Source organism: Phascolarctos cinereus, unplaced genomic scaffold (assembly GCF_003287225.1).
Source record: "Phascolarctos cinereus isolate Bilbo 61053 unplaced genomic scaffold, phaCin_HiC Scaffold_9;HRSCAF=440, whole genome shotgun sequence".
NCBI lineage: Eukaryota > Metazoa > Chordata > Mammalia > Diprotodontia > Phascolarctidae > Phascolarctos > Phascolarctos cinereus.
Window position 1 is genome coordinate 257,583,747 of NW_027556402.1, and position 68,912 is coordinate 257,652,658.

General features: G+C 51.2%; 4 protein-coding genes and 2 long non-coding RNA genes across 10 annotated transcripts in view; 3 read left to right on the forward strand and 3 right to left on the reverse strand.

The window, feature by feature from the left end:
• Positions 1–334: 334 nt before the first annotated feature.
• LOC110195569 (uncharacterized) lies at positions 335–8,108 on the reverse strand. The gene is made up of 3 exons (XM_020968399.2): positions 7,439–8,108; positions 4,572–4,718; positions 335–1,312 (listed from the first exon to the last, which is right to left on the reverse strand). Exons 1-3 carry the CDS (start codon positions 7,734–7,736, stop codon positions 1,110–1,112), a joined length of 648 nt encoding a protein of 215 aa, XP_020824058.1. The 5' UTR covers positions 7,737–8,108; the 3' UTR covers positions 335–1,109.
• Positions 8,109–25,766: 17,658 nt separating this feature from the next.
• On the forward strand, positions 25,767–32,105 carry LOC144455115 (uncharacterized). Its single transcript, XR_013483782.1, has 2 exons — positions 25,767–27,036; positions 31,207–32,105. It is a non-coding gene; the product is annotated as an uncharacterized LOC144455115 (long non-coding RNA).
• A 3,643-nt stretch (positions 32,106–35,748) lies between these two features.
• Positions 35,749–51,291, forward strand: SYT12 (synaptotagmin 12). The gene is made up of 6 exons (XM_020968331.2): positions 35,749–35,832; positions 36,917–37,309; positions 44,804–45,019; positions 45,788–45,908; positions 49,255–49,388; positions 50,829–51,291. Exons 2-6 carry the CDS (start codon positions 36,923–36,925, stop codon positions 51,000–51,002), a joined length of 1,032 nt encoding a protein of 343 aa, XP_020823990.2. The 5' UTR covers positions 35,749–35,832; positions 36,917–36,922; the 3' UTR covers positions 51,003–51,291.
• LOC110195571 (uncharacterized) lies at positions 39,447–44,862 on the reverse strand. Of its 2 annotated transcripts, none has more exons than XR_013483784.1 (3): positions 44,715–44,862; positions 41,283–41,374; positions 39,447–39,616 (listed from the first exon to the last, which is right to left on the reverse strand). It is a non-coding gene; the product is annotated as an uncharacterized LOC110195571 (long non-coding RNA). The 2 variants fall into 2 exon arrangements; XR_013483783.1 differs by having other exon boundaries at positions 44,702–44,862.
• Positions 49,368–68,912, reverse strand: part of LOC144455114 (uncharacterized) — a 65,727-nt gene continuing 46,182 nt past the window's right edge. Inside the window, exons 3-5 of one of the 3 annotated variants that reach the window (XM_078148112.1) lie at positions 51,495–51,594; positions 50,229–50,376; positions 49,368–49,502 (exon numbers count right to left, since the gene is read on the reverse strand). In XM_078148112.1, the coding sequence (XP_078004238.1) occupies positions 50,294–50,376; positions 51,495–51,594 (183 nt within the window). In that variant the 3' untranslated portion in view covers positions 49,368–49,502; positions 50,229–50,293. Of the gene's footprint in view, positions 49,503–50,217; positions 50,377–51,240; positions 51,595–68,912 lie in introns of those variants that run through there. The other 2 variants (XM_078148113.1, XM_078148111.1) reach the window with 2 other exon arrangements.
• Positions 65,729–68,912, forward strand: part of RHOD (ras homolog family member D) — an 18,622-nt gene continuing 15,438 nt past the window's right edge. For both annotated transcript variants that reach the window (XM_078148114.1, XM_020968347.2), the window contains exons 1-3: positions 65,729–66,773; positions 66,983–67,100; positions 68,421–68,912. The exon at positions 68,421–68,912 is cut by the window's right edge and continues 96 nt beyond it. The gene's annotated coding sequence lies outside the window, so the exon portion shown is untranslated. The remainder of the gene's footprint in view (positions 66,774–66,982; positions 67,101–68,420) is intronic.

Sequence of the window (68,912 nt, forward strand, 5' to 3'; positions counted from 1 at the left end):
GGCCTGGAACCATTCCATCTTTAGACTTGGAGGACCTGGGGATGGCTAGCCCTGGAGAAGGGGAGACTTTGAGGGGACGTCATAGCCGCCTGCAAGGATTTCAAAGATTGCCGCGAGGAAGACGGGATCATAGATTTGTCCAGATTGAGATAAGGAAGATTTCCTTCCGACGTGATCTGTCCTACAGTAGAGTGAGTTGCTTCCAAGTTTAGTGGAGCCTCCTCTGGGCCTCAGCTTTCTTCTCTGTAATGAGTGAACTGGACTCAATGACCTCTCCCACCTCTCCTGGCTCTCAGGCCATGACTCTCTGGTTCTCTGACCTTCAACATCTTTCCAAGGACTGACTGGTTTCTGTCCCAGTCCTTTTCTTGACCCCACTGGTGACATGTAGACTTCCTGGGGAGGCTGGGCCCCTAGCCAGGAAGCTGATCCTCCCTCTGGGCTCTGCCTGCCCTTCCCTAGGATATCCTGAGCTTTTCTTCTGTCTCTCCTCCTGGAAAAGCCATCTACTTCTCTGGACTCCAACTCTACTCCTTCATTCATTCATTTGCTCACTCTTTACTTATTCACCCACTCACCCATTCATGACAGACTTAGTTAAAATCCAGTTCCTATTCCCTACTGACCTTGGGTAAATCACTTTTTACCTCTCTGAGGTTGCATCTGTAAAATGGGGATAAAGTATTAACACACAAGGCTGCCAGTGAGGAACAGGCAAGATCGTGTCCAGAGAGGGTTAAGAAAATGTTGCCCATTGTTTATTCCACAAACATTTATCAAGTGCACCCTTTATGCAAGATGGGATGCTTGGTAATGGGGAAATGAAGATAGATATGACCCAGGGCTTGTCCTAAAGGAATTTACAACCCACAAATCTGGAGAGGACAGAAACAGATCTAACCCAAGGGAAGGAGAATGAGGGGGTGCTGAGGGTAGGTCTGGGCAAAGAGGCAGGGGAAGTCAAGCAGGGAGGGGACCCGAAGTCCAAAGCCCAAGCAGAGCCGCCTCCCTGCTAAAGGAAAGACAGCCTGGGTGGGGGGAGAAGAGAGAGCTGGGGGCCAGCCGTGGAGATGCCTCTGCAACAGGAGTAGAAAGTCCCTTGGTTAAGACTAGGAGTTGAGTATGGAGGTGATGGATATGTCTTGGTTGATGACTGCAGATGAGGTGGTTCTCTCTTGAGGGATGACTGATGCGGTTGATTGCTGCCATGAGCTTCCACATCGCTTCTGTTTCTCTGATTTGGCAAACAGATCCTTAGGAGAGAGGTATGATATATTCCAGGTATATTTGTGACTCTTGAGACAGATGGTGCCTATGGGAAGAAAAGGTGGCACCAAGCTGGGATGGAAGGCCAGGGCAGAGAAGAAAGCTGATGGAGACCTGTACCGCCTGGCGTCAGGTGGCTTCCCCAAAGGATCCTCCCAACTCAGATATTCTGTGCTTTCTGTTCTAGGCCTCTAGGTTCTAGGTCAGTCAAGGTTGTAGGTTCTAAGGCTTCTTCTAGCTCAGATTGTCTATGTTCTAGGTTATAACGTCCCTCCTAGCTCTAATGTTTTCTGTTTTAAGGCCTCTTCCAGCTTGGACATTCTGTGCTTTATGTTCTAAGTTTCCCCTCAGCTCTTACCCTCTAAGACCATTGGGACAAACAGTGAGGAATCATTGCCCAGGAAGGTCCAATAGGGATGCAAGTGGAAGGGCAGGATTACCCTGAGGAGCCTCCCTGGGGTCTCTCTGGGTCTTTCTGGCTCTCAGCTCCCAACTGCCTAGCCCTGGTTCCCCTGGATCTGACCCTCACCAGCCACAATGAAGCTCAGGATTCCAAGGCCAGAGAGGTAGAAGGGCCACTGGAAGTGGAAGGTCCACCCTTCCTCGATGAAGATTTCCAGCACTTGCAGTCCAAACAACATGATACACAGGAACAAGGCCAGTCCTAGTCTGACACACCCAAAGTAAGCACACTCCCTGGGGAGCTGAGCACAAGCAGCCCCCACCCCTGAGCCCTGGGCCCAAGATGCCCTCACTGGAGTCAGCCTGGCAGCTTCCAAATGCCCTCCCCATATAGCCTTCCTCAGCTACAGCCAGGGGGCAAAAGTGGGGGCCTCTTCCTAGAAACCCCTCCCCCAGAGTCAGCTTTTGGGGAGATGTCAGCCACACCTCCAATGGCCCAGAAGATGACAAGAGTGCCCAAGGCCCTGACTACCCAAAGTGCCCTGGAGTGCTGCTGCCAATGTCTCGGGAAGGCTCCTGTTAAGAAGCGAAGAGTTACCTAAAAAAGACAGCCCATCACCCCACCTGCTTCTGAACTCCATCACTGTGGCCCCCAGACAAAAGAGAATCACCCAGGGGAGTGGGGGGGAGGGGGGGAGGGGGAAGCCTACAGGGAGGGAGCTTCTGCCCAGAAGAGGGAATAGTCCAGGGGCTCTCTCCTACGGCCACTCGCCCCCTTCTCACTCCCCATCTCCGGGAAAACAACAACAATAATGGTAATGATAAATAGCTCATCTTCACAAAACCCTTTCTTCCCAACAACCCTGTAAGAGAGGAAGTGCAAGGTAACATAATTATCCCCATTTTACAGGTGGACTAACTGAGCATGTTAGCTACCAAGTGACCCTGGGCAAAGTCCTTTATCCCCTGTAGGCCACGTGTAGGCCACGGTTTCCTCATCTGTAAAATGAGGCTATTAGACTGCAAGATCTCTGGAGTCCCTTCCAGCTCAAAAATCCTACAAACACATCTTATTGATAGGTAAACTGAGTCTCAAAAAGAGGAAGAGGCTTGCCCACCAGGGCGACTTATTGGTGGCACAGCCGGTCTGTTTCCTGCCTGTCTCAGGCCTTAGTCAGGGTGCAAAAGGGGGCTCCTGGGGGAATGTGCTGTCCTTTCTGGTTGTCACACTTGCCTTTTTACAGGAGGGCATGGGGGAGCTTTGGGCACCTCTCAAATCATGCCAGCATGAGAGCCGGTCTGCCAGGAAAGTGGGCCAGCCTTGGCCTCACATGCCTTAAGGGGACAGAGCAGAAAGAAGAGACATCTGGCATCTAGTCTTTGCTCTGCCACTAATTGGCAGTATGACCCAAAGCAAGGCACTTCCATGCTTTAGGCCTCAGTTTCCTCAACTGCAAAATGGGAATAAAAATAACCATGACAATAATAATAGCTAGCATTTCTATAGCGCTTTAAAGTTTGCAAAATGCTTTTACAAAAATCTCAATTTCTCCTTAAAACAACCCTAGGAGGTAGGCGCTATTATCATTCCCATTTGTAAGGTGAAGAAACTGAGGCAGACGGTGGGTAAGTGACTTGCCCAAGGTCACACTGCAGGGAAGTATGTAAGACCAGATTGAAACTCATCTTCCTGATTCCATGTCCAGGGCTCTGTCCACTGAGCCACTTTACTGCCATCATAATGCCTGTAAGAGTTGACATTTCTAGAGCACCATCTCCAAGCTAGGTTGCCTCCATTCTGGCCCTTAGCATTGCTTCCTCCTCACCACCAGAAATGTGGACGCTGCCCCTGGAGCCACCCTCGACTCCTGATGGGTGCATTTGGGCCTTATTTTGCCCAGAACCAGCCTCGCCTCCTTCCAGGTCATCCCCAGACCAACCCCCAGCCTCCAGCTCTCCTCCTTCCATTAAAGCGTAAGCTTCTCAAGGGCAGGGCTGACCATGTCACGGTTGCCTGTGTTTCTTTCCTCAGTGGTTAGCACAGTCCTTGGAACACAATCAATGCTTGAGCTCTCTCTGTCTCTGTCTCTCATTGTTATTATTATTTATTCTCAGCTAATGTTTAGATAGTGCTTAATACATGCCAGGCACTGTGCTAAGCACTCTGCAGTTGTAATCTCGTTTGATCCTCACAATACCTTTGAGAGGCAGGTGCTATTATTGTTAGTATTCCAATCTTACAGATGATAAAACTGAGACAAGCAGAGGCTTATGTAATCTGCTCGGGGTCAGCTAGGCTAATAAATCTCTGAGACCAGATTCGAACTCAGGTCTTCCTACTCCAAGCCCAGGCTCTATCCACTGCACTCTCTCTGTCTCTCTGTTTCTCTGTCTCTGTCTCTGTCTCCCTCCCCCTCCCCCCTCTCCCTCCCTCCCTTTCCCTCTCCCCTCCCCCTCCTCCTCCCCTCCCCCTCCCCCTTCCCCTCCCCTCCCCCTTCCCCTTCCCCTTCCCCTTCCCCTTCCCCTCCCCCTTCTCCTTCCCCCTCCTTCTCTCTCTCCCCCTCCTTCTCTCTCTCCCTCCCTCTCCCTCCTTCTCCCTCTCCCTCCCCCTTTCCCCCTCCCCTTCCCCCTTCCTCCCCCCCCTCTTTCTCCCCCCCATCTTTAAGATTCACATACATAGTCTCATTTGGTCCCTGCAACAACCTCCTGGTAGGTGCCATTATACCCATTTTACAGAGGAAACTGAACCTCTGTGACTTGCCCAGGGTCTCACAGCTAAGAAGTAACTGAGATTCAAACCCAGGTCTGCCCTCCACAGTCAGCACTCTTAAGTGCTGCATCCATAGTACTTGGCCCTCCCTGCTGCTTCCCAGCTCCAGCCCCTGCCTTCCACCATCCAGAACCTGAGACGTAGTTGGCAATGGAGAAGACAAAGTCCAGCCTGGAAACACGACTGAATATTCTTCGAAAGGAGCATATCATGGAGAGAATGAGGAGGGAGGTGAAGACCAGGTTCAGAAAAATGATCCCTCGAGAGAGGAAGAGGTAAACTGTAAGAGAAACAGAAGCTGTCCCAGCGGTCACCCAGCATTTAGGAAGCACCTACTGTGTGCTGTGCCAAGCACTGAGGATACAAAGACAGACAGGAGGCAGTCAGCCCCTGCCCTCAGAAGCTCACAGTCTTGATGCGGGAAAGAACAAGCAAACAACTCTGTACTAGACAGGACGAAATGGGGATGATCTGAAAGGGAGGGTACGAACATCACAGGGAGCCGCAGAGGCTTCTTGCATGAGGCCAGGTTTTAGGTGACACTCGAAGGAAGCCAGGGAAGCTGGGAGGAGAACACAGGGAGAGAACTCCAGGCATGGGGGGACGATCAGTGAGAACGTCAGGAATGGGAAATGGAACAAAGGCAGGGTGACAGGCTCACCCTCTCAGAAGATTGGTTTGAGTGGAGGCTGGACAGGAGTGGGGAGGGAGTTGAGGAGGGCAGACGCCGCCCCCCCCCCCCCCCCAGCAGCCACTGCAATGGTCAGGCGTGACAGGATGTGGGCTTGCACCAGGTTGGGGCAGCTCAGAGGAGAGGGTGGGGGTGGGGGTGTGCAAGTGATTTTATGAAGGTAGAATTGACAGGACTGGACAGCTGACCCAGGAGGGGAACGAGTGTTGGACTTGGAATCAGGAACCTTGGGTCTCAGACTCAGTCGTCCTTTGTTCTCGAAGAACACCCAAATGGCATCACTATGCTGGGGTCAAGGTGCAGTGTGCCTGACTGCGGCTGCTCAGACCAGTACCAGCCCGGGAGGCTCTGCCACAGGTCGGGCACACATATTCCGTGTGAACGTGTGGACTGGAGATGGCTCTGAATTTGCGTATCTACATTTCTTTGGAGCAATTCTGCTTCGCTCACAGAGCACATCGCCCTCTTTGATGTGGGCACACCTTGCTGGGCGGTCCTGTGCCAGGGGCTCCCATGTCACACAAGTGATTCCAGAGTTCTTTAGAGAGACCTTGAGAGTGTCCTTGTATCACTTCTGACCTTGTGTGAGTTCTCTATAAAATAGTCTTTTAGGCAAACATATGTTTGGCATTTGAACAACGTGGCCAGCCCATGGAAGTCACACTCTCTGCAGTAGAGGTTGAGTGCTTGGCAGTTTGGTTTGAGAAAGGACCTCCGTGTCTGGTATCTTATCCTGCCAGGTGATCTTCAGCATCTTCCTGGGATAATCCACATGGAAGCGATTCAGTTTCCTGGCATGGCACTGGTAGACTGTCCAGCCTTCTCAGGCACACGACGATGAGGTCAGCACAACGGCTCTGTAGACCTTCAGCTTGGCAGTCTAATCCCTCTTCTGTCCCACACTTTCCTTCGGAGCCTCCCAAACGCTGGGCTCCCAACACTCTGGCAGATAATCAATACCAAGAAAACACAGGTGCTCCATCAGCCGGCACCTCCCCACCCACACATGAAACCATTGTTTATAGTAAATGGAGAAATTCGGAATGCCAGGGAGAAGTGCCCTTACCTTGGCAGTACAGATGCGCTCACTGCCAGACATCGAAGATGGCAAGGTCATACCCTGTGGCCACTCCAGAAAAACGTGTATCCAGCTCGGACTTCAGTAAGCTGGCCTTCAATCACTCAGGGCTGCTATTTGGATCCGATACTTGCTGAGTTCTCTTGCAACAAGAGCTCTTCATCTTTCAGGTCTACTGGATTTTGTGTCATGTCTAAGTGTGTGCGCATTCCATGTCCCAATGGTGAGCGGAATCACTGCTGCAGGAGTTTTTGTACTTATTTTTGTTTCGACTGCAGGGTGGGATTTCTCACCTGCTGTGGTAATCAGACCAGGATTAGGTAAGCAGATGATTTTTAGGGCACCTTTTCTAGCCCCTTCCTCACTCTAGGAGGTGAAAGATGCAGTCCTTAAAAGGCCACTCAGATACCCAGTGGGCTGCCAGATCCTGCTGCTACTTCCAGGAAGATGACCTTGTGGGCCAGGCCGCCTGTGTGCAGGGTTGTGGCTACAGCTCCCACTGCATCTGCAGCTGCTGCTTTGCACTTGCCTATGGCCACAGGATTTGAGAAGGTAAAATGGAAAAATGGCATGGGCGATGTCTTTTGACTTGTGCATAAATTGGATTTAAGTGAGGCAGAGTTGTGCGAAGTCTTCGACCTCACTCTCTCCTCCAGAATCATCACCGTCCAGTGGCATGACAGCATCAAGATGGTTGGTGATGGCCTGGGCTGCAGCGGACGACCTTGGCATCTTCGGCATCTAACCCAGCTCTAAGCACTCCATAGCACCTGGTTCAGCCACCTTCATGACCATTGAAACAAACTGTTCTCGTTCACCCATTCCACCAGGGGCTTCATGTGCTTGGGGTAGACACCTCCCTGATTCACCGAAGGGTTTGAGACCTCTTGGTTACCCTCAACCTGGTTTAGCTTATCCATTGCGATGGTTTACTGGGGTGTGGCCTCTGCCCATGCTACGGCTTCTCAGAGCGTCAGGGGAGAGGTGGGTGGCAGGGAAACACCAAAGGTGAGCAAGCAGCCCGCACACTCCAGGTGCTCATCCTCCCTGGGCACTCTACGCCCCAGCTCCCCCACTTCCGAGCTGAAGGACTTTGAGGAAGTTCCTTCCCCTCCAGACCTCAGCCCCCTAAGCTGGCTGAAGCCCCTTGTTCCAGAAGGACCCTGAGCCCCAGGTTGGGTGAAGTGCCTTGGCCAAACCTCCTCTCCCTGGGGGTAGATGACTGGCTTACCTGACAGGTCGTTGGGGTTCAAGCACTGGACGCAGTTGTCCCAGAGAGCAAAGTTCAAGGTTATGTTTTGCCATAATTCCTTGCGGGAATTTTCTAGGGTGATCCACCTGGGGTGGATGCAGATCACAAGCATGATGAGCCAGCTCAGGGTGGTGAGGATGACAGCTGTGAGCCTCAGGCTTAACAGATTCCTCTTGGTAACATAATATTGGATTTGAATGGGGTACATGGGAAAAAGGGACCACGAGCTACTCTTCATGGATGGCTCATCCTTCAGAATATGGGGCACGATCTTCATTTGCTCTCGGATACAGCCCCAACACTAGGCCCTGCGGCACCGAACTCAGTTTGGCCTCTTCACCCTGGTGAGTCATCCAATACCTCCCCTCCAAACAGCCTCAGGATCTGAGCATGAGCTGGCCATCGCCTTCCCCTACTTGGGGACCAGTCCACATGGCGCCCACCTGCCTGCCCGTCTGCCTGAAGCCAGTGAGGTCCCTGGGAGAACAGGACAGGAAGCCCTACAAAGAGCTTGCCCTCCCCAGAGGCCCTCAAAAAGGGCCTGCTTCTGTTCCCAGAGACCGGTCCCTGGGCCCTCGTCAGCTGGCACTATGCTTTCTGCCCTTATGGGCCTCTTGGGATAACACTGTCCCCAGACCTATTTCTCACAGTTAATTCTAACTGTCACGGAACCTTGGTCCACTTTCCTCCCCGCTTCCCAGTACAATAAACATTTATTAAGCATCTACTGTGTACAAGTCGAAGAGGAGCTATTTTCTTTCTGTCTTTGTATCCCCTCACACCGAGCCAAGAGCCTTGCAGCACAGTAGGAGCTTAATAACAGTTTGCTGAATTGAATTAAATTACAAAGCCATGAACTCAATGCTAGAGATAGAGAGAAGGGCCCTTCATGCCAAGTACTCCCAGCCCCTCTTTCCTCATCATATAGTGGAGGGACATGCCGTGTCTGCACAAATGAGGACCCACTAGGGGGAGGTGGGGAGGGGCAAAGAATCTGAGATTCAGAGCTGGAAGGGACCCTCTTCCCATTCTCCAGATGAGGAAAGTGAAGCCCAGAGAGGTTAAAGGTTTGGTGGAAGTCCCAAAGGTAGGATCGGAACTGACCCACATCAGGAGCTAAAAGGAGAGATTCATACAAAAATCTGGGAAGGGAGAATGCACTTTCAGCCAGGGTTTGAGGGTGGCGGGAATCAGGAAAGGCTTCATGGAGGAAGGGGCACTTGAGCTGAGCCTTGAGGAAGAATGATTCCAATGAGCAAAGCTGAGGAGCAGCTAAGTTCCAAGTGTGAGCAATAGGCCCTGAGACTTGCAGACCCTCAGAAGTAGATGCCATCTCAGAGGCCTCTAGGCCCACCTACACCTGAATCAGAGTCTCCCGTGAAATTTCCTCAAGTGCTCCCGTGACCTCTGCTCCAAGATCACCTGTGACAGGTAGTCTGCAACCTCCCTGGAAGACGGCTCTCGTGGTCAAGAACTTTCTCCTGCCCTCCTTCCAGGGGCCACCACCAAGAGGGGCACCAGCCCGTGGCTCTTCCTCTTTCCAGGCTCGCAGCTGAGGGGCAGAGTAGGAAGTTACAGAGATTGTCCCCGGGGGTTTCTGGTGTGTCCCCGCTCAGCCTGCAGGACCTCTCTGGTGCGGTCTTCCTCGGACCCCGAGGCTCCTTACGCATCTTCAGGTTCACGGGGTCACAAGATTGTGGGAGCCTGCGTCTAGAAAGGGAGCTCAGAGGCCATTCAGGTCAGCCTTCTGGTGTGACAGATGTGGAAACTGAGGCCCAGGGAGGGGAAGCCGTCTGCCTAGCTTGCCTGTTGCCCCAGTCAATGGGCATTTGATGAATGCCTGCTATGCACCAAGCAGACCCTGCTCTTGAGGGACTCAGAGTCCAGCAGGGGATACGACACACAAACGACCATGTACAAAGAAGATAGAAGTGGGATAAACTGAGGATACTTGAAGAAGGAAGTCACGAAGGTTAAGGAGAACTAGGAAAGGTGAAGGAAGTCCCAGAGGCAGGAGGAGGGCAGCCAGGGAAAATGCCTGGAGTCTGGAGATGGGGGAAGAGCCAGGAGGCTGGAGGCACTGGATCACAGAGGGTGAGAAGACTGGAAGGGGGTCTGTGTGAATGGGCAGGGGGCTGGGCAGGAAGGGCAGGAAGGGCAGGAAGATCCTCCTAAGGAGCCACTGAAGGTCAGTAAAGAGGAGGAGGACATGGTCCTAAACAGAGGAAGTTTCAGAGACAAGATATGGATCCTGAGGGACCTTCTCCAAGGCATATCCTCTCTCCCCTGGTATGCCTGGATCCAGCCACACTGATGCCTGGGGAGTCTTTGGCCTAAGCAATGATACTTCCTGGGTGGGAGTTGGTAAAATCAAGTCCCAACACTATCCTGAGAGGGCCCGAAGTCAGAACCTGCACCTGATTTCCTCTAGTGATATTTAGGCCACTTCTCATGGCCCAGCACAGTGCTTTGTACACAGTAGACGCTTAAAAAATCCGAATCTATTGACTGGGTCCTACTTTCCTCATTAGTAAAACAAGAGGGGATGGGCCCGATGGCCTCTGCAGTCCCTTGCAGCTCCAAATCTACATTCCAAAGGGCCTTTTCCACTTTAAATTGTACCAACCTGTCACATCCTTTTCTTGTTTGTGCGAGGGTATATTTGGTATAACTGGCTTCAGAGTGGAAGAAAACAAAGGATCCAGGTTCACATCCAGCCTCTGCTGCTTAAGGCCTATTATAACCTTGGACAAGTCGCTTAATTTGTTTGGGCCTCAGTTTCCTCATCTGTAAAAATATGGATGTTGATGGCACCTGCCTCCCAGAGTTGTCAAGAGAAAAAGATGAGATAAAGCTTGGCCAACCTTAAGTGCTCCATAAATGTTAATTGCTATTACACCACGTGAAATCATGCACTCAGCCAACGCCCAATGGGCGTGATGACTTGCCTTGAATACATATCCAGGGTGGGTGATTGAGGGAGTCCAGAGAGCGCCAGGGAGCCGCCATCTTCTTTGTCTCTAGTAACTGTCCGGGGGCACATTTCTTCCCTTTCAAGGTCTCCCCCAAGGCTTCTAGAGGGAATCTCCTACTTCTCTACATTACTAGAGGGGGGGGTTGGGGGTGGGGTGGGAATAGTTTAGTTCAAGCCAATGATTGTTTCTTAAATGGTTCCTGCATAAAAGGTGAAAAAAAAGGTAGTATCTGTCCTTAGGAAGCTAATGGTGTCCTGAGGGTGACAGAAAGAACTGTCGGGGTCCAAGGGAGAGTCCAAGCCAATGATGATGAGAAAGTGGAGGAAGCAGAGATTGGGGGAGGAGGCTTTATGGAGAATAAAGCAGAGACTCGGACAGATAGAAAGGGGGGGAGGCATGATAGGGTATCTGGCCTGCTGGTCTTGAAGACACAATGCAATTTCTGCGTTTTTGGGCAGCAGGAGGTGAGAGCTGCTGTGTCTGGGTGCCCTGCCCATGTCCAAGATGGGGTATTGGACACGAATGACATTTTTCTACCTCGGTCAAGTCTTTGTAGTCTAGGATTCGGACATTCTATTTGGGGGTTAATAATAAAAGCCACGTTCCCCAGTGGCTCCAAAGGGGACGATCATAGCTAGCTCACTGTTACCCGGCTTAGTTCTCTCCCACCAAACTCCGGCCACACAAAAGGTAATGACCAATAATGAGCAACATATTTATTAAGACAAATAGTAAAATAGAAGTGGAGGGAACTGTGCAGTTTAGGGTAGATAAGAGGAAATACAAGAGTAAGTGAGCCCTTCTACTTGGGGGAGGTCTAATCTCAGCTTCTTCTTTGCTGGCTCCTCCTCCAGATCCTGTCCTCTAACCATAGGGGCTCTTCATGGCTCTGTCCTGGGTCATCTTCTTGGTGCTCTCACTGGCAACCATGGATTTAATGACCATCTCTATGCTGAGGATTCTCAAATCTGCCTCTCCTGCCCCATTCTCTCCACTGACCTCCAATCTTGCATCACTGACTGTCTTTCAGACATCTCAAACTAGATGTCCATCTTAAACTCAATATGTCCAGAATGGAACTCCAAGCTTCCTCCTCTCCTACCTCCCCAACTACCATAGAGGGCACCATCCTCCTCCTGGAGCGTAGTCCTGGGCTCCTCACCCCCTCTCACCGCTCCCTCCTTGACATCCAAGTGGCTGCCGAGGCTTGCTGATTTCAGCTCTGCAGCATCTCTCTGATGACCCCCTCTTTTCCCTTGACACTGCCCCCACCCTGGTGCAGACTCTTATCATACCACACCAGGACTGTGGCAATGGCGGCAGGTGGGTCTGTCTGCCCCAAGTCTCTCCCCACTCCAGTCCATCCTCCAGCCCCTAGAGTGATTTTCCTAAGGCCCAGGTAAGGCTACGTCAGCCCCCTACACAATAAACTTCCGTGGCTCCCTATTGCCTCCAGGATCAAATATAAAATCCTCTGTCATTCAAAGCCTGCCCCCTCCTACCACACCCTCTTCCCTCCAGGCACTCCAGCGACCTAGCCTCCTGGGGGCTCCATGAACAGGCCCCTCCATCTCTGGGCTCTGGGTATTTTCTCTGGTTGTCTCTCAGGCCTGGAAGGTTCTGCTTGCTCATCAATGCCTAGTGACTTCCCCGGCTTCTAAATTTGACTACAGCCTGTCCCCACCTGTTCTAGTTTTATCACATTTCTTCCGTCAATTATTTCCTATTTATCCTGTCTGTATCTTGTTTGTACGTATTTGTTAGAAGGTTGTCTCTCCCATTAAATCATGAGCTCCTTGAGGACAGTGACCGTCTTTTGCCTCTTTTTGTATCCCCAGCACCTGACACATAGTAGGCACTTTAAAACATTTGATGGATTCCAACATTCTTTGCCCTTCCTGCTTCTCTTGTCTCAGTTTCTTCACATGGACTGAGAGATCTTTCAGACAATCAATAGGTGGCATCTTGCTCGCTTTATGTACAAAACATATGCATCACAGGGGTGGCCATCAGAGAAGCCGGGGTGGTAGTGCGATGCTTCTTTGCTTCTCAGACAGAACGCTTGGTATTTCATCTCTGTGACTTTGTCATCCACGTCTGCAATTCACTCTGTCCCAAGAGTCTCTGGCTTCCTTTAGGCTTAGCTCAAGCCCTACCTTCCACATCCAGTCTTTCCTAATTCCCCTCACTGCCAGTGTGGCCTTCCCCAGCTACTCTGTAATTATCTGGTGTTTGTTAATTAATGTGTCCATTATTATCTCTCCCGACAGACACTTTGGAGCAGAGACTGATTCATTTTTACCATTGCATGTCCTGTGCTCAGCACGGTGCCTCGTATATAGGAGGGGCTTAATAAATGCTGGTTGATTACAAACCAGGTGCTAAGCTCTGTTGTTTCTAGCTTCTCAAGGACCCCAAGTACCTGTAAGTGTCTGTCACCCTGGGACAATATCTAATCATTGTTGATTAAATTCAACTGAAGGAGCATTTAAAAAAATAAGTGTCTATCAATGCCCTTTGTTTTTATATCTCATACTTCCCCAATATGTTCTTTCCCTCCCCTCACCCCCCCATCAAAGAATTAAAAAAGGGGAGAGCATGTTCAGTAAAATTACTTGCCACCGTGAAAGTCTGACATTATATACAAACTTAGGGTACACCCACAGTGTCCCAGAGACCTCTGCAGAGGTGGGAGGTGCCTTCTAGAAACTTCTTTTTGGCCAACCTCTGACACATTTATCAAGTGCCTCCTATGGGTCAGTTACTTTGTTAGGACCTCAGGGATACAAAGATGACTTTCTCTGAAACAGTCTTGCCTTCAAGGAGTTTACATTCTACAACACATATACAAGTAGGTAAATGTGACATACTTTTAAGAGGGAGGGTGAGGACCAGCCTTGTGGCACCTGAGCTGGCCTTCTGTAGCTTCAGAAGGGAGCCTGGGGCACCCAGCCCTGCCTCCTACTTTTATAGATGAGGAGGGAGGGGTAGCGATTGATGCCTAGAGGTTGTATGGATCAGAGGCAGCATTTGAACCCAGATCTCCTAATGTCAGCATGAGGGAGTAGACATGAAAAGAATGTGTTTCAGAGACAAGAAGACCGCTTAGGCAAAGGCATGGAGGTGGGAAATTGTCTGTCTTGTATGGGGACTAGTTAGTTAGATGAGTTTAAAGAGAACAGAGAACATGGGGAGGGAAATTAGATTGAAAACTAAATGCGGGTCAAATCGTGGGAGGATCTAGATCCCAGTCTAAGGATTTAGAAGCAATTAGTAGCTAGCTACTGAAGTTGTTTGAGTAGAGGAGAGGGTCAGATATTTGTCTCAGAATGATGAGTGTGGTCGCTATATGGAAGCTGATTGGGAGGCCATGACAATAGGTCAACGGAGAGGTGTTGAAGGCCTGGACCTGGCCAGTTGTAGTATGAACAGAAAGGAGGGCCAGATTCCAGAGAGATTATGAAGGTTAACTAGACTCAGTAAGGAGCTGGGGGTGGTACGAGCGTGTAAAAAGGAAAGTTAAAGATGCCTCCACGGTTGTCATGGTGATGCAGGGAAGATGGCGCCCTGGACAGAAATGGGGGCATTTGGAGGAGGGGCTGGAAGCAGGTGCTCTAAGCAGAAGAAGTTCAGTCCCAGGGATTCCTCATCAATTGCCTTTGCAACGTTATCTCATGTGACTCCCACCAGCCCCAGAGGGAGACCTGATAGCCTTTATTATTCCCCTAGGACAAATGAGGAAAATGAAACTCTAAGAGTCTGGGCTGAAATGAGCAGAGTCCCAGGTTTAGATTCTGAGCAGTTTCATCACCTGTAAAATGGGGAAAATAATGCCTAGGCTATAGAACTCATAGGGTTATTATGAATGGGAGCTAATCATAGGTGTGATTTTCAAATGGGAAGATTTAGGATGAAGGCTCCCAATCTTTAGGGGTGACATCAGTGGCCCCCTTGCCTATGGTAGGTTTTTGGAGGAGGTGACAGGAGAGCATAGACCTGAACCCCCCCCCAATCCCCCTACTTTATTGGTCCCAACTGTCAATAATAACCTTTCAGGGACCTCACTCTGCCTGGTTTACCTCTTCAGTTGCACTTATACAATGTTGTATATTATAGTTTTCTGCAAATATATCTTTTCTTCCTCTTATATCAACTTTTTATAAAGGGTAGGGCAATGATTTTCAAATAGCTGCAGGAATGTAGGAAAAAACCACCAGCTGGACTCTACTCCTCTAGTATTGCTAAATAAAGCTTCAGAGTAATTTATGTAATTATATGACTTTGTTGTTAATTGCCAGAGGCATGATGGTAATTAGAGCAGCTAAGTGGTTCAGCCAGGCCTCAGATACTTACTAGCTGTGTGACCCTGGGCAAGTCACTTAATACTGTTTGCCTCAGTTTCCTCATTTGTAAAATGAGCTGGAGAAGGAAATGACAAACCATTCCAGTATCTTTACCAACAAAACCCCAAATGGGGTGACTGACTGAAAATGGCTGAACAATAGCAACATGATGGGAATTGCAAGGAATTTTACTCACCCTTAGGATTGAGTGAATGCTCATTGAGGAGGAACTAGGGTAGATAAAAAGATGGATGACCTTAGAGTCACTTTGGCTGTGCTGGCTGGGTGGATACTGCTATGGGTCTGACTCACAGAAGAACTGAAAGAGCCCTGAGGTCATAGTCTGCCTCATGGAAGCTCTTTAAATTCCCTCCTGCCTATTAATCCTATGACTAATTAGAAACCCTCCTTGCAGGGAGGATGCCACCTGACTACGGCAATGCAACAGAGAAGCAGCAGATGGCGGTAACCACTCAATGGAGAAGGAACCTTAGCCAAGACATAGCAGATGGCCCCTCAGCAGAGGAAGCAGCCCAGCAGATGACATCAGTAGCTTTGTGGGGGAAGCAGCCAGTGGCAGCTTTGGAGGCAGAGATGTGTTCCAACCAGAATATAACCTTAAGACTGTGTTAGCAGGGCTGTAGCCTCCAGAAGAGAGTGTCCTCTAAGCATACAGGGTGGTGGATATTTTTCTCCTTGTTAGTGGCTACTCTGCTTAATTAAATTACTTTGCTTTGAATTCCTGTATCGTGGCTTAGTCTACTTTGAAGAGTTTGAAGATTTGCAGAGATGCTGACCCCCTGAAGTACTTTGAATCCGGCGGTTGCTTTCTGAGGCCCACGTTGGAGGAATCCGCCCTCCAGTGACGTCTCCCTCAGCAAAGTAAGTGACTTAGTAAAACTTATGTGTTATAGGATTGTTTAAGGAAAAAATTCCTGGACGTGAAGGGTTTGTTGAATTCGAGGTAGTCTCAAAAAAGCCTTTGTTGTGCCAAGTTATTCACAGTAAAGAGTTTCTTATGAATTAAGGGCCATCTGCTGATCATGGGAACAAGCCCTTTACTGGAGCACAGTGGGGAAAACAGCCCTAACCAGATTCATAGTCCGGAGACGCGGGTATGAATCCTGATGATTTCCATGGTCCCTTCCAGCTCTGAATCCCATGATCGGAATATGAAGCTTGAGTCTGAGTCAAGTACTTTGGCGCCTTCTAGCTGCTTGATGGTTCAAAGGATAGAGTGGCAGGCCTGGCCCTCACAAAGATCTGAGTTCAAATCTAGCCTCAGACACTTGCTAATGTGTGACCCTGGGCAAGTCACGTGACTTTTGTTTGCCTCAGTTTCCTCCACTGGAACATGAAGATAATAATAACACCTGCCTCCCCGGACCTTTGTAAGGATCAAATGAGATATTTGTAAAGGACTTAGCATGGTGCCTGGCATACAGTAGCCACTTAATGAATGCTTCCTTCCCTTACAAAATAACAAGAGCTTAACAAATGTTTAAATTGGGCAAGTGGAAATGCAGCATTCATTCAGTCAACAAACATTTAGGAACTGCCTACTGTGTGCTGAGTTCTAGGACTTGGACGCTAAGTTTTGATGAGACACAACCCCTGTGGTTTCAGCTCCCGAGAACAGATGGCCCTCCCAGGTTAGACTCATCACTTCTAGTCTCATCAGACTCCAGCCTTGACTGATGCTTCCTTTGTCCCCTCTGATGGGAGGGCAGAGCCTGGTCTTTTTGGCTCGCTTCAGTCTGCTTCAGTCTGCATCCGCTGCTCAGTCTCTGGTCTCCCCTCTGCCTCCTTTTGTGAGTTTTCTCCCCTCCTCCCCCATTAGACTGTAAGCTCCTTGAGGGCAGAGACTATCTTTCCTTTTTTATTGTATTCTCAGTGCTTAGCACAGCGCTCAGCTTGTAGTAGGTGCTTAATAAATTTTTATCAGGTTAGATTGGATTTCTTAGTGCAGCCCAGACTGGGAGGTGGAGCTATGTGACCCTCTGATACCCTAAGCAGCCCAAGAGGTGATTTCATTCCCAAAGAACGGCTGACCCACAGATGTTCTGAGTTCCTCTTTCTCTGAGTTTCTGGACAGCTCTCCAAAACATAGGGCACAGATGCACTAGTCTCAGTGAAGAAGTTTAGGACTTTTGGGGTTCTGCTGGGAACCCCAAGATCATAGTACCGGGCCCTGCCTGAATGAATTCCACTCAAATCTTCTTCAAGCCAGAGGAAAAGTTTATTAGTGATAAATCACATGGGCCAGGTGACTCCCATAAGAATGAGCAGGCATGAGAAAGTCTCAGCCTTTGGGGCCTGAGATTCTCAGCATCTGAATAGGGGCCAGGGTAGATCTTAAAGTAACTTTGGGTGGCCAGAGAAGCGGCCTGGGAAAAGGGCCTAGGTAAGAATTCTAATTGGGGATGTCTGAGAGATTGAATAGACCATGGGAATAGCTAATGGAGGGAACAGGAAGGCATCAGTCAAAGGGAGATAAGGGGAGTAGTTTAAATGTTTTATGGGCCGTAATGGAGGGAGCTGGAACGCATCTGAGTAAGGCCAAAAGGTGGAGGCTAAGGCTTCCAAAGGGAGATAAGGAGCTGGGGTCTGTAGACAAAGGGGAGCCAGATTCCCTTTGGGTCAAGGGGGGGTGGAGATCGCTGCTTGAGCTCACCCCATCATCAGGACAGCTTTTCCAGGGTGCAACTCAGCTCAGTCTGGATTAAAAATTAATCTGGGTTCTTTCACGTTTGCTGAATGCTTTTCTCCCAACATCCCTGCCAGGTAGCTAGGTGACACATGGCTCTGAAGTCAGGAAGACCTGAGTTAAAATCTGGCATGACACTGATTAGCCTAGCTGTGTGACCTGGGCAAATCACTTACCCTCTGTTGCCTCAGTTTTACCATCTATAGAATGAGGACAGTAATAATACCTACCTCCTAGGGTTGTTGTGAGGGTCACATAACTGTAAAGTGCCCAGCACACAGTAAGTGCTATATAAATGTTCGCTATTATTATTCTCCCCATTTTACAGATGAGAAAACTGAAGCCCAAGGAGACCAAAGGTGCTGCTGGCCCAGGATGACACAGCTAATACATGTCAGAGCTTGGATTTGGACCTAGGTCTCTTGACTCAAAGTGCCTCACTCTTTCTACCACTCCATACTGTATTCATCATTCGTTCATTCATTCACTCATTTATTCAACAAAAATTTATTAGGTTTGAGTACTCTGAGGCTGTGGGGCAGGTGCTGAGGAAGATACACATATGAATATTAAAAATGACTACAGTAATAATAACAGTTTAAGGTACCCTACGAGGGGAAGAATAAAAGGGTTGTCTTCATTATTCAGAAGCCAGCACTGAGCCAGCAAAAGCCCTACCCTCAGGGAGCTTCTCCTCAGATCTGCTACCTCATGGCCTAGATGTGGGCACTGCTTGGCTGGAGGAAGTTGTCTTGACATTCCTGGGCATCAGAGCCCATTGTGACCATCTGTCCCTCCCTCCTGCTCAGCCCAGGGCCTGCCTGCCTCCTTTTCCCATGAGCTTCCTTGAACCCCTTGGGAAGTGTCAGCATTCTTTAGGACACTCACAGCTTGGATTTGTCAAGGCTTGGGGGATTTGATCAACAGAATTGCTCGAGATAATTGGAGTTTTTAAACTGAGTTTTACTTTAAAAAAATGATTCCCCATCCGCCTCTTGGGCAGCTTGGTATCCGTAAAGGTACTGAATAGCATCCCAAACATGATGCTGTCCACTCTCTTCTTTTCCTCCTATTCTGAACTCCACCCATGGTCTGCCACAACTGTGTTTGTTTTGGTTAATAGCAACAGCTCACTCTGACAGAGCACTTTGTAAACCTTAATGTGAACTGTCACTATTTACACAGCAGCAAACATTTATTAAGTGCTTACTGTGTTCCAGATACCCTAGGATGCTGCAGGCTGAGAATACAATCCCTTTGTTCTCAGATCAGGGTTACCAAAAGGCTTGTTAATAGATTTCCCCATGAATCAACTGGCCTTTGCTGGGACTTCCCAGAGGAAAACCCCCTTTGCTGGCTTCCACTCCCTTTAAAGAGCCGTACTCTATGATTAGAAGCTTCTTGAGGGCAGGAGCTGGCTTCTGTATTTGTCTAGTCAACACATAGTCCTTGGCCTGACACCCAGAATTATCTATTAAGTAGGCACTTAATAAAGGCTTTTTCCTGCAATCCCAGTCTCATTTGCTCCACATAAAGGTTTTGTGAGGAGGGCACTGCCATATCATATATCTGTCTTGTACCCATTCTGTCACTGGGAAAAGAGAGGTTGAGCAGGTGAAATGAGCTTCATGCATATTAAGTGTCAGAGCTGGGATTTGATCCCAGGCCTTCCTAACTCCAGGAAAAATATCCTATTTTAGACAGCACAGATGCCGCTGGCTTGCACAATAATTGATTGTTGAATGAATGAGTGAGTATACACCTCGAAGGTACAGGCAGGTAGGTTATTTGCCTTGGTTTGGGTCGTTCCTGAACCAGGAGCACTGAATGCTTACAGATCCTCAGGGGACTGCAGAACTGCGGCTGGAAGCTTCCATGGGCTGTGGGAGGGAAGCTGGGCGTTGTCGCTTTAAACGCATACTCGCGGGCACACATTGGCGCATACCCAGGCGCGCACACTCAGGAACACACACACGCATGCACGCACGCACACTCTCCCCCCACCCCGCCATCTCTTCTGCGAACGATCCCTGACTGCGGCGCATTTGTCTGTGAGTCTGCCCGCTCCGGCTAGGCTGGCTCGCTGCTGACGCTAGCCTCCAGATTTGCCTGCCACCCGGTTAGTCCACCCGCAGCGTTTGCGGATCCCCTAGGGCCGGGGGCTTGGGACTCCGGGGCCGCTTTTCCAGGATCGTGGCCACTGCAGGGGCTGCTGCGGAGGGCGGTCCGGTTTGGATTGGGCAGGGCAGGGCAGAAGCTGGGCAGTGCGGGCAGGGCGTGAAGCCCCTGAGGGAGGAACCGCAGGGCTGGGGCTGGGGCTTGGGGCTGGAAATAAGGCTCGAGCTGAGCTGTCTACTGGAGCCACGCGCGGGAGGGGACCCGGGCAGTGGCAGGGCTGGGGCTGGGGGCGCTCAATGGGAAGGGACTGAGCGAGGTACTGAGCCAGGGTGGGGGTCTCTGAGTATCTCTAGCAAGCAGCCTTGGACTCGGACTCGGAATAGCAGCGCCCTCCTGGAGCTCGGTGAGTGGTATGCCTCATCTCATCCCTCATCCTACCCCCACCCAACTCCACCCGACCCCTCCTCTTTTTCGAGGACACCCTGCCTGCCTGAGGAGCAGCATTTATCTGCCCTGGCCACTGCATGCTGTCTCCTCCCCAGCTTCCCTGGTGCTCCTGCTCAGATCCTGGTGCACTCCCTTCCCCCTTCCCTCCATGCCACCATGCCCTTTAGCCAGGCTACCGGGGGTGGGGGGAGGCAGAGGGTTATAGTGTAGTGGGAAGCGTGGGATCTGCAGGCAGAGGAACTGGGTACCAATCCTCTTTGCCATTTATTACCCAGATGACCTCAGGGAAAACCCTCCCTCCTCTCTTTGCCTCAGTTTCCTCATCTGTAAAATCACTGGGGTGATTTCTAAGCTCCCTTCCCATGTTTAATCCGGTAATACTCGTTGCCTGGTGGAAGAGGACTTAGGGGGGCGAGTCATAGCTCCAGAAATGAGCCATATTGAAAGAAGGGGTGTGAGGGGTAGCTCAGCATATTCAGGGAACTGGGGGGCGGAGCTATTAGCTACCCAGGTGCCATTGGTCGAAATTTGTAGCTATGGGGATGGGCCATAGCCAAGAGAGTGCCTAGCTTTGGTTTTTGCTCCCCCTCCCTCATTTTGCGGGCGTCCAGGCTCTTCCACGACAAACCCCTACTGCTTCAGGGTCTAGCGGGGCCTCTGGATTGACTACTTAGGAACTACTCAGGTGATGTAGCAGAGGCTTGACACGATGAAGAAAGGGTGTGAGGAGCCCTGGGCACTCATCCCCCTCTAGAGAGTCCTGAGAGGGCTCTGGATGCTTGCCAGCCATTCCCTGCAAACCTCTTCCTCCATCACCAGTGCCCCTTCTGGAGCCTTTGGACTTGGAGGTGGCTGGCAATTGCCCAGAATTCCATTGTGGCCTCTCTGCAGACTCTCTGTGCCAGTTCCACTCCCAGATCTTGGGGGCAGAGCCCATTTCCCAAGAAGGCCTGGCATCTAGGGGTACTCTGGAGTCACTGGGGGGTTCTAGGTTCCTTGCCCCCCCCAACATCTAGTTCAGGTGCTGGAGGGGACCTGAGAGATGTTTTAGAAACCACAGAAAAGGATCTTCGCTGTCCTGTTGAATGAAGCCCCTGGGAAGAGGGGTGTGCAAGGACAGGGTTGGATTGGGCTTTCCATTCTGCACTGTCCACGGGAGATGAGGTCCTCATCCTTTCAGCAGTCAGAGTTAGAGATTTGGACCTAGAAGGCATGTTAGAGCCCAAAGGGGATAACTGAGGCACATAGAGGTTGAGAAACCTGCCTGGGGTCACACAGCTAGGAAGTGTCTGAGGGGGAACATTAGCCCAGGTCTTCTTGGTGCCAAGTGCAGGGTTCTGCTTTTCTGTGGGATCATGGTGTGAGGACTGCCATCCCTATTTTACAAAAAAGGAAACTGAAGCCTGACCAAGGTCAGACAGCAATTCCACGTCTAGTCCAGGATTTGAGCTCAGGCAGGATCTTGGGACCGCACACTTGACCAATCTTGCCATGCTCTCTCTGAAATGGAGTATTTGCTTGAGGGACCTTTAGGATTAGCATCTTCTAAATGGGGAAACTGAACCCAGGAAAGGGGTTTTCTAGTGCCACCCAGCGTGTCAGAGGTCCACCCAGGACTGGAACTCAGAACTCAGGTGTGCTGTTTTCATCTTCTGGCACAGTGAGAATGAGCAGCCTGTCCCCACCCAGCCTCCTCTTGGATGAACCACTGGCATCCTTGGCTGGGTGACAAAGGAAAGTCTCAGAAAAGATTTCCCTCCCCCATGAGTCCCCAAACCCACCAGGGGCCCCCAAAAGCATCGGCAGCATCCCAGGAAGTGCAGGCACCCATCTGTCAGTGCTTTCTGGAGCAGGCCTCCCCCAGCTGCTGCCTTCCCTGTGCTGAGCTGCAGAGCTGCAGAGCTGCAGAGGGAGGAGGATGCAGATGTTGTGTGACGTGGCATAGGATAGCAGCCGCCTGATGAATGACTCTCTCTGCAGCAGAGGCAGCGTCGAGAGCCAGCCGGGCCTGGGCCAGGGATGCCCTAGGAGTGGGAGAAACTGGGCTAGATCCCCAGGGACTCACTCCTCAGGGGGGAGCCGGATGGCAGAGGGGGGTGGGTTGGGAAAGCACCCAGGCTCTCCTGTGGAGCCCATTAGCCAGATGTTTCTTTTATCTGGCCTCAGTTTCCTCATCTGTACAATTCAAGGGTTGGGCTAAATCTCAAGTCCCTGCCCATTTTGACATTATGTGTTCTATTCTCAGGGCCCTCCTAGAATTCTAATAAATGACTGGAGTCAGGACTCTTCTCCAAAGCAGGATTTGATAGGGGGGAAGAAGTGGGGGTGGGGGGGGCAGTTTCCAGAGATGATTAGGACAAAGTCTACTTATTTCACAGTCTTGGGGAGGGCAGTGTTCCATCCTCCATTTTGGAGTGGATTGGCTCTTCCCCTTGGCTTCTCTAAATGGGCAAAGGGTTTTCCCCCCCTAAAATGGGCTGAACCAAGCTTAGGATGTCCCCTTGGTATAAGGAGTCTGGACCACAAATCAGAATGCAAAATGAGGTTGTAAGCCAAAGCTGTTACTAAGAGGCAACTGTGTGACCCTGGGTAGGTCACTGCCTTTGCCTGGCCTCAGTTTCCTCCTCTGTAAAATGGGGACACTTGCACTGTCTGCCTCATACAAACTCACCCACATGCATGGTCAATCACATGCCTGCCCCAGAACCTGCCCCTCCCTCAGCCTGCTTAGCCTCCCTCCCTTTGGGGGGGAAGGCATTGTCTCCAGAAGGCCTCTGTTAAAGATGCAAATGTTATCACCTGTAGAGAGGCTACACATGGATCCCCTAGCTAGTGTAATAACATAGATTCATCCATCAGACTGACTCGCTGTCCCTGGAAAGATGATGGAGCCTGGGCCACTGGTCAGGTAAGTTTGGATGGGGGGGTGGGGAGAGGGAAGAAGGAGAGGTTAGGTCTACTGGGGATCTGCTGTAGAAGGCTCGGAGGTGGCTCAAGGGCCTGAATTACCTCCAAGTGGGACGTGAGAGCAAGAACACACAGGAAAGCATGTATTTTTTTAGAGGAGGAGATAGATCCAGGCTAGTAAGGGGCTGTGCCAGGATTAGAACTCAGGTCCTCTGATTCCCTGCTAGACTATAAGCCTCTTGACAGTGCAGACTGTGCTCCTCTCCTCTCAGGAAGTGTTTAGAATAGAATTGAGCAGCTGTGAGGTTGGCTGGAGGATAGAAGATGTTGAGGGTCCCCTGGCCTGGAAGGGATCACTGTGGGAGCAGATCTTCTCTGTCCAGAGGGAGGAAGGAGAATCAGCACTTTGCCTAGAGGCCAGGAGCAGAGCTGCCCACCCTGGCAGGGCTCCAGGACGCCAGAGGGAGGCCAAATGCTGAAATCATCTTCATGAGAGGCGACAAGAAATGACCAGTAGGAGGGAGATGGGAAGAGCTTAGGCCCAGCAGTACAACACAGTAGGAAGCCTGGGTGGGGTAGGGAGATACCACATTATCCCCTTGACCCACATTGGGCCCTCTTGCCATCCTCTCTGGGCCCTTCTTCCTAGGCCAGGCTCCTCACATCGTCCACTGGGCCCTGGGCCATCATGGCAGACCTAGCCCCTTCCTTGGATAAAGCCTGTCCCCCCCTTCCCTACTGCCTAGACAAATCTCTCTGGGAAACAAGGAAGTGGAGGAAAAAGCCCTGAACTGGGGTTTTCCTGTTCTGGCTGGCCCACAGTCCAGCTGTCTGGCCTGAGGCTTGACCTCTGCACCCCCCCTCCCAGTGGTCTGAGGATTTTCTCTGCCTCTATTCCTGCCCCCAAAGGATGAGATGCTAAGAAAGGACAGGTTGTTATCCCCAAACCATCATTTCTTCCACCAATCCCCTCATGCAGGAGGAGCCCAAAGAAAGGCTGAGGATTTATAGCCCTGGGATTGGTAAAGCTGCCCTGGGATCAAATCAAGATAAAAATGATGCTTCGTATTTGCAGAGGATGCCCGGGGTGGTGGGAAGATCATGGGGTTTATATTCGCAGGTCCTGGGTTCAAGTCCTATCCACAATGACTAGCCCTTCGCAGAGAGAACTCTTCCCTTCCCTGTACCTCCATTTTCTCACCTGTACAATGATGAAGTTGGCCTAAAGGATCTCTAAATCCTCCAATGTGATCTACTTATTCCAGGTTTTTGAGCCCTTTGTCTCCTAGAGATTGAGCCATCCTGGGGGAAGCAGGGAAGGTGTTGATCCCATTGTACAGTTAAGGAAACTGAGGTTCCCCAAAGTCAAGTCCCTGAGGCCAAGCCTAGACTAAGCCTACAGGTGAAGGTGAAGGGGATCCAGGTAGAGGGATGGCAGGACTGTGGAAGCAGGGAGGTGGGCATACTCTCTCTCTCATTCACAATGCCAAGTTTAGAGATGGCAATATTTTCAGGATGCCAACCCACACTCTCCATGTGTGAGGGCCCAATACTAAGAAATATTTATTTGAGATCATGAATTCTCAGAGTAAAGAGCGCTGAGGAAGAGCACCAATCCCCACCCCTACCTCCCAACAAGGGAGGCACTTGGTTCTTCAGGGGTTTTTTTGTTTTGTTTTGTTTTTTTGTGAGGCAGTTGGGGTTAAGTGAGTTACCCAGGTTCACACAGCTAGGAAGTGTCAAGTGTCTGAGGCTGGATTTGAACTCAGGTACTCCTGACTCCAAGGCCAGTGCTCTATCCACTGCACCACCTAGCTGCCCCCAGGCTCTTCTTTCAAAATGCAGATATCCCTAGGACAATGAAACCTATCAGTCACCTACACCTTAGTCTGAATAATTCCAGTCTGCCAATTACACCAGTTGACCATTTCCCTGGATTTACCGTCAACGGGAATTGTAGATATCTTCCAAGATGGGGGGATCCCAACCTATACTTTGGTAGAATTTTTGGCCCAGAGATTTACGTGTGAACTCCCAAAGTGCCTTCTATAGGATGGAAGAGGCCTTGGTTAGGTAGATACTTCTTCAAATTCCATGTAAAATATGGTCCCAGAGAAGGGTTTTGTCATTCCATACTCTGCCAGGATCCTGAGAGCAGAGTTATAATTAAGGTTCACGTTGGTGGCATTGTTTTAGAACCTTAGATGAGGATTCTTATCTTGGAAAAAGTTGGGAACTCTTGGTTTTTTTTTTTCCAACTCCCTCATTTATAGATGGGGAAACTGACTTTCCCAAATTATTAAGGAGCCGAGCCAGGGTCTGGATCCCAGTTCTCTGACCCCCAATCTCATGCTGTAATACCATGCTGCCTCGACAGGGAAAAGAGTTTTGACCGAGGCTGAGGGAGGCAGGAGAGGTTAGCTGGGAAGCCCAGTGGCCAGGGGGAGAGATCAAGGACTCTGGCTGGCTGGAGGGGCCCTGAGGACACTGGGTGTTGTAGAAAGGGGCCTTAGTGCCTTCCACTCACCCTGAGGTATGAGCTGGTCTCCAGCCATCTCCCCCCTCAGAATGCACGCCCTTCCTCGATGATGAGTACTCCTAAAATTCTGAGCTTTCTTCAAGGCTTAGCTCAGGGGGCGCCTCCTCCAGGAAGCCTTTTCTCATCCCCTCAGTCCTTTCTCCCTCTGCAAATTACTTAGTTTGGCACATACTCTATCCCCTAGTAAAGTGTAAGGCGCCCCCCCCCCCACCATGCCTGGGGAGGCGGGGAGGTGCAATTCAGTGACACTCTTTGAAAGGAGGTGGAAGGTGAGGACATAACCAACATCTGAAAATACCACACCAGTGAAGGCAGAATTGCAGGCTGGATAATTTTTTTTTAATTTTTTCTTTTTTAGGTTAACATACACATTTTGGAAACAAACACGTGATTGGTGCTTATATGTTTCTGCCTAATTATTTTTATGTTGCTTGTTTTTCTTGGATGGTTATTTGGTTAATGAGGACTAAGGTTAGAAGAAAACAATAAAAGAGCAGAACAAAAAGGAAAGAGAAGTCTCTTACTTTGCCGTTTTGCTTAGGGCCCTGGTAGCGACCAAGCGCCACCGAAAATCCTTCTCTATTCAAACAGACAAAAAATGATGCTCTGATGATGGCAAAGACAACAATTAACAAGAACAACAGTTATAAGGCACATTAATAGAGCTTCACGGTTTCCAAAACGCTTTTCCTTCTATGAGAGAGGATGTACAAGTATGATGTTTCCCTTCTAGTGAGAAAACACACTCAGAGACTTTCCGTAACCTGCCTAGGGTCACACAGCGGGACTCGACTCCAGGGCTCTGCTTTCGGTCTTAGAAGCAGGGCTGCCTCAGAGGGCCAAGGGGCTCGGCTGCCTGGGCTGCACCCAGGGTCTCACTGCAGTGCCTGCCGCTGCTCCTGGGATGGGGATGAGGACAGGAAGGCAGGCCCTGATCAGTCTAGTCGGGAGCCAAGGCTCCGGTCCGTGGCAAGAACTGGAGTGGTTCTCCTCCTGCGTCACTTCGTCTTAGAGTTACTTTTCACGTCCCTCTCCTAGATGGTGACTGCCATGCAGATGGGACCTGTCTTATGCAAGTTTGTCTCTCCCCCAGAGCCTAGCACATTTCTGGACGTAGCGGGAGTTAACATAATCAATGGGGGTTGAGTTTTCAGATGTCTGCTGTGGAAGGAGGTCTATGCTGAGTGCCCAGTGAGGGGGTGGAGCCAGGCAGGCCATGGGAGAGGGTAGGGAGGGCATGCCTATGGCGGGCATCTTAGGGAAGGGGACATCTTCCTGGCCTGACACTCCCTGTAAGATGTTCTTGTTTTTGTGACACTTTGGGGGGGGCTCTGGACCTGTGATGTATCTCAAAGGTAGGTTTGGCAGTTCTCTGGGGATCGTCACTCAAAAGCATGGGCTAGCAATGCTCAGTTCCCTGTCCCACCTGACCACTTCTGCCTCTGGGTTTCCTTTCCAGATCTCGGGGGACATGGCTGTGGACGTAACTGAATACCATCTTAGCGGTGAGTTAGACCAATAAGAACACTCCACACGTGCCGGTGAGTTAGACCAATTAAGAACGCTCTACATGCGCCCGGCACTCAATGGCTGCTCAGAGCATGGGCACACTCAGCCATGTGGTCAGTAGAGTGGAAGCTCTGGGAGGGCAGGGATGGTATCCTTCATAGCTCTGTCTCTCCCATGTCTAGCACTTTCCCTCAATAAAGGTTTGGTGAAACGCACTGACTCGACCCTCACAACACCTGTCTATGGGAGTGGGGCTGACTGCAGGCCCAAGGGGAGGAGGCATGGTTGGCCCAAAATCATCCAGTGGGCTGAAATGAGCAGCAGCCAGGCCTCTGGACTCAGCCCCGGGGCTCTGCTCTGGTTGGACAATTTTTCTGATTCACTAAACTTATTTTTTCCCTGGGAGGCTCCCGTTCTGAATACTCCTGATCCTCCCTACCTCCCCCACGAAGCATTTCTTTGTCCCTAGCCCACATACGAGACCCAGGTTTCCAGTCCCTGCTTACACACAGCCTCCTCGGGGTGGGGTCTGTGCCATCACCCTCAGCCGTCCCCTTGGCTGGGGAAGGTGCTGGGAAGGCAGCTGAATCATCTCCAGCTCTGAGTCACGGAGCTCCCTGATCGGTCCTCCGGCTGCCTACCACTTCCTCCTACCTACACTCAGGAGCAGAGCTGAGGGAGATGGGGAGGGCCCATCTCCCTGCCAGTCTTTTCTGGGGACGGGGTGTTGGGGGGGAATGATGACAAGACAGGTGTGGGAGCACCCCTCCCCCTTGACTGCTGAGGACCAATCCTCTCCATCTGGGTCACCAGCTACTGTTCTTCAGCCTTCATGGGTGGAGCCTTCTGCACCTTGGCCTTAGGGGGACTGGAGGGAGGGGGGGTGCTGTCTGTCCACTGAACCTCCTCACCTGCTTGGGAGGGGCTTGAGGGGGGTGGGGGTGTGGGGGGGTTGGGTTTTTTTGACCCATCCTGACCCAGGAAGAGCTCACATCTCCATAGTTCTTGATGGTTGGCTTTCTTTACAGCAGCTCCCTAAGTGGGGCAGGGTAAGTATTTTTATCCTTATTTTATAGATGGGAAAACTGGGACCCAGAGAGGTGATGCAGTCTCCTTCAGGTCACATGGCTAACTAGAGGAGGAACCTCAGAGATCTAGGAAGATGTAGGCTCCTTGAGGGAAGATTTTTGGGATTTTTGTCTTTGGAACCCACTGCCCAGCACAAACCAAGCACTTCATAAATGCTTGCTTGTTTGTGGACTGACTGAATGATTACCTAGTCCAAACCCTACTGAGAAGATTCTAAGTTGAAATCATGACAAATAGGTATCTACCTTTCACTTAAAGACCCCCAATCGGGGGGGACACACTAGGCTATCTGGGACAACTCTAGTTATCAGAAAGCTCGTCTTGCTCTCTGGCCCCGATGGCCTCTTGGCCCCTCCCCCACATCGCTCTTGGTTCTGCCTGCCGGGGCCATTGTGTTTTCTGTTTGTCAGCTGGAGAGAGAACTCCCAGAAGGCTCTGCTGACCCTCTTGAGTCTTCTAACCAGGCTAAATATAGCTGTTGCTTCCAATGATCCTGTGACATGAGTCAAACCTAGCACAACACATGTTCTAGGACCATGCCCCTCTTAATACAGCCCAAAATTACTTTAACTTTTCTGGCACCACATTACGCTGAAGACTCCTCTGGAGCTTGCAAGCTTCTAAAGCCTCCACATTTCTTTTTTCAAATGACTGCTTCCAAGAGGTAACAGGGTCCTTGCTCACAAGGGTTTTTAAGCAAAGGTAGGTGGACACCTGTTTGGGGTGTCTTTGTGGAGACTTATTTTAGGGTACGGATGCTGAGGTTCTTTTCAAATCTGAAATTCTGTGATTTGGTCTAACCTCACCCCTGCTCTTCCCATCTCATCCTAGTGAAATTGATTTTTTGAACCCCAGTGTTGATCTTGACATTTATCCCTAAGACATTTCATTTTATCTGACTCAGCCCCATGCTCTAGCTGGTCATAATTTTTTTTTTTTTGGATTCCAGACTCTACCACTGAGTATGATGACTCTTCTAGCTTTGTGTCATCTGCAATTTTGATAAACATGTCTTTATCCAAATATGGGAAACAGCCCAGGCCAAGCACAGATCCCTAGAGGCAGACAACGAACTGTTCCCAGCTGTTCAGACTCTGTTCCTGTCTACCCCTCACCTCTCCATCATTTTCACAAGAGTAGTAGGAGATACTGTATTGAATGCTTTGCTAAAATGTAGGTAAACTCTGATTCAGTAGTTTAGTAGCCCTGTCAGAAAAGGAAATACAGCAAACCTGATAGAACCTAATCTTGATGGAACCGTCTCCTTTGCTAGATGGGACACGAGCCCTGCCTTTAGAATTTTCCAATGAAGCACAGTCAAGCTCACTGGCCTCCTGACGTACTCTCTCTCTTCTTCCTTCTTCCCCAGTCCTGCAGTATCTGCCCTGTCCTCCAAGATTTTAATATGTCACTGATGGCAGCTCAGCAGTCACCTGCTGGCTTTCAGGGTTGTGAGGAAAGCGCTTTGTAAACCTTGAAGCATGAATCCATCTTTGGGATCTGTGATTTCATTGCCGGATGTCTCCTCCAACAATGCAGAAGGCAACTCATCTCTCATCTCCCTACCCTGTGCAGCTCTTGTCCGTGTTACCCTTTTAAGTCCACTCAACATGCTGGGGACCTTCCTTGCTTTCTCATGATATCACGAGGACACCAGTGGGGTACACAGGCTGATCCTCTGTGATCCCTCTTCTCTTGCCATGTAACCAGGCTGCGTCTTCTTTTTGCATCACAATTCTCCTTGATGACATCCCTTCTTCCTGTTTTTCTTTGAAGTTCCTTAAAGGTCAGATGCTACAGCCTGGTTACAACCACCATGCACCTCTCCATGGCCCTCTGAGTGGTCCTCATTTTTAATTTTTTTAAAGGCTGTAGAGTTCTGTGACTCACAGCCATATAACACCAGTGGAATATTGGTCATTAGAAAGATAGGCCTTTGTCCCAGGGAGAAGTTTGGGGCCATTAAGGGAGCTTTGCAATTTCCCAAAAACAATCCAGCCTGCTCTCCTCATATTTAATTCTGGGTCAAACTCACCATCCATTTGTAGTATTTATCTAAGATTCTATCCCTATCTATATATAGTGTATATGTATGTATATCTGTATGTATGTGTGTGTGTATATATATATATCTATTTTGATGGACAAGCTCTATAGTTTATCTAATTGCAAGCCATAGTCAGAATTACAGGCATTCTTCATCCACTTGGTTAGTCTTGCGTAGATGCTCAGGCCAGACTCCTTAAGTGGTCACAGATCTCGTTCAAGAGGCTCTGCAATGTTCTAGGGTTTGATGCTATCACAATGTCATATTTAAAAAGAAGCACGTGGGGGACCTTGCCTTCAATAAAGAAGACCTCTTCAGCCTCCATCACAGTGGCAAACACTTTTTTACTAAGCGTATATCTCTGTTTTGTGCCTTGCCTGACACTGATTCCCGAGGGGTCAAACAAGGTTGTCCTGTTACTATATCTTTCTAGGGATCTTAAATCATTTTGATGTATGGATAGGAGACAGGCTGTTGAAAGATAACTGTTAAGGTAATTACCAAATGAAGTGCTTTTTTTTTTTTAAAGAATTGAATAATAAGCACAATGGGATCTCATATTCTTGGTATCTTTCAGTCAATTGAATAATGGTAAAGATACTCCTTTGCTTGCAAAATGCTGTCTGTTCTTTACTAATTAATGTCCCTTAAAATTAAGGATGCCCTGGATGCATGTGTGGACTATTCTCATTCAGAGATGGGAAAATAGACATATTGGTTGGTAGGTATTGATATTCTCCAGGTTGCATTTTTTTAAAGGTACTAATAGGGTCTGAGACTTTTTTCCCCCACGCTTTGATATTTCTTCCTTCAGATGCCTTGTGAATGCCACTCCCCTCCCCACATACAATTGTGTTGCCTCCAGCAAATATCTCATCCGGGTACATCTGGTCAAGGCTAACTGCTATTTGGGTCTTTTTGCTATGGTAAAATATATTGGTTAAACTTCTACATGAAATGATTGTAATCATTATTTTCTTCTGTCCATTTTTTTTTGTCTTCAATAACTTGTTTGCATAGGTCAGTATTTCTTATATTTTTCTAATTTTTCTTCTTTTTTTTTTAGTTTGGCACTCATTTTGACTTTTGCCCATACAAGTTGGCAGTTGATGGTATCCACACAGCTGATTCAGGAACGACTCCCACATTGGTGTCCAGTCTGTTAAAATATAATCATTTTGGGTAATATTACTTGATGCTCACCATGCCCAGCACCTTCTGATTCTTTTCTTGAAGAAAGAGTTGACAACGTACACAGGTGAAGCATCTGTGTAGTCCACAAGTCCAATATGGCCCATCTCATTACTTATGCCTCATTCATATATTCCAACATATTTTTCACTGTCCTCACCCATTCCTACCTTTGCATTGAAGTGAATGAGCATCGTACACATTATGATCATTTAATTTGGAGGGGTCTATTGAGTTCTGGGTAATTTTTTTCCACCTCTTCATCCTCTGTAGTGGATGTTGGTACATCAGTGGCAATTGTTTTCATGGTGGGCTTCTTGTAAATTCTTATCATGGGCACTTGCACACAAGATAACTGAGCGTCCCCTGGGTAGATGAAATGACATTGCTGGTGGCCTCTGCCCAAACCACATTTGCCAGCTTCTTTCTCTGCCTCTCTAAGGAATACCTGTGAGCTGTCCTTTTTGTTTTCATTGCATTTACATCAAGAATGTCAAGATTGATATGGTTCAGTCTTACTAATGTGTCAACTTGTTGATCACTAGACAAGGACCTCACGTTTACAGCACCAACACCTAAGTTTGAGTTTATGGATGATTGAACAAACACAATTCTTAGCACTTGGACAAATAGCTCACGTTCACAGCACCAACAGCTAGGTGAAAGTTTATGGATGGTTGAAAACGTGCAGATCTTCCTTGCATTCTCCATCTTTTTTTTTTGTTTGTTTGTTTGTTTACCGCTCATTTGGACATCGTCTCTGTAGACTAAGAAGGGACTGCACAGGGCTGAGGGCCGTTCTTCTTTGCTTCCAGGTTGCTGTGGCCAAAATTCCATCACCTGGTGGCCAGTCTGCTGGTGATGGGCCTCTCCGCACTTAGCTAGGCTAGTCCTCAGAACACAGACTTAGTCTGTTCCCGGGACCATACTTGAAGTCTTTCCAGCATGGTAGGACCTGCCAGAGCTTCTGCTCGGCTGGCATAGCCTTCAAGAACCCAGGGTCACCTCCACGCCACGATGAGGCACCGGAGTAGGACTTTGTGGAGGAAAGCTCAGATCTATGAGTTTTTAGTGATGTGACACAGTGGAAATTGGCACCACTGACCTCAGGATTGATGAACTTAAGAGTTATAGGACCTGAGTTCAAATCCTGGCTCTAATACTCAAGGCCCATGCAACTTGCCTCGGGCAAATCACCTAATACCTCTGTGCCCCACTTGCTTCATCTCTAGAATGAGGGTATTGGACTAGATGGCCTCTAGGATCCTTTCCAACTCTGAATCTATAATCCTAGGGGTGATGTGGCTTCAGGTCATTTCCTTTTTTTAGACTGCCATTTCAACTGATTCATGGAAAACTTGCAGACCACTAAAACCTTCAGATCTTCTGTTCTTCTTAGGCCTGCCCCACCTTGTACTTGTGAAGGAATTCTTTTGAATGGAGATGTAACTCTGGTTTCATCTTAGACTTGGCCCAACTTTTAAGGCCGTTGAGATACTTCTGGATCCCAATTTTGTCATCCACTTTGTGGATGCTTCCACTTTGTGTTGATTATATACTTTATGATGCTATAACTTTAAATTCAGTTAAACCGTTGAACAGCCCAGGGCCAAGCACAGAGCCCTGGGACACTCCACTGAAGACCTTCACTCAAGGTGGGCTTGATGCATTGATGACTACTATTCTTTGTGTCCAGTCAACCAGTTTGGAACCTTCATAACAGTGCTCCTAACTAGTCTACATATCTCCCAACCTGTCTGCAAGAATCAGTTGGGGAAGCCACTTTACCTCTTTCTCAGCCTCAGTTTTCCCATGTGTAAAACACTAAACTTATACTCTAGAGCAACAGTATTCCATGGTATAGCAGTACTGTCAACGTAAGGAATGAGATTCATCTCGTTCTTGACCCTCTTCTTTCTTGATCAGGCCATGTGGGCTGTTTGTGGCCGCTGATTCCTTTTTGAGACATTTACCCATTACCTCCTTTAGTCTTTGCTCCAGAATTACACCAGGAATTCTAGCCAACCTCTATGTCCTGGAGCTTGTAAACCTGACCTTCTCCTCTTCTGACAATGGGGGTAGCAGTTGCCATTTATGTTCTGTAGCCCCTCTCCTACTTACCTTCTCTGGGCTGGAAAGAAATTCAGAGGCACCAAGTCCAACCCTCACAAGAATCCTGTCCACAACATCCCTGCTTAGGGGCCATCAGTCTCTTCTTAAAGACTTCAATAAGGGAGAGCTCCCTCCTTCCCAAAGCAACCCCCATTCCACTTTTGGAGTGTTTTGTTTTGGTCTCTTGACAACTTCCCAACTCCACCACTCCTATTACTGCTCTCCCTTCAGATGCTTGAATGCCCCAATTTTTTCTCATCCAAACTAATCTTTCTTCTCAGTTCCTTCCATTGACTCTCATGGTATTTGCTCAATTTGAATGAATCAAATGTGGCATGACCTTGAGACCTCAGACCAATTTCATCAGGCTCCCTGAATCTACTCCCTAAAATGAGATCTGAGCAGGGCAGACTCCTGGAAGATATTTCTCTGAACACAGGATAAGACATTCCACCATCTTGCAGAGACCACAGGCAGGGAGTAACTGCTTATCACCACCTCTTCTGCCAGATGTTTCAGTACTCTCTGGGCTGGGGCACTTGATTTCAGGAAGGATCACATTGGGTCATGTCCAATTCCACAATATTTCTCTCCTCTGTCCATGCCCCCTCCTCTCCACTCATATAACCACCATTCTGGTTCAGGCCCTCATCACCTTTCATCTTTTGCCTCCCAATTGGTTTCCCTGCCTCAAGCCCCTCCCTGCTCCAATTTATCCTCCCTCCAGCTGCCAAAATGAATTTTCTGAAGAGCAGGCCTGCAGACACTACCCTTTTACTCAGTAAACCTGGCTCCCTATTGCCTCCAGAAACTTTTCCAACTTGGCCTCTTTTGGCCTTTCTAGTCTTCTTACACAATGCTCCCTTCTGCACACTTGTGATCTAGCTGTTGCACATACAGGTTGGACTATCTCCCACCCTTGTGTCTTCGCCTTGGCTCTTCCCCATGCCTGGAAAGCTCTCCATCATGCTCCCCCTTCTGGAGTCTCAGCTCAAGCATTCACTTCTCCATGAAGCCTTTCCTGGGCTCTTGGAGCTGCTAGAGCATTCCCTCCTCTAGAAGCTTGAATTTATTGGATACATATTTATGCATGTACATATTGGGTCCCCCGTTGGAATGGAAGCTCCCTGAGGGCAGGGCCCATTTCACTCTTTTCATTCTAAAACCAGCACTGGGCACAGGGCCTGTCCCTGAGTAGGGGCTTCAGAAATGCTTACTGATTAGCCAAAACAGTAAGTTGCTTTCTTATTACACCCCTTCTTATCTTGGGTTTCCCTTCCCTCTCAAGCATTTTTTACTTTGCCTCAGCAGAAGCAAGATAAAAGTTTGAGTAATTCTGCCTTCTCTCTAGCTGAGGCTGGTGCCTTCCTCTTCCTCCCTCTTGGTGGCTGGCCTTAGCTCTGTCCTTGGCTTTAGCTCTTTCTGAGATGGCCCTCTTGGTGTGTTTCTAGCAAGGACAGATTAGGCATGGTTTGGTATTCTGTGCCTCTACAGAGGTCTCTCTCCTCTGGGTCAGAATCCTTCTCTTTGAGTCTCCAGGATATTCTTGAGCTTCTGGTCCCTCCTGGAAGTTTTGGGGGTCATGGGATCCTGGGAAGATCCCCAGCCTTCCCCTGAACTGTCTGAAATCTACTCCTCCTGATCTCAGCCACCTTGGCCCTCTCTCCCCCGCAGTGCCCTGAGAAGCTTCAGCTGGGGGCCTTTTGGACAGGTCTAGTGGACACTTGTACAGCCACATCCACGTTTGGGGCAGAACTCTCTCATCTCCTCACTGTGCCTAGAGACTGCTCCCACGCCCAACTTGTCCCCAGGCTGCTGAGGCCTTCAATTCTTGGTAGGCTAGGATTGGGATAATTGGGATAGTGTTTTTCCGTCCTTGTCAGATCTTTAGAATATGAGATTGTCTTTCTTCACCTAATTCTCACCTTCCACTGTTCCACCAGCTGCAAGGAAGAAGGCACAAAAGGGCAATAAAGTTGGTGAAGTAAGGTGAGATCAGATTTTGATGTGACTCAGAGGCTTAGGCAAATACAGGAAGTCTGATCTGTCTGGTCTGGGGGGGGGGCTCCCAAAACACCTGCGTGCATGAATGTGTATCCCCCATTAGAATGTGAGCTTGGACCATGTGATTAATGCTTTCTGATGGGCGGGCACCCCAGGGTTCTACTAACAGCAACTGCCTGGTTCTTTCCCAGTTATTAAGAGTCCTCCTGGCTGGGAGATTGGGATCTACGTCACCGGGGCCCTCGCCTTGCTGGGGGTTGCTGCTGTGAACCTCTGGAAGCTCTGCAAATCGGGCAGCTTCCCCATCCCATCTCCATTCCCAAACTACGACTACCGGTACCTGCAGAAGAAGTACGGTGTAACCTACTTGGAAGCTAGGCAGAAGGTGAGGGCGGGGACAGCCTCCCTGGGGGTGGGGAGAAGCCTGGAGAGGCCCAGCCTCTGTGTCAAGGTCAGTCCCACATTCTGGGACAGTAGGCACTCATGCTCTTGGTGGGACTCCACAAAGGTCTCCTTGCCCCTAAATCTCTCTGCCCTAACCTTACCTGAGGCGACACCATTAGCTCCTTTGAGTGAGGCAGCAGAAAGCACCTGCTTTGACCATGAAGACTGATTTGATTTGTGAATATTCAATGCTGACAGCTCTGGGGAGGTTGGGCAGCAAGCTCAGGAGCCTCCTCCTTTGAGGAACGTCTCCCTGCCTCGGTTTATCCCCACTCCACTCCCCGCTCCCATTCAGCTGCCAAAGTGTCCTCCTGTGCTCGGGGAGCCCCAGCATCGCCCTTCGGCCTCCCTCGTTTGGCCCCAAGCCCTTCTGCCACAGCCGGGCCCTGTTCTAGCTGCCGGCTGGCCTCTTCCTTTTTCCCGCCCTTTCTCGCCCTCTATATGCCCTAGGATCCTATGTGCCCTACATGTGGCCTACCTGGGGCTCCCCCTCAGAACCCCCTCCATCTCCTGCCCCTGTGTTTTTGCACAGGCTGTTCTGCCCCATGGGATGCTCTGTCTCCTTGCCTCACCTCTGGGTGTCCCTAGCTACCTTTGCGATTCAGCTCAAATAGTGCCTCCTGCAGGAGGCCTTTCCTGGTCCTCTCCCCACCACCAGCTGCTAGGACCCTCCCTCTAAAGCTGTCTTAGATGCACTCACTTAGTTACATGCTACTCCCTGATTAGAATGTAAGCTCCTTGAGGGCAGGGGCTGCTTTTTGGCAGAGCTGGGGTTCCAAGCAGCATTTGCTCATTTGTTTGGTGACTGATCTGACCCCACTCCCAGAAGGCAGGCTTTGTCCCTCCCCCCTCCCTGGCCCCCCAGGTCTTATCTCCTCTGGGGCCTAGCACAGGGCTGGGCATATAGGAGGTGCTTAATAAATGCTTGCCAGATTGAATTGGGCAATCACTCCCTGGCTTTGGGCTCTGCTTCCTTCCCTCTTCTTCCCTCCACGTGATGGGTGTCCTTTCCCTTCGGTCCTCAGAGAACTATGGCCTGCAGCAGCCAGAAGGCCGACGAGCAGGGGTCTCCCAGCCGCAAGGGCAGCCTGAAGACGGATGATGCTTTTGAGAGCGTCAGTGAGCTGGGCCCCCTGGAGGTGACGAACCGGGAGATGGACCTCCCCCCCTACGGGACCCTCAAGAAGTCCCTGTCTGCAGATTCGATCAATTCCATCTCCTCTGTGAACAACAACTTCGGCCATGACTTTGTGCTGGGCCAGGTGGAGGTGACCATACAATACGAGCTGAGAAAGCGCATGCTGCGTGTGGTGGTGCTCCAGGGCAAGGACCTCCTGGAGAAGGAGGACCCTGCCTTCGACTCCTGCTTCCTGCGCATCAGCCTGGTGCCCGAGGAGCAGATCGTGGGCATCTCCCGGGTAAGTCTGCCTTCCTGGCATGAGGCGGGCAGCCTCTGGGCTCTGGGGAGGCTGGCATGGGGCAGCAGCAAGAGTCTGGGGTTTGAGTCCTAGGCCCTACCCTTAGCAGTGACCTGGGCTAAATATCTGCTCTGAGCCTGTGTTTTCATCAGTAAAATGGGGACAATCACAATCTTTGTACAACCTACCTCATGTGGTTGACGGGTGCCCGGGGGGATGGGCATGGATGGATTGCAATCTGCATCACTGGAGAGAACACACACACTGGGACATGTCCACTGGAGGAGTGGCCCCTCACAGGGCTCTGATGAGGGTCCCGTGAAAGAGTCTCCTGCCCACCTGAAAGGGCCACAGAAACGGCAGCTCCAGTAAGGATGGCCTGGGGGCAAAGAGGGTCAGGGCTGGGAAGGCCCTTAGAACAGAGAATGTCAGGGCTGGGAGGGCCCTGAGAACACAGAAAGTCACCTTGGAACATAGCATGTCAACTCTAGGAGGACCCTTAGAACAGAGAATGTCATCCTAGAACACAGAATGTCAGGGCTGGGAGGACCTTCAGAACACAGAATGTCATCCAAGAACACAGAATAGGCTGGGAAGACCTTCAGAACACAGAATGTCAGGGCTGGGAGGGCCCTGAGAACATAGAAAGTCACCTTAGAACATAGCATGTCAACTCTAGGAGGACCCTTAGAACAGAGAATGTCATCCTAGAACACAGAATGTCAGGGCTGGGAGGGCCTTCAGAACACAGAAAGTCATCCTAGAACACAGAATATCAAGGCTGGGAGGGCCCTTAGAACAGAGAATGTCAGGGCTGGGAGGACCTTCAGAACAGAGAATGTCAGGGCTGGAAGGGCCCTTAGAACACAGAATGTCAGGGCTGGGAGGGCCCTGAGAACATAGAAAGTCACCTTAGAACATAGCATGTCAACTCTAGGAGGACCCTTAGAACAGAGAATGTCATCCTAGAACACAGAATGTCAGGTCTGGGAGGACCTTTAGAACACAGAATTTCATCCTAGAACACAGACTGTCAGGGCTGGGAGGGCCCTGAGGAGATAGAAAGTCACTTTAGAACAAAGCATTTCAACTCTGGGAGGGCCCTTGGAACAGAGAATGTCATCCTAGAACACAGAATATCAGGGCTAGGGGGGCCCTGAAGACATAGAAAGTCACCTTAGAACATACCATAACAGAGCTGGGAGGGCTCTTAGAACACAGAATGTCACCTCGGAACACAGGTGTCAGAGGTGAGAGGGACCTTAGAACACAGAATGTCACTTTAGAACAGAGACTGTCAAGGCTGGGAGGACCGCTGAACATATAGTGTTGCCTTAACATAATGAGTGTCAGAGGTGGGAAGGACCTTAGAACAGAGAATGTTACCTTAGAACATATCATGTCAGGCTTGGGAGGGGCCTTAGAACACAAAATATCAGGGCTGTGAGAGCTCTTAGAACACACAATGTCACCTTCAAACCCAAGTGTTAAGAGGTGGGAAGGACCTTAGAACACAGAATGTCAGAACCAGGAGGGGATCTTAGAACACAAGACTGCAGGCTGTTAAGAGCTGGGAAGCACTGAAAACACAGAGTCTAGTATGTCAGGACTGAAAGGGACTGGAGCAGATCATCTGATCCGACCTCCTTAGTCTCTGGAGGAAGAAGCCAAGACCCTGAAAGGGAAATGAAGTTTGCCTAGGTGCAGGTTGGGGAGGATAGGACCCCCAAGGGATGGGCAGGGGGCAAGGAGGACATCCCACTGCCCCCGCCATTTTGCCCATGGAGGGTCCTGACCATCTCCCTCCTCCCCACTCATGTCCACAGGTGGCCGGCACCCCCCAGGGTCTCCCTAGGGGTAGGACTCTGGTCCCCTCCCCCACCCCGCCCGATCCCACAGGAAGGACCGGATGTCCCCTGACCCTTTCGGTCCCAGTCACTCCTCCTCGTGCGTGGTTTGGCACCAGTTCCAAAGACAGCTTCTGTGGCTCTGTGGCTCAGATCCAGGCCAGGGAAGGCCCCCCAGGAGGGAGCTGACATTGGCCTTGCAAATCTGAGCAGGGTGGGCACTGGCAGCCCCAGGGAGTGTGTGCGTGGTCGGCGTCCTCCTCTGCTGCGTGGTCCTGGCCCTAGGGACGGAGAGCAGAGACAGGCACAGGGCAGGCGCTACTACGCAGAGGCCCCTCGTTCAGTCAGCCAGCCAGAAGCCAGACCTCTTCTCAGCCCAGCGACTGCTGGCTGGGGGCCCAGGGCTGTGGGAAGAAAGGGTGAAGGACATTTTCCTCTGTCCAGGAGGCTCGCTGGCTACCTGAGGAGAAAGACCATGCCCAAAAGCGTAAGGAAAAGTACAGGTCAGCGTTAATTATGAAGTTCACATTTCCACAGCACAGATGAGGCAGATGAGGCTTTAGGAGGCAGAGACTCGGTGGCCAGCGCTGAGGAGAACGCGGTGGCCAGGCGTGTCCCAGAGCCCTCTGGACACCCCCGTGGGCGCTCTCCCTCTCCATGTTACCCGCAGATACTTCTTTCTGTACACATTTTAGATGGTGAGGCACAACACCTAGCACACAGTAGGAGTTTAAACATTAAACAGTCCAGCCTTCACCCAGAAGCTTATGATCTCGTGGGAATGCAGTGGGGGGCGCACCACAGTGTCCAGAGCGCTAGGCCTGGAGCCAGGAAGCCCTGAGTTCAAATCCAGCCCCAGACAGTGACTAGTGGTGTGAGGCTGGGCAAATCACTTCCCCTCAGTTTCCCTAACTATAAGATGTAGATAATAATAGCACCACACAGGGGCGTTGTGAAGATGAGATAATATTCGTAAAGCACACAGCACAGTGCCTGGCACGTGGCAAGTGCTACATAAATGCTAGTTATTCTTATTATAGGAAAGTAGAATTACAAGTTGAATATGGTCAGGACCAAGGAGAGGTCCTGTCAGTGCTGTGAGTGATGAATCTGAGGAGGGCAGGCTCACTCTGAGCTATGGGAGAATCAGGGAGAGATGATAAAAAATGAGCGTGGGGCTCAGGAGCATCGCCAGGCAGAGGTTACCCCAGGCGTCAGCAAGGGGAAGAAAATAGAGTCCCACCACTGGAAGCCAGGGCACTTGAGAAGGAGTGATGTCGGTCTTAGGGCTGGAAGGGAGGAAACTGAGGCCCCAGAGAAGTTATGGGACTGGCCAAAGGTCACCCAGCTCAGCCTTAAGTAGGAGAGAACCAGGGTTTTGATTCCCGCCCAAATGCTAGGCTATCTGATGAATCATTAGACTGTGAACTTCTTCAGGGAAAGGGCTGTTTGTGTCTCTTTAACATTGCTAGCACTTTGCAGAAGGTGCTGAATACATGCTTTCTGACATGAGCGCCTGTCAGAGGACTGCCAGACACCAGCAGGGCACATGCCCTCATTTCCTTTTTGAATGCTGTCTAGACTCATAGACTAAGGCAACTCACAGGGACAGCTCAGCCAGATTTCAAGTCTCTGATGCTCTTCTGGCAGACAGGAAGGGAGGTGAGGACAGAGCAGCAGGGGGTGGGGATTGGGAATGGGAACGAAAGAAGGTCAATGGGGCCCATCAGTCCCTCCTGGGCGTCAGGACTGGGTGGAGGCCTCCAAGGCCCTTTCCAGCTGGTGAACAGGTCCCCAGGGGAGTGCCCAAGGGATCGGACCTTGGGGCCAGTCCGCTGAACGGTTTACTGGATCACCTAGATGACCCCAAAGTTTTCAGATGCCCTTCGCTGGAGGGGCTGGCTGACAATGGTCCTAGGAGGGGATCAGGAGGAGGAAGGGGAGGCCCAGGAAGCTCCTTGATCTTGGGTGGGCCAAGAAAGAAGCCACGTGTGGCACAGGGATAGGGGAGACTCAGCCTCAGAGGCCAGCTCCAGCCCTTTCTGGCCACGGCACCACCAGGGTCAAGCCCCTTCCCTTCTCATTTTTCTCAGTTTCTATAGACACGTGTGCAAATATGTACTTACCTGGTATCCTGCGATGGCTTCCATTGAGAAGGGGAGGGGAAGGAGAAGGTCGCTTCGTGTTCACCCACCAAGTTCTGCTTCACAGAGAGAGGCTGTAAGGGAGGAAGACAGAGCAGCTGAGACACCCAGAGATTCCCAGAAGGAAGTTCCAAGAGGGTAGCCAGCAGCGAAAGGCATAGCCCAGGCTAGTTATGCACAAGGAATGGGTCTAGAGCCAGGAGGGGCAGCGAAGCTGGCCTCATACGTGTGTGTTGCTGAGACCCGCCACCGGAATATGGGACTGGGCGTACAACAGTACTGGGAGGTGGTCATTGTGGACTCCTAGGAGGAAGTCCAGGGATCCTAGAAAGTAAGCTCCCTGAGGACAGGGGCTTTGGGATTTGTCCTCAGCTGTGCGCGGCACATAGCAGGTGCTGTCATTTCTTGTTTAATTGAATGAAATCAAAGCAGAGGGAGGAAATAAGGTGTTTAAAGTTAACTGTCTAGGCTAAAGGTCCCTCCACATTGCCTTTGCTACTCTGCCCAATTTCAGCTCCAAGGAACAAGATGCCCCGGGGCCAAGCGCCCTTTGGTGTTCTCTTCCATCCTTTTGTGTGTTGTTTCCCCTTCAGACTGTAAGCTTCTTGAGGGCAGGGGCTGCCTAGAACGTGTTGTTGTTGTTGTAAGGCAGCTAGGTGGTGCTGTAGTGGAAAGAGTTATCAGACCTGGAACCCAAAAGACTCATCTTCCTGAGTTCAAATCTAGTCTCAAGACTTCCCAGCTGTGTGACCTTGGGCAAGTCACTTCCCCCTGTTTGCCTCAGTTCCTCATCTATAAAATGATCTGGAGAAGGAAATGGCAAATCACTCCAGGATCTTTACCAAGAAAATCCCCAGTATTCAGCACAGTGCCTGGCACATAGCAGGTATTTAATAATTCATTAATAGTTCATTGGATTGGAAGATCAGTGGAGTCAGATATAGGAGTGATTATGTCATTGGAGTAGACTGTGGACTGCCTGGCTGGAGGGAGGAATAAGATGATGTATTCAGGGATCAGATGATAAATCTGAGACAGTCAGGCTACAGTTGCGATAGGCCAATCAATATTGTGGGGGAAGGGCTGCCATTGTCTGGATTTCTGCCCCAAACAGAGAAGCTAATAATTTTATGGTTTGGCTTCATGATAATTTCATCCTTCAAAAGCAGAAAAACCAACCAGGGAATTCTGGATCTGATTTCAGAGAAGTTGCTAGGATGAAAAGGCTTAGAACAAGCCTTGAGGGAAAATGACCCCTTCCTCCCAGCTGAGTCAGAAGAGAGGAAAATGGAGCAAAGTTTGACAGGTACCCGGGTTCAGGGACAGGCTCAGAGGAAGGATAGGTAGGACCCCATGGCCAGTTCTTTACAGAGGAAGTCACGCCAGGAAGGAGGGAAGATTCTCTTCTCGAGACACTACAAGAAAATTCTAATGAGAAAGAAAGAGGGTGTTGTCTGAAGAGACTGGTGTGGATGCACAGGAGGCTCTCTAAAAGTGTGTCCAAAAGAGGGAAGCCAGAGCAGAGGGTGAAAGTCTAAGTGTGGCCCAGGAACAAAGGCTCTGGATGAACAGAGGATGGCCAGCAAAGTCCAAACACGAAGGAGAAGTTAGTAAAGCTCTCTTGGAGAGAAGAGGAGACCCAACAAAGCAAGAGGACTGCAGCTCACAATAGAGAGGAACTGCGCTTAACAAAACGCTTTTCATTCATTCATTCATTCCTTCCTTCATTCCTTCCATTCTATCTGAGTCAAACTGGATGAGGCTGAGACAGCCGAAGGGAATCCCATGATCTGGGTCTGCATGGAGCTCGACCTAGTTGTCAACGTGTCCCTTGTCCTCATGGGACGGCCTGGGTGACAGCCATCAGCTGCAGAGTGTCCAGAAGAGGCAGCCTGGATGGGGAAGGGCTGGGAGGTGAGAAGACTCAGGGCAGACATCATGTCCACTCTGTGGGCTGTCTCCAAGCATCAGAAGAGCTGGGTGTGGAGACAGATTTGCCTTGTTCAGCTTGGCTCCAAAAGACAAGACTCAGGGCGAGGTGGGGGGAAGTAATTTTTGACTCTCACCAAGCTCTAGCTGAAACTTAGCATTTCCTCCAATTATTCAAAGACCTTCTTCCAAGAAGGGGTCCAGAACACAAGAGAGGTGAAGAAGCCCTGGTCTAGTCCTAGCAGAGTGGGCTGGCCACCATTCATCACCATGGTCCCACCTGAGGTTGTCTTGTACAGGGGCTGGGATAGCTGGGAACAGAGAGCAGGAGGGAAGGAGCTAATAAAGACTGGCCTCCATGCCCTTGCAGGGGGACCACAACAACTGCATCTATGTAACACTTTGCAATTCACCCTGCAATGGGGAAAGGTGTGGACATGTCAAAAATCTTCAACAGCTCCCTACAGCCGGCAGCGGAGGAATGTCCAAAGGGCAGTTCCTGGCAATCAAGGCTCTCCTGATTTCTGTTAAGATCATCACCACCATCTATCTATCTATCTATCCATCCATCCATCCATCCAGCGACCTCTTTGCCACCTTGCAGTCAACCCTGACTCTTCTCTCTCCCTCGCCCTTTATATCCAATCAGTCAGTCCACCCTCCGTATCTCTCGTCCACCGTCTATTCTCCATTGGCATCACAGCCACCCTCGTTCAAGCCCCCTCAACTCTGGTCTTCTCTGAACTCTGAATCCCCCCAGACCCTAGCACAGTGCTCTGCACACCCCTCCCAGCCTCTTCTGGGTGGGTGGTGTGATTATGATGAAAGACACTGACAAAGGCATCAGGTGTATTGAGGAAGCAGAATCTAACTAAAAGTAGGGAGCACAGGATTTAGCTCCTGAAGGGACCTTGTTTTTTTGCAGGTCAAGGCAGTCACCAAGCCTGAGTGAAGCACCTCCTATGTGCCAAGCTAAGGGCAGGATCTGACCTGAGAGAGATCATTCAATCTAACTCTTTTGTTTTGCAGCCTTTTTTTTTTTTCATTTTACCGAGCTTCTGGAAGAATAGTTTTATTTCCCTGGTGGTTTGCCTTGCCATTCCCTCACCTCTTCTCAGACAGGCTAGCCTTCCCCTGGCCACCAATCCCCTTCCTATTAGAATGTCAGGTCCTGGGGCAGGGGCAGTTCTGCTTTTGTATTGGTGCCAGGGCAGCTCCAAACCAGACCCTCAGCCTGCCATCCAGGATAACTGCTTCTCCCTACTCATCTGAGAAGCAACATGGTGTAAGCTTCCTACCATGGCAAGGCCCTTCAGTGCCCAGGGTCCCAAGTCCTCCTGTATGAGGAGGGGATGGGACTGGATCTCGATCCTACGACCTGTGCTTCTATTACCCAGTGAGTATTGGGCTTGGAGTTAGGGAGACCCAAGTTCAAATTCTACCTCTGACCCCTAGCCAACACAGAGCCCTACTTGAGTCACTAACACCTCAGAGTGTTGGTTTCTTCATCTGTAAAATGGGACTCCCAGGGCTGTGCCGGAGCTCACTTCTGCTTTCCTCCTGCCTCTCTGCAGATCCAGCGAACAGCATACTCCATTTTCTTTGATGAGAGGTTTTCCATCATGGTGGACCCCTGCATTCTGGAGGACAGCAGCTTGCGCTTTTCTGTCTATGGCATTGATGATGACGACCGCAATGTCATGACTGGCTCGGTTGACTTGAAGCTGTCTGTCCTCGAGCTGACCCAGCAGCCCTTCTGTGGCTGGCTCTACCTGCAGGATGTGAACAAGGTGAGAGGCTTTCCGATGGGCAGGCACTCCTGGGCCTCGGCGATGAGGGGGGTGAAGGTGGGTGCCCAACGGCCCAAGAACTGGGAACCTGAGTGCCCAGAATTAGTTTCCTCCCAGAGCTTCAAGGCTCAGCCTGGAAGAGCTACCTCCCAGATCATCCCCCACCATCCACAGAAGCCTGGGCGAGAGGGGGGGGCCCAAAATTTTGAAGCCATTGAGGAAGAAAGGGCCTATTTACAACACGTGAAATGCTGCTTTTTGCAGCCGGGTGACCCGCAGTTAGAGAACTGACTTCCAAAACCCGCTCCCAAATGCTCCTGAGCCGAGTGACCCCGGGCAAGTCAAATCACCTCGCTCAGACCCAGTCTCCTCATCAGTAAACAGGATAATAACAGCACCTCCTTCCCAGGGTTGCGAGGACCCAATGAATGCTCTGAAAGCCTCTATCAGCACCAGCTCTTCCTATCTACTCTCTAAAAGCAGACCACTAGACCTCTCTGTTGGTTAGCTGACATCACTGGCTAGAATCCTAAGTAATCAGACTGTGCTTCCTTAAGAACACACCTTGCCTCATTCATTCACCCAGGCTTTCCCCACCCTTGTCTGAGCCAGGCAGGATGCTGGGCTCTGGCTGCATATACTAGGCCCTGTGGGGCAAGCCCCACCTGAGGGCTGCCTGGAATGGGATCTCCTAGAGTGAAGCTCTGCACGGCCTTTGAAGATGAAGCCTGCCAGGCCCATTAGGATGCTCTGTGTGTTTGTTTCCAGGCTGACGATGTGGTGGGCGAAATCCTGCTCTCTCTCAGCTACCTGCCCACTGCGGAGCGACTCACTGTGGTGGTGGTGAAGGCCAAGAACCTCATCTGGACCAACGAGAAGGCGACCGCTGGTGAGTGCTTGGCTGCCCAAGGCAAAGCCTCCGCGTCAGGGGGAAGGCAGCAGCCTGCCTGGTCCTATCGAAGCAAAGGGTTAAGAGTCCACCTCTTTGGGGGCCAAAATGTAACAGTCTACTCAGAGGGTGGGCTAGGCAGCGGCCAGGCAGGGAAGGAGGCCCAATGCATTCACGCCACCTCCTGACCATCGAGGCTCTGTTCCTTGCTAAAGGGACAGGTTTCCTTAAGCAGCTGATGGAGGTTTCTTGAGTGACAAGAGCAGAGAGTGAAGTCACAGCTCTTAACAGCCCTGAACTTCACCCATTCCAGAGCAGCGGGGCTGGGCTGACCAACAGAGCCAAGTTGATTGCCTGACTGTTGGGTTTCCAAAGGGCTCTTTAGCTTCAGGAGGCACTTGGGGGAGCCTTCCAGTCCAGGGCTCACCCCCGACAGATGAGTCCCCCTCTCCTCACCATGCCATCACTTTCTAATCGGTCTCCCATCCTCAACTCCAAGCTCTTCTCTGTAGTTACTGGAAGGATTTTCCTGAGGCTTAGGTCCAGACACCCCCAGCCTTAACCACCCATCATCAATGTCTGCCTCTAGGATAGAATAGGATAAAACTCCTCAGTCTGGGGTATTCTCAGCCCTCCACTGAGGGATGTTTCCAGTCTTCTTCCCTACTGCTCCGCTGCGGTCACACTGGCCTGCCTGGTTTTTAGGTGGCCGAGTGGGGAGGGGGCTGGACTTGGGCATCAGGAAGCCTTGGGTTCAAATCTAGCCGCAGACTCTTACTTTGCTGTGTGACCTGAGGCCAGTCAAGCCACCTGTTTGCCTCTAGTTTTATCTTGGGTAAAATGGGGATGATAACAGCCCCTTCCCGCCCCCGGAGTGGTTGTGAGGATCGCTGGAGATAGAAAAGCTGGTTATTATTATAAATTACAAAATAGCCAGCTGCCCTCCCAGCACAGCTGGGGTCCCCACTTATCAACGGCGGGGGCTGAGGCCTGACAAACGTTTCCTGACTGAACTGGGAAACTGAGGCTCTGGGAGGTTGCCGGGATGGAAAGCTGCAGGGCCCGGCCCGAGGCCGAGGGGCTCTGCCCCCGCTCTCTGCCTTCCATCACGGCTGGGTCCACAGAGAAGCACCTACTACGTGCGCAGGAGCTCCCTCCCCTTCCCAGCTTTGTCTCCAAGCAACCTACCTGGCGGCCCCAGCAAAGGGAGGGAGGGGGGAAGAGGAAGATGCAGCTGGAATCCATGGGTCTGCCGCTCATTGGCCGGCTGAGGGCCTGGAGACAGCGTCCCAGCCAATAGAAATCCAGGCTGCCTGACAGCCGAGCCGGCTGTGCTCCCCCGCCCCCAGGTATTTCTGCGGAGCCGCAGCTCCGCGGGGAGCCTGCGCTGATGGGGAGGGGGCGCTGCGGCCAGGGCACGGACGCCCTGGGGCGTCCGAGGGGCCCTCCCTGCCCCCTCCCCCGGGGGCAGTCACGGTTCTCTGGGTCGGCTACTCGTCCTTATCTCATCCCGCTCTGAGACACAGCCTGTCCTGCTGAAGGCTCCACTCCGAGTCTGGGAGACCTGGGTTCAAATCCAGCATCAGACAGGGCAAGCGACCTGGGTAAAGGCTGGGCATGGCCATCGGTGGTCCCACGGAGGTCTCCCAGTTGGGCCATCAGTCTGCCTCGCTGGCCATCGTTTGCTCCAAGGATAGCCAGGCAGAGCCTCAGGGTCGTCCTCCGGTCCCTGCGTCCCCTCCTTCCTGTCCGGCCAGGCGCTGAGTCCACCCCATTCCGCGTCGGGTCCCCTCCGGCACCGGGGTTCTGGGCTGCAGCGGTCCCTCGGCCCGCCTCCCGGCGGGTGCTGCCCCTTCCAATCCCTCCTCTCACGGCAGCCACGGTGACCTTCCTGAAGGCCAGGTCGGCCCCGTGCTGCCTCCGGCCTAAGATGCACGCTGAAAGCCCCCTGTGCAGGCGCGTCTCCCATCCCCGCCCCTCCCAAGGGCCACCCTCCTGCTTCCGACCTTCCTCTGCGAAGGCTGCTCCCCCTGCCTCGCCTGCCGGCACCCAGTGTGCATTCCTCCGCTGCCCTGGCCATCCGGCCAAAGTCCAAGGCAGAACCAACTCAGGGTTCGTCTTGGGGTTTCCAGCACATGGCGAGACGCTGGGCATCAGACAGGTGCTTTAATCAATGACCGTCCAACGGGGCTCTCAGGGAGGCTGGAGGCAGGGAAGTCCCTAGTGGTGTACACTGGCTGGTCCTAAGGGTTGGCATACAGGACTGGAACTGAGCAGGCTGCGTGACCTTGGCCAGGTCATTTTCCTTCTCTGCTGGTCACTTCCAAGAGGGAGTTGGGCTAGCTCAGGTCAGGTCCTTGCCTACTCAGCCAGCCTGGGAGTCCAGCCCTAGAAATCACTCACAGCTAGAGAGCTTTCAGTTTACCCCAAGCCCTCTGCATAACCGAGTAGATGAGCACAGGAAAGACTGATTTAAGAAGGCTATTTGTCAATTAGGAGCCCACTAAGTCAGGTATGGGAACTCAGCCGGCTGAGACTGCCTCAGGACTTGGAGGTGGCCACAAGCCAGGGCAGGGGAGGAGGAGAATGAATGAATGAATGAATGAATGAATGAATGAATGAATGAATGAAAGAATGAATGAAAACAAGTGGAGGCCTGTTCTGGTTGCCCGTGCTAGCTATTATCTGAAACTATCTTCCACCTATTCGGTATATATCTTGCAGGTAGCTGGTTTACATGGTGTTGCTCCCACTAGACTGTGAGCTCCTTGAGGGCAGGGCCTGTTTTTGCCTGGCCTTGCATCTCCAGAGCTCAGCACAGTGCCTGGCACACAGCAGGTGTTTTAAGAGATGCTTGTGGACTGAGTGACTGAATGATGGCAGGATGGTAATGCTGCTAATTGAGCCCACAGTAGAAGGCGGAAGGTGAAGGCAGCGCCCACGCCCCTGGTAGCAGGAGGTCACGGTGACGCTCCTGAGGACTAGAAGCACCAGAGAGGAACAACCCTGGGGAATCTGGCTGCTGGGGGCTTTGCTGGAGGGGCCGCTGGAGCCGCTGAGGTGAGGCGAGGGTAGCAGAGTGGAGAGGGAGCCGGCCTCGTGGCTTCCAGACTTGCCCAGGAGACCCCCAGGCCACCGGATAAGGCTACAAACAGCAGGAAAGGTGCCAGCTTATACTGGTAGAGGGAAACCTGCTGGAGCTCAAAGGGCAGCAGGGGGTGGGGCGGGAGGACCGGCCCTCAGACCAAGCGGGGAGCTGGCATCCTGGAAATGGAGGGCAAGGGGCGGCCACAGCAGGCGGGAGGGTGGAGGCCTCGCCTGGACTTTCTGCTGCTTCCCCACACAGACCCCTTTGTCAAGGTATACCTGCTGCAGGACGGGAAGAAGATAAGCAAGAAGAAGACGGGCGTGAAGAAGGACGACCCCAATCCCGTGTTCAACGAGGCCGTGATCTTCTCCGTCCCGGCCATCGTGCTCCAGGTGAGGGGTTGGGGCTGGGAGCACAGGGCCAGGAGGCCTCCACAGCGACTGAGCGGCTCATGCTGGGGCCTGCCCTCCTCACGCTTGCTGTCTACTGGCAGGAGCGAACACAAGCTAGGTCCATTGGGGAAGAGCAGAGAGAGGTATTGGGCGAGGCCCCTAACGATGAGGGGACTCGCACGATGACCATGTCAGAGGGCTAGCCTCCAGAAAGGTGATTTTTGTGGGGCTGTGAACTCCACAGGGCACTCCCTGGAGGTCTGCTCAGGGCCACCCTTACGTGGCTTTCTGATGCCCCTGGGACTGAGGGTCACCGTGAGGGAGAGAACTAGTCCAGGGCAGGTGTATGTTCTATGGCTAAGGGCCTAGACATTTCAGGCTTTCCCCCTGTTCGTTCCTGTCCCCACCCATGGCTTGGTAGGGTGGGAAGCTTCCTCCCTGCAGCCCACAGCCTTTCGGCCTTCCGTCCCTCTGTTCACTGGCCACTGGCAGGGTGTACCCTGTGGCTAACTCATCTCAGGCACCAGGGCAGAGCAGAGATGGGCCTTCCAAGCTGGAGCCTCAGCTTTCTTGGGGTTCCCGGATCTCTCTGTTTAGGCCTCTGCCCTCATGCCCAGGGCTCTGGCCTATTTCCCTACCTCCCCAGTTTGTCCTCCCGCCCCACTGAGAGGCTTCTCTCAAAGCCCCCAAATCAGAGGAAGGCAGAGCTCTGTGGGTCTGAGCTTCAGTCTGGGTACCCCCTCAGACACTCCCTACCCCCCCCCCAGCCTCTCCTGCTCAGGCCAGCTCTCTCCCTCAGCTCCTGCCTTCATCCCTGCCTCCCACACACCTGTAATTCACCTTTCTGCCTTCTTGCCCGTCAGTGGCTAGGCAACGGGACTTCCATCAGGGTCGGCTGCGCTGCCTCAGAAGTCCCACGAGGGGGCGCGCTGGTGGCAGCCAGGGGGCCACGCACACCTCCATTTGGGTCGGTACCATCTTCCTCGTCCTGTAGGGAACACGGGAATGGAGGCGAAAGGAAAGAAAAAAGCGAAATGTCCTTCTCTACAGTCCCTGTTCCCGACACGCACCCGAGGAGCCATGACGGCCATGCCGTCGGGGAGAGGAGAGCCCTAGTGAGCCCAAGGGGGAACGAGAGAGGGGCTCCTTGGGCTCGGGAAAGGAAGGAAGGAAGGAAGGAAGGAAGGAAGGAAGGAAGGAAGGAAGGAAGGAAGGAAGGAAGGAAGGAAGGAAGGAAGGAAGGAAAGAAGGAAGGAAGGAAGGAAAGAAGAAAGGAAGAAAGGAAGACAGGCAGGAAGGAAGGAAGGCAGGAAGGAAGGCTCTTTTGGTCTGGGAGGCTGGGTCATCCCTGCCTGAGTGGGGAAGGGGTGGGGCGAGGCCCATGCCCATTCCTGGACTCTGGGCAATCATCCTGCTCTCCCCTGTCCCCTCCCCTACCAGGACCTGTCTCTGAGAGTGACAGTGGCCGAGTGCGGCAGCGATGGGCGGACCGACAACATCGGCCATGTCATCATTGGCCCACTGTCCGGTGGCATGGGCATCACCCACTGGAACCAGATGCTGGCCACCCTGCGCAAGCCTGTGTCCATGTGGCACCCTGTCCGGCGAATCTAGGAGTCCCCAGATGCTGAAGCTGGGGGCCATGTGCCGGTGGCCCCTGCCTGGGACCCTCCACCCCCCCCCGGGTTCCAGCGCAGACTCTGCTCTCTCCATGCTCTTCTCCCCACATTCCCAGCTGCAAAGGGGAACATGGCTCCACCCATAGACTATGCCTTCTCTGCCCTGCCTCCCTCCCCTGGGCTCCCCACCCTCCCTGCAACTAGGACTTACCTGGTTACCATCATTGCCTATTTCAAGAGAAGAAGGAGGTCTCCACAGGCATGTACCAGAGATGGCCTCTCCCGCTGGCCTTGGGCACAAGCTCAGCCTTCAGAAGGCTGGAGGAGGTGCCAAGGCTGAGCTGGCCAGTGAGGGGCCAGGCCACAGGCAATGTCGCCGCAAGCCCCAGATGGGCTTTTCTTGGAGTCCTGGCTGAAATGAACTTGGCTCTCTGAGCCCATCTAGCTAGTAGCCCCAAGGGGAGGAAGGAGAAGTCTAGAGTCCTACCTTCTCCAGAATCCTCCTGGGGGGATGCTTTCGTCTTCATGGGCTCCACCACACTTGCTTTCTTTGAGGACAGGTCCTGCTTCAGCCAGATGCCTGTGCTCTAGACCAGATGGAGAAAACCCAAGAATTAACAGATCTCACTCCCATTGCTATCCTGCTCCAGAAGTTTGCAAGATGCTTTGCTCAAAGCCACCGTGGGACAAAGGACATACAGGTCATATTATCCCCATTTTACAGATAGGGAAACAGGCTCAGAGATGAGGAGGGGCTTACAAGGTTACATGACAAGGAAACAGAATACTCTGCCTCGTGGTTGGGGAGACCAATTGGATAATCAGGAGCAAGCCCTACTGTGTGCTCAGTGCCAGTGCCAAGAGGTGTGGGGGAGGCCAAAGAGGAAATGACTTCTAGGGGTGCTCACAGCTCCAGCTGGAGATACACAATGTATGAGATCCCAAACACCATAAGGAACTGGACAGACTACGAATGCTACAAGGATAAAGAAGAGAAAGGTCGGTGTAGACAGAATTGCTCAAGGAAGACTTCCTGGAGGTGGGGGGAAATTTCCCACTTCCCTGTAGAAAGGGCAGATAATCCAGGCCACGGAATGGTAGATTTGTGCAGGGAAGGAATGGGCTACGATATCTGGAAAGTGTGTGTTCTGGTGACTGGCTCTGTGTGCATGGTAGGTTCTTGTTGGTATGGACAGGGACAGTTATAGGAGGGATCTTGGGGGAAAATAGCCCTTCCCAGCTGAGGACAATGGGCCTTCGGAAGTAGCTCCTGGTTATGTTAAAAGTAAAGAAGCCCTAAGGAAAGCCAGTCAAAAAAATGCTGGATCCTCAGCCCCGTTCTCAACCTTTGAGCAGCTGATTGGATCAGTCAGACTCTGCAAAGAACCCTAGGGGATCTTAGGTATTGGACCACTCCAAGAAACTACCTATAACAGTCTTAGGTGTGCATGGTAGACATCAGAGAATATGGAATATTGGAGGGACCTTAGAGCAGAGAACATGGGATGTCAGAGCTAGAAGAGTCCAGTGCCATCCAACCCCTTTATTTACAGAGCACAGAACTGCTGCCCAATCTAAGACTGGTCCATTCAGATCTCTATGAAGAGCCCCAGAAAGGGCAGCTACTCTTACTATTAGTAATTAGCAGTGGTCAGGGCCTGAGTAAGGAGGGGACCCTCCTAACTCAAGTTCTGGCTGTTTCAGACCATACTGGCTCCACAAACCTGGTCACCCCATCCCCGCCCCAGATCAGTCACGATTCCCTAGCTGGAAGCCCTCAAAGATCCTGGGGCCTTCTGAATTCCTTTCTGATTGACGTTTCCAAGTCTTCCCCTTAGCCCAGCTTGGGTGTATCATTCCCCCAAAAAAACCACACACAACCCCCCCAATTAAAATAACTACCATCTAAAAACAGCCACATTATGTGACTCAAAAACAAACAAAAAAACTGGAAGCAATACCACAACCAACATTTCAGGATGGCTCCGAGCAGCCTCCCCAGCCAAGCCCAATCTTAGTAATTCAGGACGCTGATGATGGAGGCTGATTTTACCTGAGCGGCCCTACTTTCATATGAGTTGGGCTGGTGAAGTGGGCCGGGAGAGGGCAAAAAAGGGGAGCTTGAGAAAAGACAATTTCCTGGGTGCCCCTGGGGAAATGATTTCATCTTTCTGGGTTTCCAAAGGAGGGAATTAGAATTGATGATCTGGAAGGTCCCTCCCAGAGCTAATGATCTATGACTAAGTCACTTTGGGATGGTCACTTAACTTTTCCAGATCTGCCAAATGGGGGAGCTGGGTAAGTTGAGAGACTCTGGAGCAGTCTAGCCTTATGGGGCTCTGGGAGCCTTGATCACAGCTTGAGGAGCTAGCCCTCATTTTGTCCAGGAGGAAACTGAGGCCCAGGTGATCAAAAGACCTGTCCAGGATCACCCAGCTGGATGGCGGCAGGACTGGCTACTTAACGGAAAATCAGAGGGTTGGTCCCTCCCAGCTCTCCAGACAGTTTGATTCTATGGTGAATGGTGATGGAGGTAGGGACCCGTCGGGAAAGAGAGGGCAAATAGGATCCGAAGAGGGATTTTGCATCTTTGGGAAGAAACAACTTCCAAGGCCCTCAGAAGGCCCCTTTACCTAGGCTGGCCCAGCTTTGGGCGCCCAGATGCGGGAGCACCTCCAGCAGTAGAGTTCAGGTAGAAACCTGGCAGCCTGAAGCCAGCCCTCTGATGTGCTGATGACAAAGGATCCTCCTCTGGTCCTCAGAGCTCCTTCTCAGGGAGCTGACCAAGCTCACCTGGCCTCCACAGCAATCGTTCAGCACTGGAAAGCTGGCCAAACCACAGTCCTTTAAAAAAAGACTTCTGCTCTGCTGACTGAGGAGAGCGTTTCCGGGATGGTGGCTGTTTGGCCGGCAGAGGCTGCGGCCCTGACAGGCAGATGTGGCCAGCACGGCTCCTGGTCCCCCCAGGTATTTGGAGAGCTCTCGGGGCCTGACCCAGCTTCTGGAGCCTTCTTGTGTGTTTGTGCTTGTTTGTTTCCCCCTAAAGCAGTGAAGGCTCATTACCCAGAAGGCTTTTTACTCATTTCCATATATACAGATGCTTTATAATCTACACTTTCCTTGAGACAGTTCCTGGAGGACACAGGGGGTTCAGGGGTTGTTATGCCTACTTTACAGACGAGGAAAAGGGCTTAGAGGGATGGTACCGAGGCCCCCACAGTTACAAATCAAGTAAGTGGCAAAGCCTGGACTTGAACCCAGGACCTCCAACTCTAAGACATTATCCCTGATTGTCCCAGATAGCAAACAACTTAATTTAGGTACTTCCTAAGCTACAAAGGGAGCCTGGACTGTTCTCAGCTGGGGGGAGGAGTCGAGGCAGGTGAGGAAGGTGCTCACCCCAGCTGGCTGACTGGTCCTTCTTTTAACAACTACTTCTTGGTAACTCGGTGCTAAGCTCTTTTGCTACTGAAGGACACCAAATGGTATGAGCAGCCCTCCAGATGAGACACCCAAGAGAAAAGTCCTTGCTGCCTCAGCCTAGTTGCAGCTCTGGCATAAAGGAAGCACTTCCTGTCGGTGAGAGCCCGTCATCCTTGGCCCGGGCACCTTGGCTGGAGGCTGCGAGAGTCTCCAGTTGGGTAATCTGATGATTGTCCACCCTGTTCCCTGATGCCCTAGATGGTCCTTTCCACCTTGCAGCCCCTCAGGGTTTGAGGGAAGGGCTGAAGTGTTCCCCCAACATTCTACCCAGTGGGCAGGAGAGAGCAGCATCTCCTAACCTACCAGCTCCAAAGAGCAGAGTTAACCCCTATTGTTGTTGTTGTTTTTAACTGCATGAAATGTAACAAATGTGTGTAACAAACGTGTGTAACAAATGTGCTGAGGTATCAGTGATCTAACTTCCCCTACAAAAAAAATAAAGCAGCTGGAGAAAAAAATGCTCTCGGGTGGTCATCTGTGTGTCCATGCCAGCCCCTGTGGGTCCTGGGTCTTTGGAAATCGAACTTGGACAGGACAGGAGATTCCCACTGCCCAGGTAAGTGGGTGTCAGGAAATAAAAGACCTGTCAGAAAGGTGGAGAGAAGAAGCCACTGAAATTAAGGATGGAGGAAAGCGGTAGCCTCTGAGAGCATCCCTAAGATGGGGCCATGGAGAGCAGGAGGAGCTATCCAAAATGCGGAGCAGGAGACCAAAGGGAAGGGAATCTGTTCACTGCTCTGAGATTCTGGGACTCAATGACTCAATCGAGCAGTAAACATTTATTAAATGCTTACCACGGACCAGGACCAGGCACCCGTGCTAAGTACTAGAATTACAAAGAGAGGCCAAGTCCCTGCCTTCAAGGAGCTCACAATCTAATTCGGGAAAACAAGGAGCAAACAAACAGGTGTGTGCTCCATGCAGGATGCAATACTTAACAGAGCACTGGAGGTCAGAGAAGGCTTCCAAGGCAGAAGGGGAGATTTTAGCTGGGACTCCAAAGGAAGCCAGGGAGGGCAGGAGTTGGAGCAAAGAAGGCAGATCATTCAGGCCTGGGGACGATGGAGGGTCTCTGGGCCCGAGTCACTGGACGAAGACTATGTGTGGGGGAGGAAGTTATAAGGAGACTGGAAAGGTGGGAGGGGCAGATGACAAAAGGCTTTGAATGCCAAACTGAGCCCTCTGGAGGCCATAGGGAGCCTTGGGAGGTTAAGGAGGAGGGGGGATGGCATGATTAGAGCTGTGCTTTAGGAAAATCACTGTGGAGGATGGACTGGAGTGAGGAGAGAGTGGAGACACGTGTACCCCCAGCTGGTAGGTGATGAGGGCCTACCCAGAAGAATCTCAGGTCAGGAACTGGGTGAATTCAGAAGGGCCAAAAGTTATCAAGAAGCATCTTGCTGACCACTATCTCCAACACCAGTGGGGTAAAAGAAGGCTCTAAAATCATTCTCTACTGGACGTTTTCCTGGCTATGCTAGAACCCTTCTACCTTGTTCCGTCCTCCAAACACTCAGGGAAGGAGGGAAGCCTGTGACTTTACAGGAGAGCAAACCATGGCCCCAGGATTTGTCAAGCCACTTGCTGAAGGCCATCTCAGCAAGTTCAGGGCAGAGATAGGGAGGCCAGTGGGGTGGCAGAAAGGGAGGCAGAAGCTGGAGTCCGAGGACCAGAGTTTGAATCCTGACCTCTCTACTTTCTGTAAAATGACAAGATGACCTCTGAGCTCCTGTCCATCTCTAAGTCTGAGACCCGCCCGAGGCCTCCAGTTTGGAAGATGTGGGGCCTTTTTTCCCCCTTCCTTCCCAGCCTCTTCTAGTTCCCTTTTGTCCATCACTTCATGCAGAGCAGAGAGCACTGGGTCTGCAAGACCTATACTTACTAGCTTCCTGACCCAAGTCATGTTATTTCCCGTCTGTAAAATGGGGATAACAGTATCAGCCTAACAAGCTCAAATGAAATAATGTCTGCAAGGCTTCAAGTGCCTTTCCATGAACATCAGCTGTTTGCTGACGACGGTTCCCGTTCCTCGCCCCATCGGGGCCATAAAGGGCCCGCTGTGCCCGTGAACTCCTCAGCTCCCTCCTTCTCCCTCCCTTCTTCCTCTCTCTCTCCCTGTCTCCGTCTCCTCTCCTCAGCCCCTGCCCTGCTGTATCCGGTGCATCTCAGAGCGCAGGCAGCGCGTCTTTGCCCCGTCTCCCAGCTCAGCCTCACCACTTGCCTGGTTACCCTGAAGAGCTGGTGCTGTCTTGGCTACGTAGGCTGGGCCTGGAGCCTTCTGGCCCCATCTGGCCATCCTCAATATGTTCTGGCTCCCAATTTCCTTCAAGAGGAAAGCTCCCCTGCCTGGCATTTAAGGTTCTCGACATGGCAGCCCCCTTCTTCCTCGCCTGCCTTCTCATGTTATATGTTTATGCTGACTAGGCTTTGGCCACACTGCCATCTTTGCCATCACACATGCAATGCTGTGTCCCAGATTGGCCTCCTGGAGTCCCCCACTTCCTTCAGGGCCCATCTCCTGGAGGAGGCCTTGCTCGGTCCTTGGCCCACACCCTGGCACCCATACAGGGAGACTGGAAGGTGCCAGCAGGTCCAACAATCTAAGTCACTGGCTCCCTCCTCCCTTAGGGGCAGAGACCCCCAACCTGTCTTTGTACCCTCCTCTCTCCAGCAGTGGATGCCTCAGCATCACAGCCAATCACCCAGAATGTCTAGAGTGAACTTTGCTGAGCTCTGGAGATGCACAGAAAGGCAGACACAGGGTCCCTGCCCTCATGGAGCTCCCATCCCACCAGCCAGCGGTCAACAAAGGCTTGTTTGGGGGTCATGTCCCTGTCCACCAGCCTTTGCTGGCGCTGGGATGGGCCCCTCTTCCCACCCCATTCTCGAAACCTGGGAAATGCCCTCAAAAGTCCCTCATAGCTTGGGCATCCTACACCAAGCACTGGGCGCTAGGACATAGCCCGTGGAACCCTGGAGCACATGGTCGCCGCCTCCATGCTATCAGACTGAGCACCTGAAGGTTTGCAGAGTGCTTTTCAGAATTCCAGAAGAGCTGGCCCTGTGTCTGTGGAGAAGCAGGCTGCCAACTGCCCCACGCCTTGAGCAAAAATCTAAAACTTGTTCCAGGCAATTATTTGATCATTATTTGATCAAGCTATCCAATGAGAAACTAAACGAAGTGACCACCTCTCCCCAGGACTGCACAAAAAGTCAGGCGGAAGCCCACAGGCCATAAGCAAAGGCACTATCTGTTTGGGACATACTGAATTTAAGATGCCTGTCGGATATCCAACTCAAAATGTCCAATACATGTGAGACTAGGGGCCAGCAGAGGTTAAGGGTAGATCTGAGTGTCCTCTGCAGAGAGATGGCCATTCAATCCACGGGAGCTGATGAGACCCCCAAGTAAAGCAGGCTGGAGGGAGAGGAGAAGAGGGCTCGGGATAGAGCTCTGGGACCACCATGGTGAACGGAATCCAGCAAAGGAGACTGAGAAGGAGTGGCCAGACAGGAAGGAGTAGGGCCTCGCTGAGGTTATAGAATGTAAATCTGTTGTGGACCCAGTCAGAACGGTTGTGATTTTCTCCACTTTCATCCAGGAGCAGGAGCGCAGGAGCAAAAGCAGTGGATGGCGGGAGTGATCCAACATAGAGGCTTGGCTGGGTACAACTGGTAAAATGATAGGGGACAAGGGGCTCAAGAAAGGAAGACTGTCAAGTTGAACTGGTTCACCCAGGGGTCCGGATGGGGAAAAGAAGAAAGAGTGGCTAGTGCAAGGTCAAGGGTCTGACCATTTTGGTACACAGCTGAGGTGTGGTGGAGGATGAGGTCATGAGAAATGAGTATACTGAGGAGCTGGAAAGGCTGGACATTGGAGGAAGTATCACTGTATAGGCTGAAGTCCCCTGATACAGGGCAGGAGGTGGGGCACTGGACTCAGTAAGGAAGGAAGAGCAGTGTCCTGGGGTCTACAGACAACAACTAAGGGGATTTTAATTGGCTGGTAGATGTGGACTGTCCGGACTTCAAAGGAGAAGAGGTTCTGGGATGACGGCAGGAGGAGAAGCCTCCAAGTGGCAGTGGGGAGCCCAGAGTGTTCTGACTCCCCCCACCCCAACCAAGAGTCCATCAACGCCAAAAGTGCCTCGGGAAGAGAGCCTGGTCCTGGCACAGTCTGGGAGCCAAAGCTGACGAGATGAGTTAACCAAGAAGTCAATGACCACTCTACAGAATTACTATAGATTTAGAAATAACCAAAAATCCAACCTAAAAGGAGAGAATAATTCCATGACAACTATCAGCAGACTCAAAGGAAAAAATGGATTTTCCACCAGGATGACATGAATACCCAGGAGAAATGAAACAAGATCAAAATAAATAAATTAAACTTATAGAGGAAAGAAATGGAAGGAGATAAATAGCTTAGAACAGAAAGCTGCAAGCTTCTCCCAACTAACTCCCTAATTCCATTCTTATGAAAATGGACCAAACCAAAATCTAGAAGTTCAGGAGACAACAAGAAATAGTAGAACAAAATCGAAAGATGGACAAAGAAGGAGAAAATGTAAGATATCTGCTAAGAAAAACAACTGACCTGAAAACACATGGGGAAGGGGAGGTTCCCTGTTGTGCTGTGGACTGTCAGAGAAAGGTCATGTAGTGAATGCAAAGACTGTAAGGAGGCACCAGGAAACTAGTAATGGCTCTGTCAAGGTGTGGGAGGCATTTCAATTCAATTCCACCAAAACCTCCCACTGCCCTACTTTGTAGCAAGGCCCTAGGCTGGGTGCTGGAGACACAGACCCTGCCTTCCAGGAGCTTCTGTTCTATGAGGCAGGAAGGGTCTGGCGGTGGGGCTGGGGAAGGGGGAGCCTCATCAGCACAACCAGAGGGCTTGATTCACAGACCTTGGAGAGGAAGGAAAGGCAGCTCTGGAGGTCTACACCGGAGGACCAGGCAAAGACAGACAAAACTCTAACTGCTAGGAGTCTCAGTGCGACCTGTGGGCCTCAGAGAGGAGATGCACCACAGCCTTCCTCAGCTCACCTCTGGCCTGCTGCAGCCTCCTCCACTTCCAGGTTCTCCCTTTCCAATTCTTCCTCCCCATAGCTTTCTGACCCTTCTAAAGCACAGTCCTAACAACCCTGGCCCTAGGCCCCAGGTACTCTGGCGATTCCCTACTGCCTCTGAAATAAAATGCTAACTCCTTGGAATCTTCTGCAGGCTGATGGCACTTCATTGGGCCCCCTCACACCCCTACCCTGTATTCAGTCTGGCTGGCCTGCTGCAGTTCCCCACCATCTCCCACCACCAGGACTAGACCCCAGCTGGCTGGAATCCTCTCTCACACTTTTGTCTCTTGAAACTCAGAGCTCTTTTCTTTATTTTTAAAAATTTCTCCTCTTAATAGAATTTTTTCCCCCTCAATTACATGTAAAAATAGTTTTCAACATTCATTTTTATAAGACTTTGAGTTTGAAATTTTTTTCTCCCTCCTTCCTGCCCCTCTTCCCGCCTCAAGAAGGCAAGTAATCTGATATAGGTCATAAATGTACAATCATATTAAACATATTTCCACATCAGTCATGTTGTGAAAGAAGAATCAGAACAAAAGGGAAAAGTCACAAGAAAGAAAAAAAAATAGCAAATAGTATACTTCCTAAGCTAATTTACTTATTCCATGCCATACCAATCAAACTACCAAAAAATTATTTTATAGAGCTAGAAAAAATAATAACAAGATTCATTTGGAAGAACAAAAGGTCCAGAATATCAAGGAACTAATGAAAAGGAATGTAGGGGAAAGTGGCCTAGTCATTCCAGATCTTAAATTGCATTATAAAGCAGCAATCATCAAAACTGCCTGGTACTGGCTAAGAAATAGAGTGGTGGATCAGTGGAATAGGCTAGGTATGCAAGACACAGTAGTCAATGACAATAGTAATCTATTGTTTGATAAACCCAAAGACCCCAGCTCCTGGGAAAAGAACTCTCTATTTGACAAAAACTGCTGGGAAGACTGGAAAAGAGTATGGCAGAAACTAGGCATAGACCAGAATCTTACACCATATACCAAAACAATGTCAAAATGGGGTCATGATTTAGATATAAAGTTGATACTATAAGCAAACTGTGAGAGCAAGGAATAGTTCACCTGTCAGATTTATGGAGAACAGAAGAATTCATGACCAAACAAGAGATAAAGAACATTATGAAATGCAAAATGGATAATTTTGATTACATTAAATTGAAAGGTTTTTGCACAAACAAAGCCAATGCAACCAAGATTAGAAGGAAAGTAGAAAACTGGGAAAGAAATTTTACAACCAGTGTCTCTGACAAGGGCCTCATTTCTTTTTTTTTTTTCTGGCGAGGCAATGGAGTAAAGTGACTTGCCCAGGGTCACACAGCTAGTAAGTGTCGAGTGTCTGAGGCAAGATTTGAACTCAGGTCTTCCTGAATCCAGGGCCGATTCTCTATTCACTGTACCATTTAGTTCCCAAAGGACTTAATTTCTAAAATATATAAAGAATTAAGTCAACTTTATAAGAATACAAGTCATTCCCCAATTGATAAATGGTCAAAGGATATGGACAGGCAGTTCTCAGAGGAAGAAATTAAAGCTATCTATAATCATTCAAAAAAATGCTCTAAATCACTATTGATTAGAGAAATGCAAATCAAAACAACTCTGAGGTACCACCTCACACCTATCAGATTGGCCAACATGACAAAACAGGAAAATGATAAATGCTGGAGAAGATGTGAAAAGACTGGAACACCGATGCATTGTTGGTGGAGTTGTGAACTGATCCAGCCATTCTGGAGAGCAATTTGGAACTATGCCCAAAGGGCTATAAAAATGTGCCTACCCTTTGATCCAGCAAAACTACTTCTAGGGCTGTATCCCAAAGAGGTCATACAAATGGGAAAAAGACCCACATGTACAAAACTATTTATAGCTGCTCTTTTTGTGGTGGCAAAGAACTGGAAATGGAGGGGATGCCCATCAGTTGGAGAATGGCTGAACAAGTTGTGGTATATGAACGTAATGGAATATTATTCTTCCGTAAGAAATGATAAGCAGGCGGATTTCAGAAAAACCTGGGAAGACTTGTATGGACTGATGCTGAGTGAAGTGAGTAGAACCAGGAGAACACTGTCCACAGTAACAGCCATGCTATGCAATGACTAACGTCGATAGACTTAGCCCTTCTCAGCAATACAAGGATCTAAGACATCTCTAAAAGTCTCATGATGGAAAATGTTACTCACATCCAGAGAAAGAACTATTTGAATGCAGATCGAGGCATACTATTTGCTATTTTTTTCCTTTCTTCAGTTTTGTTTTGTTTCTTCTTTCTAGTGGTTCCTCCTATTGGTTCTAATTCTTCCTTACAGCATGACTAATGTGAAAATCTGTTTAACAGGAATGTATACGTAGAGCCTATATCAGATTGCATGCCGTCTTGGGGAGGGAGAATGGGAGGGAGGGAGAGAAAAATTTAAAACTCAAAAGCTTATGGAAGTGATTGTTGATAAATCAAAATAAATTAATTAAAAAATTTAAAAAAAAAAGAAAACCCCAAATGGGGTCACGGAGAGCTAGACACAACTGAACAGCACCATTGCCACCACCTCTGGGACAGCTCTTTCCCTGTCTTCTCAGGACCTTGCCACATGAGGCCCCTCTAATACCCCCGAGGCCTTCCTGACTTTCTTCTGACATTGCATGGATACCAGTAGGAAGCACAGATTCTCTGTTCATCAAATATTCTTTGAGCTTGCCACGGTCCATTTCCTCATTTGGGCATTTCTTTCCTTGATGAAATTCTTTACTTTGGCTCTGCTCTGTCATCCCCTTAGGTGTGGCAGCCTTCAGACATTGCCCACAGGCAGTGATGAAAGATGGGAGAGAGACGGAGGGAGCAGTGAAGGACACACATTTCTGGAGGAGACGGCAGTCAGATACAGTCAGAGATACAAGGAGAGGCTTGGTATCACAACAAGGGATGTTTTTTTTTTTGGGGGGGGAATCTTAAGGTGCTACATAGATATCAGCTAATATTCTCCTCCTTCTCTGAGATGGAACAACAAAGGGTGGGTACCAGTGTAGAGAGGCTCTGCAGAGTAGAGGTATATGGGAGCTTGAGACAGCCTGGGTAAGCTAAGAGGCCTGAGGTCATCGGCTTTGACAGGCTAGTTGGGGTGGACAAATCTTGAACCATCTACTGTGAGGGCAGTTTGATAGAAAGTCATTAGAGGTGAGATAAATAATTTCCACGCAGCAGTGAGGCCCAGGTAAGGTCACATAATGTAACTCTAGTGTGTGGGCCAAGTCTGAGGAATTCTATAGCATTCGAACGTGCGCCCTCTGAGGCCAGGGCCCATTTTGTCTGTCTTTGTATCATGCCTGTTGTCTTCCTCCAGCTCAGGAGGAGGAGCAGAGACCCTGGATGGGGGTGAGAATTAGAAAGGGGGAACAGCTGAAGGACCAGGGGGCCTCAGATCTGAAGGTGGAGGGAATGTCCCACTCTAGTGATTCCCTACCGGCCCAAGACTGTAAGGGAAGGAAAGAACAGGGATAACTCTCTAGAACAAGGAGGGGCTGGAGACCTCTTGGTGAGAACAAAGAGCAGATGTAGAAGAAAGGCCTGACTCATGGGGTTAGCCGGGCAAATGTCAGGGCTCAAGATCCTGGAGGCAGAACGGTGGAGGGCCTTCGAGGCCTGCAGGGGCCGGAGGGAAGGAGGAGGACTGAGCCGGTGCTGAGGGCAGCAATGAGGAGCCAGAGGGTGAAGAAACGGCAAGGCCAGGAGACCACTTCGGGCCGATGGCAGAGGAAGGCTCCAGGGAGCTGGCGGCCACATCCCCATCCTCCCCCATCCCTGTCCCGTGTACTGAGGGGGCAGTGAGGCGGAGCTGCCGGCCAAGAAGGAGGAAGTTGCTCTTCACTGGGCACTACAACATGGAAGGCACGCAGAGCGAAGGGGGGTGTGAACAACAGAATGGGACCAGCATCCCAGCGACGCAGAAGAGACCCATGGAGGTCTCTGAGCCTCAGCCGGGCCACTGTCAGTCACTCTTTTTCAAGAACCAAGGGGGCTTGGGTCAGTCAGTCAATTATCCATCAACAGTTATCATTTATCACACATTCACTGGGGGCCAGGCATCGAGTGAATCCCGAAACCTGAAATACAAGAAAATACAAGAAAAAGACAGTCCCTGCCCTCAACAAGGGTCCATTCTAACGGGCAACAGAACACACAAAGGAAGGGCGGGGACGTCCTGCTGAGAGGTGGCTGGCATAGAATCTCTGCCTCGAGGGAGGAGCCCTGCACCTTCCCACAAGAGGCAGTGGCTGAAGGAGCAAAGGGGGCCGATGGGACCTCCAGGACAAGGAGGTGACCATGCAGGGGCAACTGCAGAAGCCGGCCACCACCACACCAGGGAGGAGGGGGACCCCGAGAGAGCACGTGCTCCGCAGCAGGGTGATGGGTCCAGGGCATCCAGCCCTCTGGGGGGGCAGCAATGAGACCCCCTCTGCAGTGATGCCCGGAAGGTACCTGCACGAGACACATGGCATCCAGCGGGGAGCAGGCCTGCCCAGCTTTCTGGGGCTCCGTGTTGCTCGGGGCTGACTCCAGCCTCTCCTGAGGCCGCGGAAGGCAGCTCTGTGTTCTTTACATTCCTACTTAGGCCTTCTGGTCTTGATAATGATAATTGCCTACTGTACATGCCAGGCACTGTGCTAAGCGCTTTATAAATATTATGGCACTTGATCGTCACAACAACCCTAAGAAGTAGGTGCTATTACTATCCTCATGTTACAGTTGAGGAAACTGAGGCAAACAAGAGAGGGAGTGACTTGCCCAGGGTCACACAGCCAGGAAGTATCTGGAGCTGCATTTGAACTCGAGTTTGAATTTGAGGGCCCCCAGCGCCTAGCACAATGCCCAGCATGCAGTAGGTGTTTAATAAATGTTGGCTGTCTCTATCCTCAACAATATCAATAGCCCACCTATGCCGGTAACACATTGTCTGGGCTCTATTGGGGGGGGGGTCATTCTGGAACAACTAGGAAGCCACGATAGTGTGAGGAGCAGCCAGCATTTAGGAGTGCCCCTAGGTCGGACTGAAGGTCCCTCGGTCCCCACCATAACCCATTTTGCAGATTCGCTGGCAGGCTGGTGACTCGCTAATTAGGATTGGAGATGGATTTCAGCTGTGTCCTCTGCGCCCTCTGGCGGCCAAACCCTAAGGAGAGCTCAGGACAGCCTGGACAGTCCGCAGGGCCTGCTTCAAATTCACTTGACAGGCATTTATTAAGCACCTGCTGTGGGCAGCCAGACGACCAGGCCTGGAGTCAGGAAGACCTGAGCTCAGAGCCAGCCTCAGACAAGTATTAGCTGCGTGACCCTGGGCAAGTCACTTCACCCAGTTTGCCTCAATTCCCTCGTGTAAAACGAGCTGGAGAATGGAGCACCAAACTACTGGAGTTATCTTTGCCAAGAAAACCCCCAAAGGGGTCACAAACCGAATAACAAAGCCCTTATTGTGTGCCAGGCAGCGTGCTGGGAGCTGAGGATTCTAAGCATCTATGGAATACATACATAGAGGCTCTGGGTAAGAGCGGTGTGATCGTGGGACAGTCACTTCCCAGGTCCTCAGTTTCCCCCTCTGTAAATTCTCAGGTGACCTCTTGGGTCCCTGCGGCGCTCCCCAGGGCAGAGCAAGCCTGGAAGAAAGCAGCCTTTCTCTAAGCATGGGGAATGGTCTAGGAGGCCCCTTTCAGCAGCTCAGAACAAGGTGGTGAGGACACGCCCTTACGGGCGGCTCTGGAGGAACGGCCTTGCTGCCCAGAGACCGCTGACGCCCCATGTGGGCAGCCGATTGGCTGCTGAGCCTCTGCCAATCGTGTAGGTCACCTAGACTCTGCCGGGAAGCCTGACGCCCTCTGCGCCTAGCAACGTCCAACCAACCGCAGGAACCCACGATGTTTCTAGGAGATCTGCAAAGAGCCAACTCATCCCCGCAAAGCGTCAGATGATCTCATCTGGGGAGCTGGGGAGCGGGGGAGGTGGAGAATGGGGGGCTGGGGAGCCGGGGGCTGGGGAGCCGGGGAGCTGGGGAGCCGGGGCTGGGGAGCCGGGGAGCCGGGGGCTGGGGAGCCTGGGAGCTCGGGAGCCTGGGAGCCGGGGGCTGGGGAGCTGGGGAGCCTGGGAGCCGGGGAGCCGGGGATCTGGGGAGCCGGGGAGCCACCCACGCAGCAGAGCCTGGAGCAGGAAGGCCTCAGAGGAGGCACAGTCTGGGCTCCAAGGTCCCCAGGACCCACCTCGCCCACAGCCGGCCAAGGTGGTGTGGGGTCCCTTGGTGCCTGGCCTGGGGCCGATCAGTCAACAAAGGGCCACTGGAAATGGCCCGCATTGGCCTGTCATGACTTTCTGTCCCTGGTTACAGCTGGGCTTCTTGGCTGTGGCCTCTGACCTTGTTTTGTTTTAAATAAATAACTGTCTTCCAGTAGACGGCCAGGTGAAGAGCGCCTGAGGCAGAGACACCTGGAGCCAGGTCGCGACTGGGAAGTTTCAGGACCAGCTCTATGGAACTCCACTTCAGATCAGGACCAGCAATGGCCCACTGCTCTACCTAACGCCGATCCCCCCACTCTGGGCCCCACCATCCCCTGCCCCATCTCCCATCTCCAGGCCTTTGCACAGCAGCACACCGGGCTTGGACCGCTCTCCCTGCTCACCCCTACCTCCAAGGATCCCTGGCTTCCTTCAAAGCCCAGCCCCCTATGTGAATTCCTGGCCCTAGAGGCCATGTCCTTGTGTCCTCAGTGCCTGGGACACAAGGATGGGGAACGGATCTGTGAGTTCCCTGACAGAGCATCACCCCTGGGCCCCACCCCCAACTCCCTGTACCAACGCCCTTGAGAGTTCTGTGGACCACTGAGAAGTTCAGGTGAAGGACTTGTCCAGGTCATATGGCCAGCCTCCGTCAGAGGTGGGATGGAAACCCAGGCCCTCCCGGCCTTAAAGCTGGCTCTTAGGCCATGCTGCCCCTCCAAGAAGGGCCTAACAAATGCTCCACTCATTTCTTCCCTCCCATCATGTGCTGACAGCTTCCCCCAAGCCTCCTGTTCCCCATTTCCTTCAGGCAGCCTCAGCATGGCATAGCTGTCTGTCCCCTCCTCGTCAAGGTCAACCTGCTCTGGCCAGGCTCCTGCCTGCCAAGGCCTTTCCTGGCTGCAGTGCTGAGCATGGAATGCAGACTCTAGGTGAGGCCTTGTAAGGCCAAGAAAAGGCCCCCACAAAGTGCAGCGATCCTGCAGAGAACAGAGAGATGGCTGGGGAGAGGGGGGGTGCTTCCTTTACTGGGGGTGGATGTGACCCCATCTCCTTATGTGCCTCTTCCTACATGTGGCAGAGCATGGCACCTTCCTGGGGACTCTGTGGAGGGGCTAATCTCTTTTAAATGGTTGCCTAGGTCTGGCCCAGGAAGCAATCCACCCCGAGAGGAGCCCTGGTGTCCTGCTTTGACAACCCACAAATCAGCCAACAGTTCCTGTACTTGGATGGACCTTGACTCCCCAGTCGTCACCAAGGTATTTGCCCACCTACTGAAAACAAGTTCAAGGAACCGGCCAGGAACCCACGGGAAGTCCTTGGCCAATCAGGGCTAGCTGGGAGCTGTGCAGAGATTTCCCCAGGCACCCGATGAAGGCTTAGGAAGGTGACTAACCACTTTCTCTAGGGGCTGCCCTAAGCTGGGCACACCTGGGCTATGATGACCCACAGTGGAAGGCAGCTTGGGCTGGCCTGCCCCCCCCCCCAGGAGACTTCTGGGCCAGAAGTGGCCCACTCAACAGGACAGTTTGGGCCAGACATGCCACACAGGTCACCTCCCCTCCCCCAAATCAATAAACTCCAGTGATTTAAAAATAAAATCCTCTGGCCTTCAACGTCCTTCACAATCTGCCCTCCTCCCCATCTTTCCAGCCTCTTTACACCCTGACCCTACCCTATGTACTCTCTAATCCAGTGATACTGGCCTCCTGGCTGCTCCTAGAACAAGTTATTTATTTCCTGACTCCAGGCATTTGTCTTGGCTGTGCCCCCTGCCTGGAATTCTCTCCCTCCTGGCTTCTTTCAAATGCCAGCTTATATCCCACCTTCTCCAGGAACCCTTTCCTGATTCCCTCTTAATTCATCTCCAATTTATCACGTAGACATCATAGTTGTATGCAGCTGTGGATTTTGTTGTCATTTCTGTCCGTGTTGCCCGCACAATCTCAAGCCCAGGCCCTAGCCTTGTTCCTGAAACACAGGGGCAATACTAGCTCCAGAGGACCTATAACACCCACAATGTGACCTTAGGCAAGTCATGTGACTGAGCCTCAGTTTCCTCAACTGTAAAAAGGACATTGAATTCAATGACTTTTGAAGTCCCTTCCAGGGCTATATCCAAGGAAACTGAGGCCCCAACAGGGGAAAGGACTTGGACAAGGTAACAGGTAGTTAGCTGAAAGTGTCAGGACTGAAATCTAGATCTTCTGACATCCAGTCCAAGGCTCATCCCAGGGAGTGGCCCAGACAGTCTCTGCTTCAATTCCCTCTGAGAACAGAGTAGGAAGCGTAGGCTGCTGTTCCATGAATTGCCCGGCCAGCTAAGGTGAGCTGGACTGCAGCTTGGGACAGTCGTGGGGCAGAGCAGGTTTGCCACAGCTTGGATGCTAGGCCAGGGAAAGGGCCAGCACCCTCCTGCCAGCTGGGGTAAGGGCCCCACAGAGCCCCTGTACAAGGATGGGTCACCGCTCAGGCTCATTGGGGGCCAGCCAATTCCTAGTCCTAGAGTACTTCTAGGTTTTATTAAGTGTTCTCTCCCATGGTATTCTAAGTATTATTATCTCCATTTTACAAAAAAGGAAACTGAGGCTCCGTGCGATGAGACTCACACTGGCCTGTGGTCATGCACTTAGTGTGCATCTGAGCTGGTCTTCCCTACGTCCCATGGCCTGCCTGGCCCGCATCGGCATGCTGAACTAGGGCAGGGCATCTGGGGTTTGGCAGAAGCACCGTCTCCAGGAAGCCCTTTGAAAATACACCCCAATGACTCTCAGGGACAGCAGGCCTCCTACTGCGCAGTCCCAGCACTCTGGAAAGCCATCTGGAAGTATGCAACGGACAGGGGTTAGCTGTCCATACCCTGGGGCCTAGAGATCCCAGGGCAGACATCAGAGGGGCCTCTCAGACACAGAACATTCAGGGCACCAAAAGGAGATACCCCTGGACTGGAGAATGGGCAAGTGGGCTCCAAGCCATGAAGAGAATGGAGTATCACTGCACTGCGAGAAACCAAGCCGAGGCAGAATTCCGACAAGCTCCAGAAGAATTCTCCTAACTGATGCAGCCTGAGG

Bases quoted from the DNA above. Each gene is read 5' to 3' on its own strand.
- SYT12 (XM_020968331.2), top strand. From the start codon at position 36,923: ATGGCCTGCAGCAGCCAGAAGGCCGACGAGCAGGGGTCTCCCAGCCGC. The intron at 37,310-44,803 runs GTAAGTCTGCCT...GCCTCTCTGCAG, and splicing joins AGATCGTGGGCATCTCCCGG to ATCCAGCGAACAGCATACTC. The intron at 45,020-45,787 runs GTGAGAGGCTTT...GTTTGTTTCCAG, and splicing joins ACCTGCAGGATGTGAACAAG to GCTGACGATGTGGTGGGCGA.
- LOC110195569 (XM_020968399.2), bottom strand. From the start codon at position 7,736: ATGAAGATCGTGCCCCATATTCTGAAGGATGAGCCATCCATGAAGAGT. The intron at 4,719-7,438 runs GTAAGCCAGTCA...TTTCTCTTACAG, and splicing joins GAACCCCAACGACCTGTCAG to TTTACCTCTTCCTCTCTCGA. The intron at 1,313-4,571 runs GTTCTGGATGGT...TTCTTCCCATAG, and splicing joins CATTGCCAACTACGTCTCAG to GCACCATCTGTCTCAAGAGT.